This window comes from Vigna radiata, chromosome 7 (assembly GCF_000741045.1).
Source record: "Vigna radiata var. radiata cultivar VC1973A chromosome 7, Vradiata_ver6, whole genome shotgun sequence".
Taxonomy (NCBI): domain Eukaryota; kingdom Viridiplantae; phylum Streptophyta; class Magnoliopsida; order Fabales; family Fabaceae; genus Vigna; species Vigna radiata.
The window spans coordinates 16411706-16464517 of record NC_028357.1 but is presented as its reverse complement, the minus strand read 5'-3'; the positions used below and the strand labels follow the sequence as shown (position 1 = coordinate 16464517).

Sequence of the window (52812 nt, the reverse complement as noted above, 5' to 3'; positions counted from 1 at the left end):
ATATATATATATATATATATATATATTAATGATGATTATGATGCTATTCTTAGTACAAAACAAGTTTTTTAACACTTAAAATTTAAGTAGGTTAATCAACAACATACTTAAATTATAGACTTAGATTTAGTAGGCTTAATTAAATTATAGATATGTTGTTATCTAACAGATTTAAAATTAAAGTATGTTGTTAAACTATATAACAATATACTTAAAGTCCATAGATTTTTCCATAAAAGAAATGGCCAATAATAATCCACATTCCTATAAACTAAACTGTCTATTATCTAAGTTGACCGTTTTGAGAGCGTATGAAAATAAGTTTAAGTCAAGTTTTATCTTTTTATAATGCTAGTGTGGAAAATGTACATGTAGAAATTGGAACAAGCTTAAAATAACGTTTGGAAATGAAAGATGCAATGTAACTAAGTAATTCAAATGTAGAATCTAAATTTACATTTTGAAACCAAGCTTAAAGGATATAAGTGTGACAACAGTTATGGTATGGATTGTGAATGTAGAATTTTACGCACTGACATTATCTAACTATAATGTTGATTATGTAAGGACTGCAATATGCAATATGGAATGAATGCAGAGCTATCAAGTCTAAATGATGTATGTGAAAGTAATATGAATGCAAGAATCCAAGAGTCCAAATTAATTCTATATGCATAATTAAATTACTATTTAAAACTTCAATTAAAGAACTAACTAAACAGAGAAAGAATTATGACATGAAGTGAATTGTTGAAATCACCAATAAAAAACATAGCAAACCTAAAGTAAAGTAATTGATGTTTATCGTATGGCCCGACGGTCCTCACATAGAAGAGCGGTTAACCTAGTGCGATAAATACCCAATTCCAAACAAAATAAATACGAAGGCCATCCGTCCATGCATGAGTGGAGTCGGACGAGCGATCTCAAAAGCAAACACTTCTTAAGAGATATCAAGAATCAAGATTAATGGTAAGTACCAATTAGTGTAATGGGCTGAGATTGAACCGTGATTAAGATTTCATTAATCTTAGGCTCATCTCAAAAGTTATAAATAAATATCAAAGGTAAGAGATAGGTGATCACATTTATTGTGAACTTAAGATTTTACTCTAACCTTCTTACGCGGAATACTTTTGATAAATACCTCTTATCGGTTTAGAGCAAGGACAAAGAAGAAGTTGGACAGAAGACGAATATAATCACCTAAGCAGTTCAAGAGTGAGAGTGTAAAGGTGCGTTTGTAGAAGTTGTTTGAGCTTACACCCGAAACACAATGTAAATGGAGAAAAGTATCAACTAAAAAAGAAATTCAGATTGATGATCTTAGTTCAATTGATAAATCTAACTTTAGCTTTTCTGAAGAAGACATCTTATTATAAAGTTAATTTTAGAATCCTTGCAATCCAAATTAGATCTTAATTATGCAAAGCTTTATAAAGTCCATAGGAACTCTAACTCACCCAGGCTCAGTTTGCATTTGAGGCTTCGAGATTAAAATTAACTTTACTGGTTCAAATGAGACAGCTTCAACCCTCACCGTGTCTTGGCTCAGTCTATGGTTTGATTGATTAAGTGAATGTGGTTAAAATATAATTATTTAAGTCTATCAGTAGTCTTTAAACAGATTTCAAATTTAACTATTTAAATCTGTTACTCAACACTAATTTAAAAAGTGATTATTTAAGTATTTTATAATATTAATAGATTTAAACAAATGTTTTTTATTTACAAAATTATCACGACATATTTTCTAAGTCTTTTTTTTATTTACCGACTTAAATATTTAGACTTAAAAATCTATTTTTTACTATATCTATGTGTCTTTTTCTTTCTTTTGTTGTTGATATAACTGTCGTCATTCATTTTTTCCTATTGTTGTCTCTCCTTGTCTAAGTAAGTTCTCTGTATTTAATTTTATTTTGGTATCTGATTATTTCTATTAAATGTGATGAGCCAGACTAAGACAACTTTCTTGAAAGAGATAAGATGTTAAGAGTAGAGATTGACCAAGTAAACAAAACTTATAATATCTGTTGATATTAGTATGTGGTGTCCAACCTCAAACAACTTGTATTTATAACTTGTTAGATGATTGTATTTCTAGTTTTATACATTGTGTTGAATGAATCTTACTTTATTAATAGATTTAATTAAGTTTTAAATTATGATGTATTTAGAAATTTTTAATTAAATTTATATTAAATTTTTATTATCTATTAAATACTTAAAAATTTTATATTTTTTAATTGAGTATTTGTGATTTAATTTTTCTGTTAACTGCCATTTTTAATTAAGATTTTCATTTTGTTTTATTATTTTATTTAGTTTTTATTACATATAATTGTATAATTTTATAACGTTATAATTTTTTAATCTTATAACTTTATAATTTAATAATTTTACAATTATATTATTTTATAATCTTGTAAGTTTATAACTTTTTAAGTTTTTCTAATTTTATGATTTTATAATCATCTAACTTTACAATTTTATAAATTTATATTATAATTTTATTTTTATAGTTTCATGATTTATAATTCTTATATTTTATAATTTTATCATGTTATAATTTTATAGTTTTTAATTTTATAATCTTATAACTTTTGTGAGTTTTTTTTAAAAGAAAATACTTATTTATTAAATGGTTCGTCTACAATCAATATAAAAGGTTCCATTTATAATAATTATTATTTATTATTTATTTGACGTAAATAAGTCTGTAAAATTTACAACTATATATCTCCAGACAATTCTTTTAAGTTATTTACCAATCAAAATCAAGATATAATTATGACGGAAATTATTCTTTTACAGTAAAGATATAATTATTTGACTATATTATTGGTACAAATTAACAATTTTTTAGGTAAAAGTGTTTTTTATTTCTTAAAAATTTTGTTGGGTTAATTTTTGTTTATATGCAAGTTTTATTGGTTTAGTTTCTACTTTTATTAAAGGAACGTAGTTTAGTCTCTACTAATTGTAAGGAACTCAACATATATTTTTGTTAAAAAGTAACATTAATTATTCAATTTTGAGAGGAAAGACAACTAATATTGTAAAATATCTTGAGAGTCTAACATTTTTTATATTTTATTTTATCAATGTAAAAACAATATTGGTCAGTGGGTCTTTCATTCCTATAAATCCCTGACTTATTAGAAAAATTGATAAGTAAAAAATAATAATATTCTCGTATTTTCATATTAACCCCTTTACTATAAAACAGGTTCTCATTTGGTTTTAATGTTTACCTTTAATTGTTAAAAAAAAAAAAAAACATTGTTTTGTATACAATTAATTTAGTTTTTCATTATTTTCAATTATTCGTGTAGCAGACAGTGAAGATAATTGTTTTATATTTCAATGTTTCTTGCTCAAGACAAAACTTTAAAATCTGGAAATATTTTTATAATTAAAATAAAGATAAAACATATTTAATGTTTAGACCTATCAGTTCCTAAACTTTTAAACTGAATTTTGGGAAGAAGATTCACATTCTAAAAATAATGTATCTATTTTTTTTATTTAATCTATTATTATTTTTGGTCATTTTAAATATGTAACATGGCAACTTAGTTTAAAAGTCAAGTTTTATCATCTTTTACCAACCCTAGAATGCTTGGTGGTTAATCCAATGGCTGAAACAGAAGATTATACTTCACAAACAATGCACCTTTGTTTTACCCTTTAATCAAAGATATGACAAAGCTATCTTCACCCACCCATTAGATTGAAAAATATTTTTTATTTTTACCAACTATAAAATACCAACTTCATATAATTATTCTTATTCTTAAAGTTTTCATACAATTAACCACCTTTAAAATAAAATTCTAAAAACCATGTCCCTTAATTGTTTAAAAAAACTAGTTAAGTCGTATGAAAACGGAAACATGTCATCAATCTTATGAATTCCTAATTTAAGTTTCTTTTCTATATTTAATGGTTAAAAGTCTTATAACATTTATAATTTAAGTTGCTTTTTTCTACCCTTTTTAGTTTTTTTTATTATTATTTTTACAATAATAATATCGAGATAATATATACATCACTAGCTAGTATTAACTTAATAGTGATTTACAATATTTTTTGAATTGAGAAAATAAATCCAGACAATTAAAAACTAAGATTAATTAAATGTGTAAAATTCAAGGATTAAAAGGTTGAAAAGTTAGAACCAAAGGAATGAAATTGTGAAAAAATGTAGAGAACAAAATTACAATTTTGTGAAATATAAGAACTAAAACTAAAACTAATCCTATATTTTAACAAAAAAAAAAAAAAAACATATTGGGGTACTGAGATCTGAGTATAAATAAGAATGAACCATAGCAATGTTTGAAGAAAACCCTTTCAGTCTGGAGAAAGTGGTAGTAAGAGAAGTCTGAAAAAGAAGAAAGAAGCTATATAACAATGGGGCTCAAGAACACACTTTTCTTGGCACTGCTTGCAGCCATGGTTGTTGCAAAGGAGGTCTTTGCAGCACAGCATGTTGTTGGTGGAAGCCAAGGTTGGGATCAATCCACAGACTTTAACTCATGGACTTCAGGCCAAACATTCAATGTTGGAGATAAACTTGGTATGTTTCTTTTGCATTATACTAGGGTTAAGATAATTATAATAATAATAATAATAATAATAATAATAATAATAATAATAATAATAATAATTTATTTTTAGGTTTAATTGCTTCTTTTGTTCCTAATTTGGTTGGAGTGTGTCAAATTTGTCCCCTTTTAGAAAAATGTCAATTTCGTCCCCATATAGAAAAAAAAAATTGTGTCAATCAAGTCATCTCCCTTAAAAATCATTATCATTGCTTTCAAAACTCACTTTATCCACTGTAATATCAGGGATCGGACCCATGAAGTGGTTATTATTCAAAACTCACTTTAAGTTTTTAACACCATTAGTTTGTATTTAACGGAGATGACTTGATTGACACAAATTTTTTCTATATGAGGACGAAATTGATATTTTTCTAAAAGGGGGACATTTGACACACTTCAACTAAACTGGGGGACAAAAGAAGCAATTAAACCTTATTTTTAAAACCTAGTTTAAAAGTTATAATTGAAAAGTTATTCTTTAACACACATCTAAATTTTTTATTCATTTGATACTATTTTTATTTTTTTATTTTTTTCTTTCTTAAAAAACTACAAATATTTATACTTTTATCACCATTTTACTCTTATATTATGTGTCATATGAATGTAAAAGTGTGTTACAATATCGTTATGAATATAAAAGTGTGACACAGTATCGTTACTGAGGTCTTATTATTTAATTTGTTGTGCTGTTTTCAAGTATAGTTCTTTGCATAGTGTGATTGAACTAGGTAATGAGAGTGCCTACAAGAGTTGTGATATCAGCAATCCAATCCAATCATTAAGTACTGGGAATGATGTTGTGAAATTGGAGAAACCAGGTACGAGGTACTTCACTTGTGGTACCTTAGGCCACTGTAGTCAAGGGATGAAGCTCAAAATTACCATACTTAAAGGGAATGCTAATGCTCCTTCTCCAGCATCATCACCATCATCATCATCTTCCTCCTCATCATCATCTTTTTCTCCTGCTGTTACTACTGATGCGTCTTCAGCCTCACAATGCTTCACCTCTTTTATGTTCATTATTGCATTATCTCTCACAGTAATGGTTTCCTTGTTTTAATTGATTAAATAAGTATGAAACTTGTGGATATGATGTCATGGAAATTTTAATGATCACCTCCTTGTATTCACCTAATTTGAATCAAAATTAGTCCAACATGAATGGACATGCCTTATATGTAGTATTAAAAGTACACTATATATATAAATAAGATTTTTCCTTTTCTCTTATAATCACTTTTCTTAATTTTGTATAATGTAAATTATGATTTCTTTTCATAAGGGAGAATGCTACTATCCACAAGGTCTATGTTTATGTTTAAGGAGTTACAAGAAAATGAAGGAAGGTTTAAAAAACGAGATTCTATTACTTTATAGAATATTAGGGATTTCTTTTTTTTTTAATCTTGTAAAAGTTTAATAGGTGTGAATATTTCTTTGTAAATTTTAGGATTTTTGTAAAAGAGGGTTTGGTCTGCAAAAACTATAATAAAATCGTATAAATAAAGCGTGGTTTACGAAATCAAATTTTGAATCTTGAAATTAATTACGTGTAAAAAATGTATTAACATTCTATAACATTATAGTTTATTCTAAATATATATTTTGCCAAAAGTAAGAATATAAGACTCGACAAAATAAACAAAAATATCTTTTTAAATATTCTGGACTTAAAAAGGATTGAATTTTCTTTTAGGTATTATTATTCAATGAAAATTAGAGCTTACCAAATTCTAGAAAACTATTTAAACTGATTTTGTATTTTTTTTTATTTTTTTTAAACTCAACATGACATGAGTTGACTTTTCTCTTACATATTTTCATTCACAGTAAAAAAAATAAAAAATAACCTAAATCTTAAAAAATTATTTAAATGTGGTTTGATTGTTTTTAATTTTGATTTTTTTATATTTTTAAATTATTTTAAAAGGTGTTAACACACTAACAAAGAAACTATTGTTTATTTTTATATTTTGATTATTTGTAATAAAAATGTTGTATGTGAAAAAGAAAAGTATAAAAAGTAAGTGAGGTGGAATTATGAAAAGCTTAAAAAGGTGTTTCAGAAAATGAAAGAAAGGCCCAAAACGTAAAACAAATGTAGAAAATATTAAAAATAGAGGTGTAATTAGAAACAAGGGAAAAATGCAACACCAATAGGGTGCAATATGTATGTATATAGGTGCAAGAAATAAAATAGCGCAAACAGAAAATAAAACCTACAAGGATGCGATATAGGAAAACGAGTGGTTTAACCAGCAAATAATGTGAGGTGTGTATAGTGAATGTAGGGGTGCAAGTAAGATAAAAGCTAAAAGATAAAATAAAACAGGGCATGAAGTTGGTACACATTAGGGTGCATAAAGTAAATGTAATCAATCTACTTCATCGTCTTATTCTTTCTCAAAGATGAACAGGGATGACAACAAGTTTGATTCTGCACGAATAGTACATACAGTACATACGTGCAACCTGATCCAAAAAAGAAAATATATCTATTATCTCCTCGTTACTTATACAGATACATGTATTTTAAAATTCATATATGCAGATATATGTAAATATTTAAAAAAATATATTTTTATAAACTATTAAAACAAAATTAGAAAAAATATATAAAATATAATATAAATTAAATTAAAAATAAATTTAAATTTAAAGTTAATTAAATTTAATCTTATAAAATATAAATTAATTTTAATTTTAATTAAATTTAACTTAAGAAAATATAAATTAGATTTTTATTTTTATTTTTTGCAGGTAGCGGATATCCATATGAACGGATAGTATAATACTCGCACACAACTCGTTTATAAACAGGTATTAAAATACAGGCTACCCGCAACCCAAGGATAGTAAATATCCACGGGTACCAACTATTCGTCGCGGATTTTATCCACGGATATCCACGGGCCTGAATTGTTTTGTCATCCCTAAACGTGAGGGCTTCTTTCCCATCCTTTATCCATTCAATTGAGCATTGCCTAAAAGGTACTACGCACCTCTAGGTCCCTTCTCATTCATTCCTTGTCGATGTTGTTGTTGTGCTAGTATGGCGTCAACGATGTTGTTGGTGCCTCATTTTTCTTTCTCTCGAACGTTCAAGGATTTTCTAATCTAGATCTGATTGCACAAGCAATTGGTGAGACCCCAATCTCTTTCTTTGTTACTCTTTCCCCAACAACAGGGCTTTCTTCCGACCCACGTTTTTCTTCTTACACTTCCAAAATTTTCTAAATATCTTGAATTCCCCTTGACTTTGATTGGGTAAATTCCTAATTTTTCCCTCTCCTTATGTTTACCCTTAAGCAATCACCTCTCACACTTTCACCCTAACATTGCAGTCACTTCTTTCATTCACTCACTTCCCACACATCAATCATTCACCCCAAAATCTGTGTTCTTTTTTTCTCCACTCTCCACCCCACAAACTCATTCCCTTTCGTTTCTGCATCATAGTGTTCTTCATCTTTTCCGCTTACACATTCCTCGTCAAGTAAGTAAGTTTCCATTTTTTTAATAACTTATTTGGAGATTTTTGCGATAGAAATTTGTTTTGTCATGAAATTCATTTAGATGATTACCAGATTTCGAAATCTGATTTAAAATAGTAGCGAATTTCAAAATCCGGTTTAGGTCAATACTAAAATTTTGAAATATGATTTAGACACATATTGGATTTCCAAATTTGATTAAGGAATGTGTGTATTTTGAAAAACAATGTAGGGAATGTTAACCAAATTTTAACCAATGTACGGAATGTGTGGATTTGGAAAAGGTATCAAATTTTGAAACTCTATAGACTACTTAACCAAATTTTAAAATCTGGTTAAATAGTCTACCAAATTTTGAAATCCAATTAAGTAGTGGATTGGATTTCAAAATTCAATTAAGTAATCTACTAGATTTCAAAATCTAGTTAAGTATTCTACCATATTTCAAAATTCAGTTAAGTAGTCTACTAGATTTCGAATTTCGGTTCACTTTATTAGATATTATAATGATAACAACAAAAACAAGATTAAAATCAATCCCTCAAACCCACTGAAGTAACTCATTACATGTGGGAAAAATATGATCAATTGTAAAGTTATTTGTGTAATCTTCTTCGCACATTTCCTTTATAAAGAAGAGAAATCTGACAGAAAAATGGAATGTACTTGTGATTCTATATAACTTAAAGGACAATCTTTCATCTTAGATACGAATATTATAACCACTTACAACATGTCATCAACATAGAATATCTCACTTGTTCAATAATAACAAGTGGATATCAACAAATTCATAAAACAAAATAAGTACAATAAATTTTAAAAAATAAATATTAAACAAAAGAAGCTAAATGAATTTAAAGAAAATTAAAAAAAATAGCATCGAATTTCAAAATCTAAGAGAATGCTTAACTGGATTTCAAAATTCGATGGTATCCTTAACCAAATTTCAAACTTCAGTATTCGATGGTATCCTAAAATAATCTTAATCGGATTTCAAAATCTAGTGAGTTTTTTAACTGGATTTTGAAATTTGGTTACTTCCTAAACCTGAATTTTGAAATTAGTTGCTTCCCCAAAGATTTCAAAATTCAACTTTTACTAATATTATTCACCCTATGGCTTCCAAAATCCAGTGAATACTTTTATAAACCAGATTTTAAAATTTGGTAAATGCAATATATAATAAAAATAAATACCAAATTTATATTCATAAAAAAATTATAAGTTAAAAAGAATAAAATCAATGTGTACCTCTCTGTATCAAACGAAGATGAGAAAAAATAAGGAGAAAATGCAATGTTGTTCACATAAGAAGAAAACTTAACCTAAAGAAGAAAGAAAACGTCGTCAGAGTTGCTTTTGAAAGTGAAAGTAACTTGGGATGCGAGGATTAGTAAATATAGCATGTTTTCCAGTAAATATGTTTGGTAATTAATTATTCTCTTTGTGAGAGTTTTATGGAGTTCTACGTTATAAGAACCCCAATTTTGATCGTATAAAGATAACTTATGGTAATTAACCTCATGACTTATCGCTCAACTTCTCATCTTTCTTAAGTGTGACACCAATTTCTTTCCCAAACTGAATATCAAAATGATCCTCCGTGATTTCTCATCAATTGGTATTAGAGCTTCGGCCCTTCATATTCAATGAGTGTTTATATATATATATATATATATATATATATATATATATATATATATATATATATATATATATAGACACACACGTTTGTGTGTGTGTCTATATGTGTGTGTTTGTGTGTGTATGTTTTGTCTATGTGTGTTCGTGAGTATCTGTGTGTGTGTGTGCTTGTTTTTGTGTCTGTATGTGTTTATGTTTGTGTGTGTGTCTATGTCTGTTTGTGTGTATGTGTGTGTGTGTGTGTGTTTGTGTGTGTGTCTGTGTGTGTATAGGTGTGTCTGTGTCTATCTATGTATGTATATGATTATGTATGCATGTATTTTCAGAAAAGTGGCAACTACTAGTGCTAAAAGTGCCCCGTTTATCACAAATTGTTAGTTAATGAGTTTGTTTTAGAGATGGAGAGAAAATTGAAAGAGCATTTTGAGGAGAATAAAAGGAAAGGAAAAGAGAGAGTAAACAAATAAAGATAAAGAAAAAAACATTTGATGAATATTAGGAAAGGTATGGTGAAATTATGATGAAATAGAGAGGTGGAGAAAAAGAAAAGGAAAGAAATTAAAGAAAAAAATGTTGACATAGAAAGAAATTAAAGAAAAGAAGTTGAGAAAGATAGAAAAATGAAGATAAAGAGTTGAGAGAAAAATAACTTAAGGAAAAAGAGTTGAGAGAAAAAGAAATTCAAGAAAAAATATAAAAAGAAAAGAAAAGGAGATAAATAAACAATAAACAAGAAGGAATATTGTTAAGACAAGATCATCTAGAAACTAGATCGTCTTGCAACTAAGTTTTAAAGTTTAACAAAAAGCATTAAACGAAATATCGTTTTAAAAGAAATATTGTTTGAAAGAAAAACATCTAAGGAGAAAAGATTTTTGGAACATCCTTAATAGACAAAAATAAACTTATGATAACATTTTCTAGACCATATTACCAGATGAACAATGTTTTAGAAATATAAAGAAAGGAAATGCCCACAATTTGAAATCATATGATGAATTATAAAACAATGCTTTCAAGCTTATATTTTTTCAACAAACAAAGTCTTATAAAAAGTGTTTTTATCAAAGAATCATCTAAGAGATCATATGTGTTACAAATAGAGTCTTACAAGCAAGTGCTTTATAAACAAAAACGTCTATCTCTTGTTAATGCTAAAGCTTAAAGTATGTCTTAATAAAATAGTGTTATTTCAAGCAAGCATATTATGAAATGTATCCTTTAATGAAAACTATAGACAAGCTTTCAATATAAAACATTTAATGTTTTACACATCACATTGGTTGAATGCTTTAACCAAATTGCGGTGATACATTTATTAGTGAGATGACAAATGATAAAATGTTTTAAACATCCAATATAACTTAATGTTTATCAACATTCAAAATATTAAATGACTTTTAATGCAAGTATGATAAAGTCCTTCGAAAATTCTATACTTTGTTCTTGATATATATGCATGTCACAAAAAGTACAAGACTTGACCAAAATCAACTGCACACAAGATAAAGACATTGAGAGATATGAAGAACATTCTCAGAGTGTTTTCCTTGAAGATTTCTGCTCTGACACACCGTACAAGCCCTCTATTGAAAAAAGCTATGATAAAACATTGTACCTTTACAAAGTAGTCCTGAGTCTGACTTCTCACCTAAAAAGACTATCAACCCTATAAGAAGTCAACACTCTATTTCTAATAGACAATTTTTCAGAAAAACTATAAATAGACAAAAGCTTGAAGAGAAGAAAAGAAGGATAGAATATAGATCATTTGAATGCTAAAACAAGCCTTTTATTGCTCTGCTCATATATCGTCTAAAGCTTAAGCTTGAAAAGACATATTTGCAAGATTCTTAGATTTTTTTTTTTTGTATTGAAAAATTATCCTCTCACTAAGAGTTATCAATCTGTAATTGATCTTAACATTGATCACACTGTACATTATGAAGGGAATTAAAACACTTAGTGTTGAACTCAATTAAGTTAAATAGTCTAGATAGTTGTTTAAGGTTATATCAAGAGTGGTTAGAATACTTGGATACTAGAGTGGTTAAACTCGAACTAGTCATGTTGATTAGGTGAAATAGGAGTGGTGTTAATATTCAGTGTAAACCTGGAGAGATAAAACTTGTGTAATCTTCATAAAGATTAATGGAATCCCTTAAGAATTCTTAAGAGATAATTGAATGTAGTTCAGGTTGAGTGAATCAGTATAAAATTTGTGTTTTACTATCTTTCTCTTTGAGACATTTTCCATATACACTACTTATAAAAACCAACATCTAAACATTTCATCTAAATTATATATCTTTTGCAAATTCATTACACGCTGCTTTGAAAAACAATTTCAAAATCAATATCCCCTAATGTTTTCTTGTAATTTCAAATATAATGATAAAAGATTATATTTTTTTTATGCATATATTATTGTATTCAACAATTTTAGGAAGATCTTTTAGTGAGAAGTTACAACAACTTATTATTTGGTCTCAACCAATTAAAAGTGCGTACACAAATTATAGTCCTAAATTGGAAAACTAATAAAAAAATGATTTTTTTTTATCTTGGTATTATGTTTATCCAGGAAGAAGTGTATTAATGATATTCGAAGACAAATGTACTTGAAAATGAGTGAATGATATAATCTTCATGATCTCTTGAATTTTCTTTGTAATTGCTATCTTTAAATTAAATATAGGAAATAATGATTCATATATAGAAATTAAATGCAATAGTAGTGAATACTAAAAAGTACTTATTGAAAATGTTAGATTTGTAGACTCTTGCCTAACTCATAGTATAAAAGATACAATAATAGTTAAAAAAAATAAAAGTACTATGAAAGATAAATATATTTTTCCAAAATAAAATTATTTATATAATAAAGCTATAAAATAGAAAAAAAAAACTTAAAAAGGAAAAAAATGGTATTATCTTTACAAATAAAACCTATGGTACACATAAAACAACATAAAATGATATTATCTCATCCCAACATTTAAATAATTTTCTTAACACTTTTTAATTATATATATATTTCTAAATCTCAAGAGGGAAAAAATAAAGAAGAGGAAAAAAAAAGTTAATTATAACAAAGAGTTAAAGAAAAATAGAAAAAAAAGGAAAATCTTAGTACCTGTTTCTGAAGCGGAAAGAGAAAAATTACCATTGATATTATCATTAACGTTATTTAACAAGGGAAGATGATATGATCTCATTAGCAGATAAAAACCTGTGAGGAAAAAAATAGGAAAAATTGAATATGTTTTACATCAATGTTGAATCTTCTTCTCCATGCATGACCCAAATAATGCAAAACTGAGGAAAAGCTTCATGTTGAATAGAAAGAATGTCCCAATAAAGCTGCTTGTCCATTCATTCATATTTGACAACAAAAGCTTCACTTCCTCTTTGGTTTTGACAATTGAGGAAACACTGTCAGAATGTTGTGTGCCAGAAGATCCTGCCTCGTCAAGATCCCAATCACAGGAGACACCTATGAGGACAACAAATTTAAGGTTATAAACGTTTTATTCTATGTAAAAGGAAGTATAATCTTTTGTGAAAGACAAGGAACAAGTTTAACACAATTTCATTTCAGAGACAAAAAGAGGATTTGTTTTGATGAACATTGTCATATTTCATCTTGAAATGCTTTCAAAGTGAAGGACAAAATCAAATTTAATGCTAGAATGGAAGTAATGTTGTGCTTAATAAACTCACCCCAGATGCTTGATACTTTGGCACAACGAGCATATGACGAAGTCCTACTTGTCTGAAGAGAACCATAGCTTTTGCTACTGACATGCTCTCTAGCACTGTGAAGGGAGTTGTGTTGGTGAGAGGGTGTAGATCAACAAACATCTCCATTTCTTCTTTAGTCACAGCCACATCTTCAATGTTTCCTTCTCTCTCAGCCAGCTCTACCCATGTAAATTTCTCTCTCACTTCCCATTCCTCAGTTCTCCTTTTCTCCTTCAAGAACCACTTCTTCTTGAGCACCTGAATAAGGTGTGCTCTTAGAATGATTCCATGAAGTTCTGTAGCCTCACTTGCCACTCCTGTTGCTGGCACCACTCCACAGTCCATGACAGGAAAACCATTATGTGTGGTGTTTCTCAAGGCATCGACTATATTGGCTACCTTTTCTACTCCTCTGAAGCTCATCACTGCTGGCTTCACATCAACAAGTTCCCCCACCGTGAGGTTTCTCATCCATGGCTCAGGGTTTGCATCCATGAAAGGGAGGCCTTTCAAGTGCAGGATGATCTCATAGATGCTTGGGTTGAAGCTGTCTCCAACAGTTTTAGCTATGAGGAGAACAATCATGGTTATTGGTAGTAGGAGAAGGTTGTTGGTTAGTTCAAGGAAGATCACACAAAGGGACACAGTCATTCTCATGGATCCAGCCATAAGTGAGGCTGCACCAAGGACTGCAAACAGCCCTTGATCAATGTTTGTATGAGGTCTCATGAGGATTCCAAGAAGTCTGCCATAACCTGAACCCATGAGAATGATTGGTAGGAAGAGCCCTGATGGCACAGCAATCCCAAAGGTGATTAGTCCTAGTATGCAATAGAGTCCAAAGAAAATTAGGATGGAGAAAGGTTGGTACTCAAAAGGAGTGTTGGTTGAGAATATGTTTCTAACAGCATCATCATTGGTGGTCAGAAGCAGAGTTGCAAGATCATTGTAGTGGCCATTTGGGCAGTTGAATTGTTTGAAGTTTCCAGAACGTCCGTTTGTAGGACACATTTCTGAAAGGGAAGGATCACAAGGGGTGCATTTTGCTAAGAATGGGAGACAATATTGGCATATTGATGTGAAGAGTGCAACTGAAAGACTGAGAAGGAGCTTGTACATTTTTCCTTTCCTGCAAAAATCAAAAGTAGTTGACTCACTACTACTTAACAGTCATACAGACTGAAATAGCAAATTTGGATTCTGCTAGTTGGAAATTTCATCTTTAAACCAATTCAAATTTGCAGTAAACAAAGACATGCCTTGATCAGTTTGCCTTTTCTTTATTCCTTTTGATCTAAGCCTGATCAATTTACAACTCTTTGTTTTTGTTATAATGGAGGTGCTTTCAATTCAGACTAATGAATTATGAGATGCTAATATCACATTCCAAACTTTTCCTTAAACATGATATCTATTACTGATTAAACTTTCTTGGATATCATAAACAGAAGTTCATTCATGATTTTCTGATTTTCAATCAAATTTAACCACTGCTAAAAATATTGTCAAATATTGTGCTGTTAGCTTTTCTCATCAATATATAAATGGTAGATTACTTAACGTTCTAAGTTTTCTTTACACTTTATCTAACTAACAAGCCATGAACTCAAGATTTATAAGGAGACTAATCTCCCCTATAACTCAAACCATCAAACTACTGCTCAGTTACAGCATTGTTAATTTTATTTACTGCTAATTTAGATTGTTTTGGATTATATAGTGTACTATTTGACAGAAACAAGATGACAGATTGAGATTATAGATAAAATTGCTTACTGATTGATGAGATTGTAGAGACGGAGGACTTTATGCAGAAGGTAGTTGTAAAGGCTTCCCAATACCCCACCAAGGACTCCAATGATAACAACAGGGATGACATCGATGACATTGTAATTCACAGTGACATCACTCACATCAAACATGATGAGCCCCCCTTCACCGAAAAGGCCACATTTTCCTTTGTGGCAAAGTTCAATGGTGGCCCTAAGCACAACCACAACAACAGCTGTGCTGAAAAAGGTTCTCCAGAGGAGAGCACTTCTCCACCATGTTGCCACCTCCTCAAGAGCAAAGAGAACACCACCCACCGGTGCTCTGAAAGCTGCACAGACCCCTGAAGAAGCACCACAGGTGATGAGATCCCTACGGTCACGATCATTGTTGAAATACCTCAACCACCGCCACTTGATCCTGTAATTGTCAGGGCCACCCTGACCGAGTAATGAAGCAATGCAGCTACCAATGTGTACCAAGGGCCCTTCTTTTCCTAAATCTAGGCCTGCAGATACAGCTCCAATGCTTCCAATTATCTACACCAGCAAATATATTGGTTACACTTTCTCAGTGTATTGGTTTTGTAATGATAGTTTTTATGTCAAAAGTTCTAGACTATATGCAACTCTGCATTATATCTGTGCAATTGAGATCATATGGTGTCATGTTCTTCTATCAATAATGATACATTTTTTTGTCGGATGAGACATACTAACTGGATTTGTCATATATTGTAAAGACACTACTATATTATTCACCCAACATTATTATTACTCTGCCATTCATCTCAGACAATTCCAAGTGCTAATGTTTGAAATCCATAATGCTATGCTATTATAAGAAACAATTCAAGGATTCAGTGGTGCCATCAAGGAAAAAATTAAATTGTACTCATCTCTTTGTTTTTCAGATTTCATTAGATACTCCTCATTTTGGGACCTATAGACAATTCCTTGCTTGTTTTAACTTCTTGTAAATTACACAGACCTCCTTGATTGGTTGAAAAATATTACATCAAGAGTATCCCTATAAAGTTGTTGCAAATGTAGAAAAAAGGGAGGTATTATATCCAATCCAAAAAGAAAATCTCAAGTGACTCTAATCTTTTTTCTAATCCCTTATAACAATTGTACTACTTTTGAGATCACACTACAGTAAAAGAATGCTAATCATTGAAAAATTAACGATGACAGAAATCAAGTAGCGACAATTTATCATCATTGCCTTATCTTTTATTTTTGTTCCCTGATGAGCCTATTTCCTAACCCACCAAAAAAAACTGTCAAAACAAGGAAGCCTTGTATATAAATTTTGACATTCTTCTTTGATGTGATGAGTTAATCAGAAGAAAAATGGTTGAGGAAATGAAGCATTCAACATAACAAAGTTTACCTTAACAAACAATGTTGTGGCACCATACATGTTGGGAGTATCGACCCCATTAAGATAAGCTTTGATTTCTGGTATTCCAGGTCCAGCAGCTGTGGGTGCAAAACACACACACAGAATAGAAGCAACAAATGTCAAAATGAAATTAGCTCCAGTGAAATATAGGAACCCTGTCAAGTACCTGCACCATGTATCAGATATTCATATTCATTCACAGTTTGCAAACAGTTCATATAACAAAAATCTCACTCACAGTTCCTTGATGCAAACCTTTGTTAAGAAAATGATCAAAATAGGCTTCAGGGTAAAAGAACAATTTTATCAACACTTGAAGAACATCATCTAAGGTTTATCTTTCCTGTTATATTTGTTTGGATTGAAACTATAAAACCTGAAGCTGGATTTCTTGCAAACTTTTTTCCCTCACAGAAAAGGAAAGAATTTCTGGGATTACCAGACAGAATATAAGGTGGGGCAGATTGATCTTACCTTTCCTTTTGAATAAATTTGACAACAGCAAGAAGCTTGTACCCTGCAATGTTCTCTATAGCAAGATTGATCAAAGTGGCTATGACACCAGTGAGAAGTCCAACAAGGAATGCAAGAGCCCATTTCCAGAATATGTACTGCAAGACTTGAGTTCTTGATCTGCTCCTCCAATCTTGTTTGAACAGATCATTCTCATTGATCCTGCACAGAGGGAGCCTCTTCAAAATGAGTAAACTTTCTTGTGGGAAGACACAAAGTGACATTTACACATGAAAATTGAGCATGATGGTGTCTTGTTCTGGTTTCTTACTCATAGTCCAAGCTTTCTATGTAGGAAACTTTTGCTCCAACAAGAGCAAGTGGATTGGAAGACAATGTCCTGTTCCTCTTGAGCAGAGGCTCATTCAGTGGATTACTTTCTGGATCTCTTTCTTCAACCTCTTCCACCATGGTGTCATTCATTGATGTGCTTTCTTTGTTCAGACCAGATTCCTTACTCATTGGAACAACTCACCAAATAGTTGAGGTACAGATACTGATCAATATCTGGAACTGACACCCTTACCAAAAGAAGTTTTGGATTGGAACAAAGTGCATCAACAAACCTATATAAGGAAAAGCAACTCAAAGCACTGGTCATTTCCGTTTAAATTATGACATATGTTAAGCAAGATTGACAAAGTAAAACTAGTGGACCCATCATTAGACGAGGTTCTTGTTCTTATTGCTGTGGTTAGTATTTATGATTATCTTTCGGCTTTTAAATACAAAAAAAATGACAAACTTAGGCAGAAATTTCACATGATAAAACTTTCCATTTTTATGATCATTAAGCTAAAGATCTTACAAGGAAAACTTGCAAATTTAACTTTAATAAGTGTAGGAGTAATCGTTACTACATGGGTACAAAAAAAAAATTTCTTAAATCTTTGGAATGGAAATTTGTTATCTTTCTGTGCTTTTTCAAATATCATTCGACACATTTTGACATCCATTTTATATGTAGTATAACGTTAAAATAGTTATAAAAAATATAAATTTTTGTATTTTAAAAACAAAATAAAAACAAAATAAGATAGTATCAAATAAACGTAAAAAATTTAGATATGTAAAAAAATATTCTTCTTTTCTTCATGTTTATTTTTAGTCTTTGTCTAACCAATAATTCATAGTGCCATGAGAACACGACATATTTTTACAATATTATTTTCTATTTATTTCGGACCACTTGCCATAAGTTAAGGCCACATGCTAGGCAAGGCATGCATTTAAGGTATGATTGAGGCTAATATTTAGCTACCCAAACAAATTTCCACAAGTTACTTTACTTGGAACACAAACTTTAACAACTTTATGAAAAATATATATATAAATAAAATAAGTTAAATTTATTTTCTAACATGAATCAATACAGTTTGTTTAATCAAATTGATTATAATGAAGTTGCAACAAATAATATATATGACATTATTATTGTCAAAGTTGAAGAGAGAATTAAGTTATAAACATTTAATGTATATTTATTTTATAAGTCTAGAGGTATATTTATAGACTTAAAAATAATTATCATTTACTCCATTATTCTATTTTGTCAAACAAAATAAAATAAATAGGGAGTTTTTTTTAGGTGGAATAGGCCTAAATTATGTTTGTCCTAAGATCAAAACTCACCATCTCGATTAGACCAAACATAAATAACAAATGATAAATTCTGAATATTTGTTAATAGTACAGTCAATAAATGTTATATTCCAAAATAGTATTATTGTTATGTCATATTTGATAAAAGAACATTCACAAGAAATCAAAAGTTTATTTAACCTAAATTAAAATTAAAAATAATAATTTGAAGCAAGCAATTTAATAAACAAATTTTAATTTGATAAAGTTTTTTTTTTCAAAGATTTTAGTGTAAAAGTCGTTGGGAATACAAGTGTAAAGTCTAAATTCCATATTAGATAGAAATGAGAAAGTAGAACACTATATAAAGATAAAAGATTCGTTAACTTATTAATTGTTTTAAGATTTTGGATAGAGAATAATGTCGATCTCTTATATAATTTGACTCATTTCTGATTGATATTCTATCTTTCTGGTAAACTTCTTCCTTGATAGACCCTACATCTCATGACAGTGACACAAGGTTTGAATGTTCCAAAAAACTGTTGTGAAAACCTACTTCGTAATTGTTAATTAAGTTACTATGTTTTGTAAGTAAAGACTCAAGTTTATGGCTCATTATACATATATTCACTGTCAAAAATAATCATCAGGATTCGTCAAATATTTCTGATCATTACTATTAATACTTAAATAGTTACATGCTATATCATGTATAAATAAAATAAATGTATTTTCGGAGTAATCAAATTTCATAATCATGTGAAAGATTTTCACTCCATTGAAATTAAATATAAATAATTTGTTGTAAGAATTTTTCAGAAACTTCTACGACAGCCCATGTCTGAAAGAAACTTTTTATGTAGTGATATAATTTGGCCGGAATCATCTTTTTTGCGACAAGTCAGCGAAATTATCATCATGTGAGGCACGTGTTACATTCTTTTAGATAGTAGGTTTCGTTGATGTTATGTTTTTCAATTTTGATTAGCATATAAAGCTCTTTTCACATCTCACATGACTTTTCTGCGGTTTTCTTATTGTATCTCCATTTTTTTTTCTGCACTTCCAAAATTTATATTATGATGTCAAATATTTTCCTTTTTAATATATATAAAATGTTAAATTAATTAGGTAAGTAGTAATTATTATTTATTAAATGTATTTATTACACGAAATTGTATATTTATTGAGACCTTACAACTCCTAATTTGAAGTAATAGTGTTTTCTCTCTTCTTAAATTTTATTCTTCTTTGAACCACATTCAACTGCTTCTTCTATTTCTTTTATTTCCGTTTTGAATGACCTCGTTTCAAACTTAGTTCATTTTTCATTCATTTTCGTCTGAAACAAGTACATGTATTTTGTTGGTTTTTCTTGGTTATACTTTTGTTTTAAAATGGAAATTTAACTTTTATTTTTATTATATTTTTCATGTATAGCATTTTAAAATATGGTTTGTAAAAATATTTACCAAATTTTGAAAGTCAGGAAATAATTTTAGTAATAATCGAATTTCGAAATATGATTTAAAGAAACACTTGATTTTGAAATTTGTTTAGAGGAAGACCTAATTTCAAAATTAAATATGTGAGGGAAATTACACAAATAATTTTATAATTGATTGGATTTTTCTTGTATATTATGAGTTAATTCAGTGAATTCGAGAGATTGTTTTTTATCTTGGTTTTGTTATTATCATTATAAGATCTAATAAAATTATTGGTCAACTAAAGAAAAAGACGGGTATATTAATAAGATATGAAAGGGTTAGAAAGTATAATAAATATAAATATGATGTTCAACCTAGTATATTTGACATAAGAAAATATGATTGTACTTTTAAATTGAGAGACAAAACAATTTCTAATAAAAAAAGTATAAGGTTGACCTTTTCAGCTGTCTTTGTATTTTTATCAAGTGAATGATAAAATAATTTCACTTGAACTATGGAAAAGCTAAGAGAATTATTTATGACATCTGAGAGTGACCCACAAGTCATTGTTAGGGACAAAAACTTAACTTTGATAAATGTCATTGATATTGTATTCCTTGAATGTTATCATTTCCTATGTTGTTTCCGCCTTTAGAAAAATATACAATATGAGTAAAGAAGTTTCGGTTAGATATGTAAGATATCCAACCACTTCATCTTCTTGGGGAACAACGTGATCACATAATAACATTCTCCTACCGCTCGATAACTCCTTAACATCAAGACCAATTAATGTTGTAGCTTTTTCAACTTTGCAGAATTTTGATATTGGTTAAGGAATGTACCAGATTTTGAAATTCGATGTACTCCTTATAAAATCTAATATTCAACTCAAATCTGATAGGAGATTTTGAAATTCAATATTCAATTCTAAATATCTGAATCCGTAACCTTGCAAATTTGTTTCCTACGTTCAACTACGATTTCGACAAATTCACAAAAAAAAAATACAAATTTCTATTATCACTAATATATAGTAAATGCAATGCATGCTTTTTTTTTTGTGGTAGGTAGTACAACCTTCTTCAACGTGTATGATCAGTCAAGGGATTTAGAAATTTTGATGGAGTAAGACAAATTGGAAGTGCAGGAATAAAACCCCCCTTTTTGTTTAGAATTGTCAAATTGGCCACGTTACTTGTCATTTATTATAAAATAGTTTTCGTCTACCATCAAATATCTTCTTTTCAACTAATCAAATTAAAAATATTAAACATGTTCTTATGTTTTTTCTTTCTTTTACTTTTTACAATATTTCTTTTCTATATTTCTCTTTTATGCAATTATTTATTTTTTTATATTTTTTCTTTCCTCTGTCTCTCTATTTTTATACCAATAAAGTTTTAGATGGGATGGGTTATATCGAAATGAAAAAATGCTATTAGTAAATTCTACAATTTTACATTTCGAAACTTAACTATCATTTTTTTTCGTGTAATATTTCTATTTATTTGTTTTTCATATTTTTCTATCAATTCTTATTACTTTTTACACATTTCCACAACTCTCGGGTTTTAAATTTTTACATATTTTATTATCATATTATTAGAAAGAAATGTATTCTTTTGCCAAAGTTAGAGATAAAACGACGGTCACGTTATAAAGACACATCAACACTTGTTACCCATATACAAAAAGTGAAAATTAAAAAAATAATAATAACGTAATAAATAAGAAAAGAGTTATTAAGTGACAAAAATTGCAAAATAATTACACACAAAACATATATTTAAACATTTTATTACATATTACAATTTATTGATAATTATTATATTTGTAGCTTTCACATTCTATTCAATAAATCATTTTTTTTTCTTTTATTTTGATAATAAAATGTGCATTTGAAAGTACATATTAAAAGTAAGTGATGGTATGGTTTCTTTTATCATTTGTGAGAGTAATTAGTGTAGAGAGACGAATACATGACAAATAAAAAGAGACAAATTTACGACAACATGTTACATGAGCCAACTAATTTAATTTAATTTTATTTAATTTAATTTATTTTAGTGTGTGTGATGTGTATATATATATATATATATATATATATATATATATATATATATATATATATATATATTATCATTGGGTGGCAGAAAAGCTCGAGGAAGAAAAAGTCAAAAAAAGCTAAGGAAGTAGGAGAACGTAGTGGGTAAGGATAAAGAAAACTAGAGAGAGAGAGAGAGAAAACGTGAGGAGGTAGATAAGAGCAGAAAGAAAAAGGTTGCTAATGAAAATAGATGCTAATTCCTTTTGTGTGGACAAAATGGAAGAAAAACTATTATTTATTCAATTTCGGAAATGAATATATTCTTTTTGTAATATCCGTGTGATTTGTCCCATTCATTTTTAAGAATGTTGAAAACAACAAATTGTTTTTTTTTTTTTTTCTGTAATGGACGCCCAAGTTAAAATTCTTTCTTATTGTTAGACGTGATTATAAGATTTCCATCGTAGAAATTATACGTTCACTTATATGATTTTACCTGGATATAACGAGTTTGACGACTAGTTATGGATTATAGATTAATGAACTCTCATGATAATTATTGAATAATTGACGGAAGTTTCTTTGCTGAAAATTTTTAATACTTAAATTAGTATGATTATAAAATAAATAATAATAAATAATAATAATATTATTTTGGAAATTATATTTTAATTATTTAAGATAAACATATTCAATTAGGAAAAAATATAAAACTTTAAGTTTACTTTAGATTTTTTTTTAATTGAAGTCTATTCTTATTTTAAAAAAAAAAAATTATTGTGACACAATGCATATGGACAACGAAGAAGGGAGGAGAATAGTGGAGTGGTAGCGAAAGTGGCAACCTGGATTGCATTTAACGACAAGGAAGGGAGGTGAGTGACTCTTATAGTGTTTTCTATAACTTTTCACAAAAAGTGTATAATGAGTTTTCAAAGGATTATCAAATAAGGGTACTCTTTAGACAATGATGTAGAAAACTTACTAAAAGCTTTTAAGGAAGAAAAACAATAAAACACAATTTTTACACATGTTTACTCTGTCTGAACTACATCTTGTTTTCCCTTAAGAACTCTTATGGGGTTCCATTAATCTTATCAGATATTATAATGAGTCTAACCTACTCCTGATTACAAGTATTATTACCACTCCTGGTCCCCTAGTCAATCCTAACTAGTTTTAGTATTATAAACCAGTTTTGGTTTTCCTAGTCAATCTTGACTAGTCTAAGTATTATAAACCACTCCTGGTTCACCTAGTCAATCCTAACTAATCCAATTGGTTCTCCTAGTCAATCTTGACTAGTCCAAGTTTACTTATCCCTTGTGTTTGAGTATTATGGTCATTCCTGTGATCTAAGTATTGTCAACAACTCCTTTTTCTCTAGTCTAACCCGACAAGTACACGAGTAATATGAGTGTTTTTAATACAAACACACTTGGTTTTTTTTATTACAAATACAAATTGAATAAACTCTCATAGAGAGGATTAAGAAGATACAAATCAATTTGTGAACTCATGAGATTTCTTCTTAAATTAAAGAGCATTAGGCGATGTAATCTAATGAAGTTCTTTTTGTCTTTTCTTCTCTTCTCTTTTCTGCTTCTACTCTTCCTTTCATTCTGAAAGCTTACAAATTGTGTGATCTTGAAAGGGTAATGGGTTGGAAGGTTGGGCAAGGATTATGACATATATTCGAAGAATCTTAAAGTTAAGAGTCATGTAGAATTTGTTGAAGCTATCTCAAGATATGTTATGGTGTATAAGTTGAAAATTGGATTTTTTAGGTGGATTTGATCATGAAATGTTTGGGGGAGACAATACTAAGGTTTTATGGTGGTGATTTGGTAGGATTTACAGGTGAATGTTGGCTTTGGTTAAGATATGGCTATGTTGTTCTTCAAATAAAGAAAAAGGAAGAACAAAAATAAAAAAGCAAAGGAAACAAGAAAAGAATGAGTCACTTACAAAAGGGTACAACTTGTTCTTGAAGTTAAAGAAAGGATGGTTAATTTGATCTCTTCAAGTTCTCGCACTTTGGATAAGCTAAACAATACCACCAAGAGAATACAAGGGAAAGAGTATCCAACTTAATATCAAGAAAGGACTAGAAATTCTCTAGTTAAAGAGCAAAAATCCATATTTCACAAACTCAAAGACTTGTGTAATAAATGCATTGAAGTTGATTTGCAATGCTCAATTAAGCTCCTTTATATAAGCCTTTATCTATGAATTAACTAAGATCTTTTGTTCCTTTTTTCATGTTTTGATAATGTAGAATATTAATGACTATGAATGCCCTTAGTAAACTCTACCTAACAATTGAACTTTATTGAAAGTCTTTCAAATTTTTTGTCAATGTCTTTTTAGTGTCCTAATCATTAATTAACTCATGTACTTATATCAACTAACGCATGGGTTCCAAGTTGGCTAAGAGAACATGAGACTTCTTGGGATAAGATGAACATGCTTGCAGAATGTGCTTGGAGATATTATGTTTTAACACCATCTTACTATATAAAAAACATCTTGGACTTATAACATATGTCTAACACACCTTGAGATTCATTTGGTCTTGAAATTTTTAGTCTAACACACCTTAAGATATTGTCTATTTCTTTTATTATAATTTATCAAGTGCATTTTTTAATACCTTCATCAAACCATATAAATAGTTGGATTTTATATGTTGTTTCACACTAACAAGTTTGATATTATTTTTTATCATCAAAATCATGGTAACTTTGGATATGATAGTTAAATATAGAATTGTGTCTGATAATGAGTGAATTATCTATGCTTTATAAAACTCTTTATGAAACTTTAACCTAAAAATGACTAAAGTTAAGATGAAAAATTCAAATTTGAACAATTGGCCAATTTAATTATTCAGTTAAATCAGTGATACAAATCAAATCAAAGTATAATTTAATATAATGTATATCTAATTATCAAATCAAGATTTCTAAAACCAAATTTACAATTTATAATCAAAGAGGAAAACAAACTCAAAGTGTTCAATGATTAGAACAAAAACTAAATTCGAATTAATTGATCTTAATTTTGTGAATTGATCTTTAAAGATTAATTCTCTTTTGACGAAGAACAGAAAATGTCGATGAGAAAAGAAGAGGAGCAGTAAAAAAAAGTTGAGAGAAAATATTGAAAATGAGATATAGTTAATTTCTAAAACTAAAAACTCAAGCTATGTACAAGAGTTTAGAACACATTTATGTCATGTATTGGCTATGAAATTTGAAGTAAGCATGATTCTAAGAGCATTCTAATTAGGTTCTTAAGTCCAATTACAAATGTTTAAGTTAAACCAAACAAAAATGAATCTCCAAGGGTTATTTAAAAGAATTCAGCGTATCTCAACTTCTAAAAGTCATAAAAGAAAAAAAAAATAGTAAAGAACTTTAAAAATTATTAGAATGTAGACACGTGATATATAAATTATAATTATGACATTCGAATGTTTACTTCTAAAATATTATTTATATCGTTCTATCCATCACAAGCATAAAATGATAATAATATGAAAGTAAAAAAAATAATTACGCAATTTTTTTAATAAATAATATATTTATAGACCTTTAGGCCTCTACAAATAAGATATATTTTTTTTCATTTCTTAGTGTGCACTTTATTCAAATGATGAGGTGATTTAGCTATTTTTATTCTTAAATTGGGTTTCAATATTGATAGTTTACACTTTAATTCTATTATAAGAAAGTCAAAGTTGTCAAGCTGTTTATTTTAAAAGATAATGGAAGTTGCCAAATTTCACAATATTTTGTTAACAAAAACACTTTGCTTTTAAGTATTCTAAAACGACCTATATGTTGAATGCACTTCAATATTATCAAATTTATAACTTAACCTACGATCTCTGAAATTAAATTACTATTAATAATTCTATATAACTTGTAAACGAAGAGTTCTAATATCCAATGCTAATTGTTTATTAATATTATTTAATAAACTACTAACTAAAAATATTTTGACTCTTTGACCAATACTCAAATACCTTAACACTTTCACACATATATATATATATATATATATATATATATATATATATATATATATATATATATATATATATATATATAAATCATCTCAGGAAAGGAGGTAATATGTTGATTATGATTTACTTAAACTTTCATTTGACAATAATTATATTTAAAAACAAATTATATTTTATAAAACAAACTGAATTAAATACACTTTCAATTAGAACATCAAACAATCCGCATCATGGTTGTAGAATCATTTTCTAATATAAACAAAGAATTTATGATTGGTTCTTTGGTTCCATAAAAGGGATGAACCAACTCCATTTCCATTTTGATTCATTCACCTTATAATATTCATATATGCATTAATTATGCTATCTGTAAGACAGTGCTGGGCCATATAAAAATAACTCAGAGAAGACATGTGTAAGGTGAACAGTGTTGCTGAGATGGAAGAAATGTTAAGATCAAGGATGCAAAACTATGTTGGCTCTTCACTTCTTCAAAGGCTGTTTTGTTTGGATATATATTTGACATAAATTACAAATACTTTATTCAACCAAACATGATCCAAAACCATAGACTTGCCACCTCAAACAATAACCACAAATAGCGACAACTCAAGTTTTGTCTATTCTTCGCGTCCAAATGTTGTGGTGTTGGATCATGTGTTGCGTTTTGGAGTTATCATGAATTGTGCCATGAATTCAGGCTTTTGGTGCTTGGTTCAGATCTAAGGTACAAAATTCAGACAATTAAGTCCTATCTGGCTAAGACTTGTTCGCACCAAAACATTTGAACCACACTACAGTGTTACAGCCTATTATGAACAGTTCTGGGAATTTTCTAAGTGTATTGAAATATAGTGTTAGGAATCCAAATGTAAGTTTAGGTCTCATTTTAGATAAAAATAAGAAAATAGAACATTATATAAAGGTGAAAGATCTATTAATTCTTTGTTTTAAAGTTTTGTATAGAAAGTGATGTCAATTCCTCGTTAGTGTTTGTATCTTTCTAGTAAATCTCTGAATAAATCCAACGTATAATTCAGTTATGATATAAGTAAAATACTTCATTGTTAGCACTAAGCCGCCAATAAATTAACAACTAGATTATCTCTTTAAACTATGAATCATGCTGATATTGGCTCACAAATCATTGTTTATTTTATGGATGATCTAGTGGTAACATGCACCTTCTTCTAATACTGACCAGAATTTTCTGTTGTTTGATAGTCCATTTACTAGAAAATTAGTCTGAAGATTCATCCACTAAAATTTTAATAAGATTTCTGAATCATTAAGCATAGTGTCTTAGTTTCTATTGAGACTATTGGCACTAGTACTATTTGGAGAAGCAGTTTAAGTAATGGAAACTATCCAACACAAAACCCATGGCTGCTAAAATGATAGAAAAAGATGAATATTCACTCATCAAGACGCTTCTATGTTGAATAGAACACTAAGAAAAAATTTTAGTCTTGTAGAATTGTATAGTTTCTAATGTCTTTGTAATTTTTAAGATTTTTTAAAGTTATAACTGGGTTAGTGTTAAATCTTAATTGGGCCTCTAATCGGACCTCTAATTGAGTCTTGCATCTATAACATAAGAAGAGCATAGAAGAAGAACTTGAAGCATGGAAGGAATTCTCATAATAAGGAGAAGAAGCATTTTGCTACAAAATTATGAGTTATGATGGAAAATTTTGTAGGTACTTCGATCAAGTGATTCCAAACAAAATGATCAAGGAGAAGAACCTATGGAAAATTATGAGTTATGCTTAAATGCTTTATTCTTGTACATAAGGTATGTAGGAATAATCTTCATCTAGTTCTTTAAAGATCCTTGGAAAAGCAACATTTTTCATTTTAGAAGCTTGGAGAGTTTAATAATTTTCCAATTCCCCTTGAAGATTTTGTTGCAAAGAGGAGAACAGGGATCCATCATTGAGTGATGTTCCAACCTACACTAGTGCAATGAATTGATATGACAAAGGTTATTTTGAGGTTATGACAATGGTTTTTGACCTTGATTCAAAATAACTGAAGCAAAAAAGGTCATGATTTTTCCGTGGTTTAAAAAAATCGAAACAGTAAACCAAAAAAAGAAAAAAATTGGGTTTATGACCTATGTTATTTGAGAAACTGTTGCCATATACTCTTAAAATTAATTAATTTAAAAGGTCTATTGTCTCTGTTGGAACCAGAACCGAGACAATATACCATTTTCTGCCTCATTTTTATCACAACCTTTTTTTAAAGTCTGTCTTGTTTTTAAAAAATTGATTGTTCTATTTCTATAAGCATTCCATATCACAGAAACAAAAACAAACCTATATATAAAAACGAGTATCCACAACACAAAAATACATATATCCAGTATTAACTATTTACTTATAATTTTTTTGTTTTGATAGCTATAGTTATTATTTTTTATTGAAAATTTTTTTAACCACTCCTAGGAACTCCTATTTCAGGGAAAATAATCTGAGGATCCTTATTTTGGGTGAATAAGAAGTTTAAAAATTATTTGGATTGCAGATCTTTAAATAACTCTAACTTTTGATCCAATTGGCAGTTTTTGGCAATATCATACATCGATTTAGGATACAAAAAAAATTCTCGATATCATGGTAGCCGACATAGCTAATCCTACATTTTCCAAAAAAAAAGGTCATTTTCTATTTTTTGTTAATTTATTTTTTTTTTTTTTTCAAATTTTGCAAAAGTATTTAAAATAGTTAGACTTTGAATTTTGAGTTGAAATTTTTTTGAAGGGTTTTCATAATTTTTTTATCCTTCCAACAAATTTTCAGATCATTTGGAGTTCATTCGACTAAACTTATTTATATGATTTAAATTTTAATATTATTCAATCCAATGTGTACTTAACTATCAAATTAAGATTCAATTGATTCTAATTTGATTCTAAAATCAGAAATTCAATTTGATATCACAAAGAAAAACCAAAATTCAATTAGAGAAGAACAAAATGGGAGTAAAGAAGGATCGAATCAAAACTCAATTTAGTTTATTTGATATTAATTCTGTAAATTCATCTTCATATATTTAGTTATCCATTAGGGAAGAAAACAATGTAGTGAAAAGGAGAATAAAAATCAAGAAAAAAATGAGAGAAAAGAAGGAATTCTAAATTTCCAAAAACTAAGCCAATGAGTTTTATGAGTCTTGTTTTAAGCATAATTAGGCTTTATTTAGGCTTTGAAAACGGAAGCATTTGACCTAATTTCCTAATTTGAGCTCTAATTAGGTCTAAAAGTTAAAAACATGTAAAATAAAAGAAGCAAAGATCAAATCCATAGGGTTCTCTTTACAATTTTCAGAAAATCTGCCTTAACTTACAAAAATTGAAAAAAGTAACATAGGATCCAAATCCATTTGAAGCCTTAGAAGTGTAGAACTTAATGCTACTAGAATAAGCTAAAAGTGATATCTACAAATAAAGGTCAAATTAGCTAAAAATATAAAATTAAAGAAATCATATGCATGATAACCTAATTTATTACTAATGCAAGAAAATAAACTAAAAAAATTTAAATAAAGCAAATGACAAGTGTTGTATTAAAAAACTATAAATGTATGTATAAAATATGTTCTATTGAGACAAAAATAACTTAAAAAGAATATTTGAATGGGTCAGCTAGGAGTTTTTAAAAACTAAAAAAATACTCGTATTAATTAGGAGTGGCTTTGAAAGAATACTTTTTTGAACAAAAATGATTTGGGAAAGATTAATTATGGTCAATAATTGAACATAATTTATATGTTCAAATGAACCAATGTAAAAATATTCAGTATTGAAGAAAAATTTTAAAACTAAACTTAACAAAATCATTTTATACACTATTTAAGTACATCTTCGTGTCATCCAATATTGTTTCCATAAACGATACAAGCAAAAATTATGAAAATTTTAAAACATAATTCAATCATCCGTTCCTGTGTTATTTTCTTATTTTCACGAGTTATTTTTTTTGTAAAGAATATTAAATGTTTTACGATAAAATATAGAGTTTAAGTAAGAAATTGTAAAAGAAATTAAATGTTTGAGTAAGAAATTGTGAAAGAAATTAAAAATATAATTTGAGCAAATGAATTCTTAAATTTAGATAGGGATTTCAAATTCCATCTAAAAGGTAAAAATTTGAAAACCTTCGCTTTCTCAAATTTATGTTTTGCTTTATAAAGTTTCTTCTTATATCAATCAAATTTTTGTTTTGTTTTTTATAGTTTCTTCTTTTATCAATTTTAGCCAGAGTGTCATGAACATAATAAGATTGAGATCTTATATCAATTTTAGACAGAGTGTCATCAACTTAAATAAGACTGGGACATTGTCAATATGGCTATATTTTAATTGATATCGACTATAATATTTTTATTGATGTTAATAGGAGTTTTTTCTTTTTTCTTTTTTTTTTTTGTAATTTAAGTTGTTAGATTTTTATTTTATTGTACGTGTTATTCCTTGCTCAATATTAATTAAAGTTTTTCTCAACATCTCAGGAAGACTTTTCTTTTATAAATGTAAATTAGATTTTTTTTTTCAATAAACGTCACTTGAGATTTTTTTTATTGTTGTCGATGTCTCCAATATTTTTATTTATTTTTATCATCAATAGGAATGTTATTTTGTCAATAATTTTCTTAGATTTATTTTCTAGTGTTTACCAATGTTTATTAGGAAAATTTATAATCAGACGTCAATAAAAAAAATTGGCAAAAAACCCTCTCAAGTGTCAACATCATGAAATAACCTTGATTAATATCAACCTATATAACTGTACTCAAATAAAACAATTACTGTGGGCATTGAATGACAAAAAGATTATGAATATTTAATTTTTTGATTTTTTAACAATTATTTGACATTTAAATCAAATATTTTAATTTGATATTAATTAAAATATTTTATACATATAAAACTTAAATTTACTAAATTTGAATTGTCTTATCCAAATAAAATAATTTAAAATAAAATAAATTTAAATTAATGTATTTGAGTGTTTTAGAAATTATACATACACAAGGTTAAGTCATATAATAGAAATACATCCATGTGCGTAATGAACTTTAGAAAAGGTTTTTCTAATATTTTGAGTAAAATGTTATTCTTTAGAAAAGGCTTTTCTAATATTTTTCTTATAAAGTTATTACCAGCAACTTCGTAATTTTTAAAACTATTTTTTGTCTTCCCAAATTGCCAAACAGTGAACTGAATAAGGATGCACAAAGTTACATAATATTAAATTCAACGCCATAGAAAATCCACCCAAGAGCACATTCTACTCAACAAAACTTACATGCAGTGAAATCAAAGAAAGCTACAGAACTTCGGGGATGAAAGCATTAATACAGAGTATCTCCATCAGGTAGATCCCAGTTATCCTCATCTTCTCTCTTGGTTGCTGGGACATCCAGTTTTTTCTGTACAGCAGTTTTTGACATGGGGCGCCTGAAATGTTGTCAGCCAGAAAAAGTATCAAAATTAAACTAATATTTGCTAATGGATATATCTAACCACAAAAATAAAATTTGTGAGCCATTCCATTCTAGAGGCCAGCAAATAGCAAATAAGCAAAAGAAATTTACACCATTCAACCAACCGCAGACAACATTGGACAGTAAAAAGCTCCATAACATTGAAAGGGAACAAGCATCATTCTCTCAATGGTGTATGAATGGATATGACACTTCAGGAAAAGAAAGAGGGCTGTCTTGTGCATTAGACTATCATCTCAATTGGTACATAAGAAAGATAAATGAATAACCTGTGTGAAGAAGTACACTATTTTCTAGACTTAATTTCATAGGTCACACGGCTGATAATACTTATGTTGTACACACCTTTTATAACTTTATTGTATAGTGATATACTTTCGAAATGCTTTATTTCTGTTTTTAGCTCATTTCCACTTTTTAAAAGCTGGGACAAATTTGCTGAAAAATTGTAAACAAAACCTGGATTAGGTATTTCTTTGTATTGGGTGACCTTTTGTAGTTGGGGTTAAGAGCTTAATTAGAGCTCAGATTAGGCCCACTTTAGCTTCAGATTTCAGAGGCCATATAAGACCTCTAATGTGCTAAAAGCTACACAGAGAAATCAATTGCAAAGTTTAAGAGTTTTTAGTTTTTTTCTTTTCTCTCCTCTTTCTTTAGGTTTTTTACAATTCTCTGAAGATCAACTTACAGAATCAAGATCAAATCAACATCAAAAGATTTTCAGTCTGTTTTGTTTTGTTCTTGAATTTGAAGTTGATTTGTTTATATTTTTTGCAATTACTTTAATGTTCTTGCAATTTAATTTTCTTGTTCTTTAATGTTCTTGCCCTTTAATTCATTGCACTTTAGTTTTCTGCACTTTAATAATGTCAGTTTCTTAGGTTATGCTCTACATTGCAAAATTTAGATAAACTTAGTTTCGTTTGAAATCACTATAATGGCCCTCAGGCAGAAACCTCCCTATTGCACATGACATTCACGTAACCTTCATTGCCTGACTTAAAGTATCTAGTGGGGAAATTTCATAGAACTCTTCCTCTTCTCACAAAATCTACACTTCGATGTATATACACACTAATACTACAAGTTCTGTTCATTTTAGATACAATCATAAAAAAAAAAAAAAAAAAATAGACTAGTGAATAGATATGTACTTCCATATGTCACACTTCAATGTAGCTATAAGTCTCCACTATATTGATGGTGTCCAAATCCACAGAATGGCCTATATTAACATTTGGGGAGCCTTTTATGGGGTGAATTTTGTAGCAAATCCTTTCAAGGTTTATTCCCTCTCTTCCAAGACAAATGACATAACTCGAATAACTCATGCACAAACTAATTTGGAGAAATCAAATTTTATTTTTGTGTTTCTAATCTACCAAGCACTTCTTGCATAACATTGCAGCAATGACATGAAAAAAAGGAAGGGACTACCTTTTGCGGTTACGTTTGGCAGCCTCACGCGACTTGCGTTTTTTCTCTTCCTGTTTGTTCTCGAAGTACCTCCTCCGCCTACACTCCTGAATGACACCGGCCTTCAACACCTCTCTGCGGAACCTGTTGAGGAGGCGCTCCTCGGGCTCGTCCTCGGCCACCACCACCTGCACGTTGTACGCTGACTGGAAGAAGAGCGTGTTCGTGTACGCCATGGAGGGGCATATCACAGAGGACAATTCAGAGCAAGAAGAAGAAGAAGAAGAAGAAGAAGAAGAAGAAGTAGAAGAAGAAGAAGGGTCATATTGCGCAATTAGGAGTTGTGAGGGTTTGTGAGTGGAAGAAGAAGTGGTGGGGTTGAATTGGATCGGCGGCGGTGTAGAGGGTGGCGGAGGTTTTGTGGGTAAGAAGAAAGAGAGGAAGTTGTTGATGGTGGATGAGGCAGCCATGGTTGATGTGAAGTGATGTGGATAATGATCACTGAAACAAAGTTTATCTGTTATCAACATCACCGTTTGGAGGAAGGAGAGTGCTTTTTCCTACAACTGGATTTCTTTTTGCACCCCGTAGGAGTATGTAAAAAGACAAAATTATTCTTGCACATCTCTAACTGTATTTCTTCTCTCTACTCTTCCTATCTTCCACCAGATAAATGTAAAGGTGCGAAAATTTATGTACAACAAGAATAACATAGGAATTTTAACATTTGCCGAGATAAAAAAATAAACATGGAAAAAAATAATCTTCATATAATTGTTAACTCTTGGGCTAGATTGGTTAAAGAGGAGGACCGTATAGAAGGCCCAAAGTGTGTGTATATTTTATATATATATATATATATATATATATATATATATATATATATATATATATATATATATTATTTTTGGTAATTGTATCTAGGCAATTGCTTCCTGCACCATCTTGCTTTCTACATGAACTGTTGTAAGTTTGAAACTATCAAAATTACTAAATTAGCCTTATGGTAAAAGTTATAAGAAGTGGGAGTGTTAAAGTGTTGTTAATGTGATTTATTAGTAGTGATTATTGGTGGTTGGTAGAGTTTAGTGGTGGTGATTAAAGGTGGTCTTCTTGGGAAGTGGCAGCGTTCCATAGGTGAGTTTATGGTTTTCCTTTTGTTTAACTTTCGGATTGTGCATTATGGAGACTTATATATATTTTTTTTTCACACATTTCAAATTGTGCATTTTAAATATAAATTTTGTATTTCAGAAAATTTTCATTTTGGAATATTATGTAAAATATAAAATTTTATATTCTAAAATGTACATTGTATTCTAGAGATACAAAATTTAGTTTTTTAAAACTTTACAAACATTTTATTTCTTTTTTTATAAGGTGATGCATGGTTGAATTTAAAGATGAAATCTCAATATTAGATCATAATTTTTAATAAAGTAGATAAATTATTAGATATATAAGGATTTGAAATAATGAATGAAGTAGTTAGAGGAGATTATGTTACATCTTTTATAATAGATTGAGCATATATATGTTTTATTGAATTTTATAATAAATCTGACATTTGATGTAACTATGTTGTGATTTATTTGTAAAAGTATTTGGTATATATGATGACTTATTTCAGTAGCTGTATAGGGTGATATTTGAACTTGATTTTATGATTATGATATTGAGGTTTGATAAAATTAATGAATAATAGAAAATAAAGATATATATCTTGTTCAGTTGTTAAAGGTGATAAGCATAAAAAATACAAACATGATTTGGAGACAATTATAATTGGTAAAAAAAATGTGATTATACTTTTGGGTTATGAATTGACTAAGACATTTATTAGTCACTCATAAGTTGCTATGGGCATTCCATGGTTGTTGACATGACAAAAATTCTAGTGAAGTCGACAAATATATTACTTTAAAACAAATAATAAGGACAATGTCACAATAGTAAAGTAATTGTTCAATGAAAGATATGCATACAAGATATCACTAAGAGGGTCTAAAACTGAAATGCAACATGTTGCTAGAACATGACAAGTATAATTAATAAAGTAGGTGTAATGAGTTTGCACAAATTATAAGCGACACTTTTGGAAACATCACGATTCATTTAAATTGTTCGATTCATTTAAATTGTTCAATACATTTAGCTTTGTATTATTGATGGACAACAATTATAAAACCAACAAAGATAAGTTGCATTGCTTGAGAGAAGATATGTGATGTCAACAAATTAACTTTCTTTATTGGTTTCGTGATGTTATATAGGAAGTGAATGAGAAACCAAGTTTATATGGATTCTAGAAAGACTTAGAGGGTTGTTTTCTAAATTAGATGTGCTCCCTAAAATTATTGTTATAAAGACAAAGACTTTAATCAATATTGTCTTTTCTGGAGCTTTTGAACTATTTGTGTCAATTCCACGTTAATAAGAACGTTAAAGCAAAGTGTAAAATTTTAGTTGATTTTGTGAAGGCATGAAAACTTATTACGAATGCATGGAGAACTGTGATAGATTGTGAAAATTGTTATTCATTTGCTAGGTGTCTAAAACATTTTGAAGTTGTTTGCATACCATGATCACTATTTTTTGAATATGTGAGTAATGTATAGATCATTCTACACAAGGGAAATTTTGTTAAGTCATGGGCATACAAGGTTATGTATTTGGATAATACAATATAAAATATGCACTTTTTTACTCGTTAATTAATTCTAACATATATGTAAAAGTTCTTAGTTCTACTTAATTGTCTGTTTAGTTATAAGCAGGATTGAGCGTGCGTTCTATAATTTAAACATTGTCTTAAGACTGCAACATAATGTAGCATTTTCATTTAAATATCTTTTGACGAACATTGATGAAAAGTTTGATTGGGTTATACATGTAAGTTTTGATAGTGAACATTGTGATTGCATCCTGAGATATAGTCATGATTTCTCACTTAGTGAAATTCTTGTTGGGTAGACGAGATTGAGGGTTTCTAATATGTTGTTGTCTTATGATTTGTAATTGAGTTGTCTATTTCATAGAAATTTGATGTCATTTTAAATCATTTTAAAAAAATTGACATTATAGTTAAAATGACAATTAGGCATAGGTAATATGAAACCTAAATATGACATCAATATGTGTACTACTGGATATTGTAAAAAAAAATGGTTCCCAAGATACTCAATCAACTTTATTTGCAAAGTCTACAATGAGTTGTTGGAAGTCCCACATCGACTAGAGATAAGACCAATTTATAATATATAAGTGAGGTGTAAACCTTACCTTACAAGCTAGTTTTGTGGGGTTGAGTTAGGCTTAGACTCACTTTCTAATATGGTATCAGAGCCATGGTTTAAAGCCTATCCTAGCGATATTTCTTGTTTCTTGGGCATTTCTATTCCACCCGTTGTCGGGCCACTATTGGACCACCTAATTTGTACTATCACGCATGAGATGTCTATACCTCGGTGTGAATGAGGTGTGTTGAAAGTCCCACATCGACTAGAGATAAGACCAATTTATTATATACATATATATATATATATATATATATATATATATATATGTATATACACACACACACACACACACACACACATTTGGCGTTAGACTCCAAGTGTGGGGTGTTGAGCACCGCTTTATTTTAATCTTGGTAAAATTTTGATTTTCGTTTGGTTAACCATTTGATTAAGTTGAAGTTTTGAGAACTGGTACTAGATATATCAATCTTCACTTTGACTATTGAGAGCTTTGATTAGAGGTCTGTGGTTATAATTTTTTTTATATGATTATTAGTAATGTTGTATTTGAATATTATGCTAATGCAATAGAAAATAAATAATGAATTATTAACATTTCAATTAAAATAAATAATAAGTGATTTTATGCTATGTGAAGAGTTTAGGTTGGGTTAAAATTGCGTATGTATGACATGGTGTGATTATTTAAGATCGTATGAGAATGTGATGTATGAACTATGTGTGAATTGTGTTTGTACTTTGAAGTAGTTGTATTTTACTTTGGTTTTATATGAATAATGTGGAATGAGAGAGTAGTGATTCCTAGAGTGGGAATATTAGAATTTGGATTATATGTGGATTGCATTAATGTCAAAGTTTGAAGTGAGACTATCCTAACTCATAAGTATTGGACATGTAGAGGAAGATACTTAGGATGAAATTTGAAGGAGGTTGTCATGAGTAGATTTAACATTGAGGGTTAAATCTAAAAATGAGGTGATTTACCTTGTTATACTCCATGGTGTGAGATGTGGCCATGAAATGATGAAGCCCTTGAAAGGTGAGGGTGACTATAACATGTGCAGGTTCGAGATTCTAATCAATACATTAAGTCATTAAGAGGTTATGTATGGTGAGTATGGAAGTTCCACAAATGCCTTTATGATTGTAATATTTCTTTATTTGTATTATGAAGTTGATGTGTGAATATAATTATATATATATTTTATTAGGACTATAATATATAACTATTAGTATAATCTTAACTAATTGTAACTTATCCTTGTTTTTTTTTGTCTATTATGATTTTATTTATTTACCATGATTATATATTATATATGAACAAAAAATATTATAAGTGAGAGATATCAATAATGAAATAGGCAGGTATAGATAATAAAAAATACTTATGTTATTACTTTCGTTTAAATATAATGATTTTGAAAATTTTCATGAAACATGCTTATGTAGTTTTTATACTTAATATACCAATAATTAGTAAATAAATTCTATTAATACGGAGTGTTATAAAGGCAACTGCATCTTATCAGATTTTTGGAATTAGATTCCTTACAAATTAATACAACATCCTGAAATAGAATTAGAGCAAACTTAATTAAATTCCAAAAATTAAATTAAAATAAAGATACTTAAGAATATTTAACCAAAATAAACGTTATATAATAATTTTCGTCTCGTGATATTTGATTTTAAAACTTTATATCATTTTGTTTTAAAAGAGAATGGATATATGAGAAACATTAGATAGATTTGTTTAACTAAAAACAATTAATAATATAAATATTGCATTAAAAACTACTGATAGTGAGAGTTATATACCTCTCTCTCTTTCTCTCTCTATTTATATATATATATATATATTTTATTTTATTTTTCTCCAAGTTATAATAGCTTGATGCTGAGTTTTGATTGTGTAATTGTGGTGGAGGTTTTATTAAAAAAAAAAATTGAGGAGTTTGTTATCCATTTCCCCACACTATAATCAAACACATACTAACATATAGTATAGCATAGTATAGAATAGTATAGTATAGTATAGTATAGTATAGCATAGCATATATAATAGTATAGTATAGCATAGTAGTAAAGTATAATATGACTAACATCCAATATACGATCTATATAACTGTATATTATATATTTTGTTTTATAATTATTTCTTTACATATTATTTTATCATTTATATCCTTATTAATAGAGAATTTTATTTTTAAAAAGAACTACCGTATTAAAAATTTACAACTATTCTTATTATATATTATGAAATTAACAAAATATAATTTTTCATGAACATGTTTTTTTTTATAATTTCAGTATAAATTTAATAACCATTTCTTCATTATAATAAGTAATATAATAATTAATTTTAATTGCATATATTTTTTTATTGTTGTGAAGAAAAGGAGAAGAGAACATATAGAGTCGTCTATGCTCTTGAACTTTTAGTGGTAGTTACAAGCGGAAACTCACACAAATACGTAATTTTAAAAAATATAAAAAGTAAATCAAATTATTAAAAAGGGTGAGAATTAAACCGATATATGTAGTAAAATTACTCTAATTTAATAAAAAATAGAAATGTGGAATTGAAAAACTAAAGTTAAAAAAAAGGTAAGATCTTATACTTATTTTATCTCTATAATGTTTTGTTTTCTAATTAATGTTACCTTAAGGAAGACTGAAGAAGTTACAAAACAAGAGCAGTATTACCTTAGTTTCTCTCTAGATATTCACACAAAGTTGCACACTAAGAACAAGGTTTTCTTCTTCTTCTATGTTTGTCTTTTCACTTTCCTTTACAGTTAGATTGTATTTTGCTTTTGTTTTGTTTGTGTTCTTCATATCTACAACTTTCCATTGGGATTGATTTCTTTCTGTTTGCGTTTTCATGATTGTAACACTGACCTCAACCTAGTTCTAATCTCTCTGGGTGTGAAGTTGCACTGAGAAGAAGAAAAAAGAATGGCGAAAGTCAGAATCTTTCTGATGGGGCTACTTATGCTCTTGCATTGTTGTGTTGCCACAAATGAAGCAAAGTATTTGAAATATAAAGATCCAAAACAACCTCTGAATGTTCGAATCAAGGATCTCATGGACAGAATGACTTTAGAGGAGAAAATTGGTCAGATGACACAGATTGAACGTAAAGTTGCTTCTGCAGAAATCATGAACAACTATTATATTGGTAAGCTCAACTTTTTGAATGAAAAAATTATTATGTAAATCTTACCTTACACGTTAGTTTATGGAGATTGAATTAAAGTCAAGTTAAAGTTTATCTTAACCATATGTATTATTTGTTGGGTATTTTGATTTAATTATTTTGTTATATGGTTTGTGGTTTTGGTAGGGAGTGTGCTAAGTGGGGGAAGCAGTGTTCCAAAGCCACAAGCTTCTGCAGAGGATTGGATAAAAATGGTGAATGATTTTCAAAAAGGTTCTTTATCAACTAGATTGGGAATTCCTATGATATATGGGATAGATGCTGTTCATGGCAATAATAATGTATATAATGCAACAATTTTTCCTCACAATGTTGGGTTAGGTGCTACCAGGTAAACTATCTCTATCTTATGCATTCATACTTTTTGTCAAATTCAAAGTTCTTTCTTTGCATCTAGGTAAGTGTAAAAAAATATCTATAGGTTAGTAAAAGCAGCTCTTAATTAAAACGAAGACTTTTTTAGAAAAATATCTATTTGCAAATTAAATAGAGTTAATCTATTTGATTTGTAAATTTTATAATTTTTGTAAATATTTTCTATTTGATTTGTAAATATTTTTTGTAAATTATAATTATATCACATGTTAACACTTAAAATATTTTTTCTATTTCTTTTATCCACCGCATATTCTTTTTATCCAAATTTTTTCTAAGTATTGAGACACATTTCTTTCAAAACAAAACTTTCAACCGTACAATAGTTGTCTACTATTTATACTTTTTTGGTTATAAATTTTTCAAAAATATATTTTGATACCATTTTGACACTACATACGCGTTAAAATATAGTTGGATGATTTCAAATTAAAAAAAAAAAAAATTAGTTTTTCTCTTCCAAATATGTTCTTTCCTCAACTTTTTTTAATTTGAAATCGTCCAACCACATTTTGACATGTGTACAGTGTCAAAATGGTGTCAAAATGGTGTTAAAAAATATCATTTTCCTAAATTTTTGGAAGCAAATAAATTATCTTACTATAAAAGTGTGAGAGAGAATAGTTACTAGTGTTATTCAAAAATTAATACTATACTTATGTATCTTGATGAAGTTTATTTATAAATAAACAGAGATCCTAAACTAGTGAGGAGAATTGGAGCAGCAACTGCTCTGGAAGTTAGAGCTACTGGAATTCAATATGTTTTTGCACCTTGCATAGCGGTAACTAAGAACATTCTACTAAATAATTTTATCATCAACATCTAATGATAATATTCATTTGGCCTCAATTATAACCTTATCTTAATATGATATGAGGTATAGGTTTGTAGAGATCCCAGGTGGGGAAGATGTTATGAAAGTTATAGTGAAGACCATAAAGTAGTTCAAGCTATGACTGAGATCATTCCAGGTCTACAAGGTGATATCCCAGCAAACTCCCAAAAGGGTGTTCCATATGTTGCTGGAAAGTAAGAACTTCATTATCCCCTTTGTTTCTCTCTGTGATAAGCTTTTCTAGGTGTTGGTATTAACATATACTGTCATTTGTTTGCATAGGCGAAAAGTTATAGCCTCTGCAAAGCATTATGTTGGGGATGGAGGAACTATAAAGGGAATCAATGAGAACAACACAGTGATAAGCAGACATGGATTGCTTAGCATTCACATGCCAGCCTATTATAATGCAATCATCAAGGGTGTTTCCACTGTCATGGTCTCTTATTCAAGCTGGAATGGAGAAAAGATGCATGCCAATCGTAATCTAATCACAGACTTTCTCAAAAACTCATTACGCTTTAGGGTAACACTCAACTTCTCAAGGCTTCATTTAATTCAAAATAGCAAATTGACATAGTAAACGAGCCCTAAATTTTGTTGGTTTTTTCTAGGGTTTTGTCATATCAGATTGGAAGGGGATTGATAAGATCACTACACCTCCTCATGCTAACTACACATATTCCATTTATGCTGCAATCACTGCTGGAATTGACATGGTAAAGTATGAGTTTAAAGTACAAACTTGAATGGTTTTTCATTTACCTTGTATCATCTTCTAAGACTTGCTTTGGTAATGTTATAGGTAATGGTTCCCTTTAATTACACAGAATTCATAGATGGCTTAACCTTATTGGTGAAAAGTAATGCCATACCAATGAGCCGAATTAATGATGCAGTAAGGAGAATTTTAAGGGTAAAGTTTGTTGCAGGCCTTTTTGAGAATCCGTTGGCTGATTATAACCTAGTTCACCATCTTGGGAGGAAGGTTTGTTAGTAGTGAAACATCTGTATATTGTTTACCCACCAACTATGTTTTTGCATATATGTTGATAAAATCGATTTGACAATGTACCTTGATAGAAACATAGAGAATTGGCTCGGGAAGCTGTGAGGAAATCCTTGGTTTTATTGAAGAATGGTGAAAACCCTAAACAACCAGTTCTCCCTCTTCCTAAAAGGGCTTCAAAGGTACTAGTTGCTGGAAGCCATGCTGATAATCTAGGATATCAATGTGGTGGTTGGACCATCGAATGGCAAGGAGTTACTGGAAATAATGTCACCAAAGGTATATTATAGATTCCTGAAAACATCTTTCCCTTTTGTATAGTTTGATAAAAGTACAATATTAACAAGGCCTATGTGATTTACAGGTACAACAATCCTCAGTGCTATCAAAAACACGGTTGATAAAGATACTGAGGTAGTGTACAAGGAGAATCCTGATTTGGACTATGTGAAGTCTAATAATTTTTCATATGGCATTGTGGTAGTTGGAGAGAAACCATATGCTGAAACAAAAGGTGATAGCTTGAATTTGACAATCTCTGCAGCTGGGCCAGAAACCATAAAAAATGTGTGTGGAGGAGTGAAGTGTGTTACTGTGATAATCTCTGGTCGTCCTTTGGTTATAGAACCATATGTTGAGAAAATTGATGCTCTGGTTGCTGCTTGGCTTCCTGGTACTGAGGGAAATGGTGTGACTGATGTTTTGTTTGGTGACTATGGTTTTAGAGGAAAGCTTCCAAGGACATGGTTCAAAAGTGTTGATCAGTTACCAATGAATGTTGGAGATACTCATTATGACCCTCTTTTCCCCTTTGGGTTTGGCCTTAAAACCAAACCCCACAAATACAGTTAGGAATTCAAAATTACGCACCTTTTAATTTTATTACATTTAAGATTATATGCTTAGTGAAAAAAAAAAAACTTAAATATGCTAAAATTATTATTATCATTGTGTTTTTAATTCGAAAAAGTATATTCTTTTATCATTCAACTTGTTTTAGTGCAATTTTTTATTATACTTTAGGTTGTTGCAGTTCACATATTATTACCCTCACAATTATAATTATAATTATTATTATTATTATTATTGAGTCAAAATATTGAGTCAAAAAAATTATAGGAGTTGTCTTACTGGAAAAAAAAAAGAAGCATGGATCCTTTAAGATGACGTAGAAATGTTGATCATGGAACGAACAATCCAACTGCAAAATATTCTTTGACTCTTAAGTCAGTAAATGCATAAAATATATGAATATATAAAGTGAGTATGAGAGAAATTGAGTGAGTACTCGAAAGGGTAGGAAAACACTGAAAAGGGGGGGAGGAGGTGTTGTTTGAATACAACTTTCAAAAATCTTTTGTAAAGAAAACATTTCAAATAAAGAAAATGATAACACACATGTTTTTATATTGGTTCACTCATCCTAAGCTACATTTAGTCTCCCTCAAGAACTCTTGAAAGGTTCCACTAATCTTATTCAAGATTACAACTGAGTTTAACCCACTCCTAGTTTCAAGTATTACCACTACTCCTGGTTGCAAGTATTATCACCACTCCTAGTCCCCTAATCAATCCTGATTAATATGAGTATTCTAAACCATTCCCGGTTCCCTTAGTCAATCCTAACTAGTCCAAGTTTAACCACTTTTAGTATCCAGGTATTCTAACCACTTTTAGTATCCAGGTATTCTAACCACTCTTGGTATCCCTAGTTAATCTTGACTAGTTTGAGTTTACCCATTCTTGGTTGTCAAGGGTTATAATCACTCCTGGTTTACAACCGAGTATTGTCAACCACCCTTGGTTCCCTAGTCAATCTTGACTAGAACGTTTAGCTCAATACAATGATTTGATGCAAACACCTTCAGTGTTTGATTACAAATACAAATTTGAATAACTCTCAAGGAGAGGATAAGTACAACACAATACAATATGTAAACATATGAGATTCTTCCTCTTAGGTTGAAGAACATCAGACGATATATGCTTGAGGTAGAGTGAAGACATTGTTTAATGATCTTTCTTGAGCATGTTCTTTTCTCTCTTCTATTTTCACCTTCCTCAACTTCAATAACTTATTCTCTTTAGTAGATCTTCTTTATATAGCCTTATTGAGAAATGACCGTTAGACACAGATTTGACTCCTAGATAGACTTCATAGGCTTTGTTGGTAACTGGTTAGATTCAGGTCTATGTTACAACGTTACAACGCTTTATCATTGCTTTCATTCAAATGTAGCTTGTATTGGAAACACAGGAAAACACTAGAGGGAGGGTAAATAGTGTTTTTAAAACCTTTTACAAGTAATAGTTTTTAAAAGGATTGATAGACAAAGGATAAGTTCAAACGATAGTGTTTAACAAGGAGTTTTAAGAAAGCTTTTGAAGAAGAAAAGCAATAAAACACAAATTTTATATTGGTTTACTGAACTTGAGTTATGTCTAGTTCTTTCTTAAGAACTCTTAAGGAGTTCCACTAATCTTTAAAAAGATTTCATGAGTTTTACCTCTTCAGATATATAAAGAGTATTCTCATCACTCTTGGTTCACCTAGTCAATATGACTAGTTCGAGTTTAACCACTCCTGGTTTACAAGTATTCTTACCACTTCTGGTCCAACCCTAGACAATCTAGACTTTTTAACTCAATTGAGTTAAACACCAAGTGTTTTAATTTTCTTCAGAATTTATAACACAAACAATGTTTATGTTTTGAGCAAAGAAACAAATTGATAACTCTCAAAAAGAGGATATAAACAATACAAAGAATTATGAGATTTTCTAAGGATTTTCTCGCTTGGTTTCCTATGATCCTGAAAACTACTCACCACTCACATTTATTCAAACCTAACATCCCATCATTCAAACCTCTTCGTCACTATGCTCCTCTAGGGGACTATTATACCTATAGGACAAGACCAAATAAATCCAAAATTTCTCACATAATGTCACCAGGTACCAACACCATGGCAACAACATCAAGACTCAAGTATATCCATATTAAGCCTAGGGGCAAGTGTACCACATGTGTCCGAGTACATCAACTACTTGTGCTTAGATGTACTTGACCCTTATGGTATAAGGACATACCATGACAACTTAGCCGACTACATATCGGTTAAAGCAACCTTCGTGACAAGCATTAATTACGTTGATCATATTAACATTAAGATTAAAGAATCATTAGCAAAATTGGTTAATTAAAGACTACTCATGAGGACTATTATACCTATAGGACAAGACCAAATAAATCCAAAATTTCTCACATAATGTCAACAGGTACCAACACCATGGCAACAACATCAAGACTCAAGTATATCCATATTAAGCCTGGGGGCAAGTGTACCACATGTGTGCGAGTACATCAACTACTTGTGCTTAGATGTACTTGACCCTTATGGTATAAGGACATACCATGACAACTTAGCCGACTACATATCGGCTAAAGCAACCTTCGTGACAAGCATTAATTATGTTGATCATATTAACATCAAGATTAAAGAATCATTAGCAAAATTGGTTAATTAAAGACTACTCATGGTAATTAACCACGTAGACCAGATCCATTTAGGTAAAAGAAAAAACATAAAATATAGTATAAATAACACAATACACGAGGTAAATAGGGGACATATCTATTAGGTTTAATCACTTTCGATGTCCCTATTTATGCAGAAACGTCTCAAATAGATCCTTCTATTATTTTTTATCTTAATTAGGTCTTTATTCGTGTAAAATTGACTCAATTGCACCTTTGTTGTTAATTTGAGTGAACGACGTTAACATATGAGTCACGTGGCATGCTAAGTTTGCAAATGTTAACCACGTGGCAAAGTTAGTCGCATAACATTGAATTTAGTTATTTTAAGTTTTTAAAAAACTAAAATTTAATTAAAATAAAACATTTTATCCTAAATTAGGGATTATTTAGGGATTTTTTACACAGAATCAAGTAACGAAAGTAGTTGGAGGAAAGCCACCACCCAAATCACAAAGTTGCCGCAAGCCGTCGTAGAGCACCGTTGCGATTCACCCAACCTTCACCAAATCACGAGAATCGTGCAAGCAACCACACCTTCAACCACAAATCGTCACCTTTGCGTCTTTACCTATAAACCCAGAAAAATCCCCAACCAGAAACATCAAACACAAACCGCCACCGCCGTGAATCCTAATCGCGTCTCACGAACTAGATTTGTGTCCTCCATCATCTTCAAGCACCCAAATCACGGTTCAAAACCTGCAATCAGAAAACATAACCCAGTTCGCGAGTTCATCTTCTCTGCGAATGGAACCTACAAGAATGAACCTACAATTTCTTCGAGCCACGAACCTGCAATTTCGCACAATAGGGAAAGTCATCATTATAACATGAACACCATTGCGTTGCTATGTGTCGTCGCAGATGAAAGGGTGAAACCCTATTTGCGTTAACAATCACAAAGAGAGAAAAATACATGAGGAAGATTTCCCTAATTCGAAAACCCTAATTTTTGGATGAGAAAGAGATTTTCGCAACCCAGGCACCTACGTCGCAAAAGAACAATTTTGATCTACAACGAAACCTTAATGTTGTAGATCAACAACTACTTTGATTGAATGATCCCCAATTTTGAACAAAAATAAAAAACCCCTCAAACCCTAACTTTGTATAATCCCCAATTTAGTACAAGACCTCTTTTTTAATCTTTACTTTTTTAAAACATAAAATAATGCCACTAGGTAAAACATATTATACCACGTAATGCGACTTCAATATGCCACGTAGTTAACATTTGCAAACTAAGCATACCATGTGGCTAAAATGTTAATATCGTTCACTCAAATTAACGACAAAAGTGCAATTAAGTCAATTTTATACAAATAGATACCTAACTAAGATAAAAAACAAATAATAAAATGACCTATTTGAGACATTTATGCATAAATAGGAACCTCAAAAATGATTAACCTATCTATTATTACAATATCTATTGTTATGTAATGCACTTGACTAATTTAAACATTAAAGTTCTTCCGTAAACACATTCTTTTTCAATCTTGAAAAACTATAACCTAAAATATTTCAGTTTAAAATACAACTACCATCCAAATACTAAAATATACTAAAATATTTTGGATTGAAGAATAAGAAGTCTTCTCTAAAAAGAGTTTGAAGAATCTTCTCAAAATTTTCAATTATGTAAGAACAAACAAAAACAGATCTCTACCTACGCACAAATATATTTATCATTCTTATTAACTAAAATCAACTATTAAATAAAATTAAATATTATTTGTTATGATAAAAATATATGAAGTGAACATACAATATCAGAATTTATTTGATAATTAAAATTAAATTATCCAAAGTAAATTATTAAAAGGAGAATGTTCCTTTCTATCAAATTTTCAAGTCGGTGAGACTCTCCCAGTCTAATGGTCCTAGTTCTAGAAATGCAGTTCTAAATAAAGTTTGAACTGGATAACTTAAAAAGAAAGCTTTTCTTAAAAAAAATGAACTATAAAAATCTTTAATTAATCCCTTTATAAATTTAGTTCATTGAACTTTTTGTTTCTCTATTTTTATCATTACATATTTTACTTTAATTTCAGTTTTAATTAATGTATTGATTTTTATTTAAAGTTAAAGGTATTTGATTACTTTTAGTTTTGATTTAATTTTCGCAAATACAGAATATTTCTTTTTGTTTTAGTATATTAAAAACCCTTTTAATTTATTAAAATGGGTTAATATGGAACTTTTAGTGCTTTTAATAATTAAAAAGGTTAATTTACTTTATTAATAACAGCATATACTATTGTTTTCAAAACTCTACCAATACATTTAACACATTAAATTTCATTTTAATAGGTTAAAATGATTTTATTCTAATCTATTTCTTTTGAATTTTAATTTGTTTTAATCACCAAAAGAAGCCCTTTTATTTCAAAATAAACCAATTACCTATTGTGTTTTACTAAATTAAAATCCCAAATTCAATGATTTTCTGTTCAAATGGGTCGAATGCACCAAAGTTTGACTGATTCCTGACCACTTACCAATTTTGGAAAAATTCTATTTTAATGTGACCAGTCTAGTTAGTAAGTTAATTCCATTGCAGTTAAAACGGTTGGACTAGTTAAGCTTTTCAAATCATAACTGGAATATCAAAGTTTATTTTCTTCCTAATAATAAAATTTATTATATTTTTAAAGTCTTACTAAATATATTTCTCCATTCATGATTACATTTTTCCTTATCTAATATTGCAAAGTCACTTAACATTTTAAAAGATATATTTAATTATTTAATGTAAAACAAACAGAAATACATAAAGTTATTTGAGCTGTGCTTTAAATAATATTTTAAAACTTTCTCAAAAACATGAATAGAGATGTCCCTAATTTAGTATGTTATATGATAATAAATAGCAATCATACATGAGATCAAAATGAATAAAATAAATTCATAATGAAAAAACAAAACATTATTAAAATATTTTTAGAAAATATCACTTTGTAGGAAGAACGAGGCAACAGGAACGACGGCGTTTTGCTGGAAAGGTAGAAGGGAAGGCATACTCTCATTCAGTGACTAAACTTTGAGGTTTGACCTCTAAAATTTGGGCCATTTTCCTAACCCTAGCCAGGCTTCAGCGCAATCATCGTCCACCTTCCAGAAAAGAACCACTCCCAAATTTTCTCACTCTTTCCCATTTCTCTAATTTAGCCCACTCTCTCCTCAAATTCCAGATCCTTCCAATCCATCCCTCTCTCCCACCGAAGCCCCATGTGCCGAAGCTAATCTCGTGTTCTTCTAATCACCTGGAGTTACGCGGATCCTTCCAAAGCCAGATCGAGGTAAACCCTAGTCGATTCAGTGGTTTTTCATTTGCGGTTTTTTGTAATTTTCCGGGGCAATGCAAATTCGTAGTTGGTGGCGACTCACGCGAGTTTTGAATTTGGACGCTTGATTTTGTTGGTTATTTTCCCACTTGGTTCACTGGTTAAGATCGAGAGCTAAAAGATAGGATATTTTCATTTTGGTATTGAGGTTTTGTTTTTGTTTTTTGTTTTGCCCATTTCTGGTTGACTAGTGGATTAGGTTTGGACAGTGATGTCTGTGAACAATAATAACCCTTCTAAGGGCATTGGGGCGTCTTCCTCATCCTTTGGCAATGCTGGAATACCCTCCAATTCTATACCTGCAAACCATGGTTTTTCACAGTCCCAAGGACAAGGGCAGATTCCCGTTGGTTTTCAAGGGCAGTTTCCACTTTCCCAGGCTCATGCTATTGTCCAAGCTCAGTCCAAGGCCCAGGCCCAGGCTCAGGCTCATGCCCAAGCAGCAGCTGCAGCCCATGCTCAAATCCAGGCTCATTTGCAAGCACAGGGGTTGACTCTTAATCAGAACCAAGTTGGTGGTTTGGGGAGTTTGGGGCTGTCGTCGGCTATTTCCACACCGGGTAATGCAAGTGGGAAACGGATCCCTCTAAAACCCCCAATTCGGCCAGTGGGATTTTCCCCTCCTAACAACTTCTCCCCTTTGAGACCGATGGAGCTCACACCTGCTTCGCGGAGGAAGAAGCAGAAGCTTCCCGAGAAACAGCTGCAAGATAAAGTGGCAGCTATACTACCCGAGTCCGCACTGTACACACAGCTTCTAGAGTTTGAGTCTCGTGTTGATGCCGCACTTGCTAGAAAGAAGGCTGACATCCAGGAAGCGCTCAAAAACCCACCCTGTATTCAGAAAACTCTTCGCATCTATGTATTTAACACTTTTGCTAATCAAATTCGCACAATTCCAAAGAAGCCGAGTGCAGAGCCTCCAACCTGGACGCTGAAGATAGTTGGAAGGATATTGGAAGATGGTGTAGACCCTGATCAGCCAGGAGTGGTTCAGAAGTCCACTCCTTTGTATCCGAAGTTTTCAGCTTTCTTCAAAAGAGTAACCATTTCTTTAGATCAGAGACTATATCCAGATAGTCACATTATTATGTGGGAGAATGCTCGATCTCCTGCTCCACATGAAGGTTTTGAAGTAAAGAGGAAAGGGGATAAAGAGTTTACAGTGAATATACGTCTGGAAATGAATTATGTGCCAGAGAAGTTTAAGCTTTCACCTGCTTTGACAGAGGTTCTTGGTATTGAGGTTGATACCCGCCCAAGGATTGTTGCAGCGATCTGGCACTATGTAAAGGCCAGGAAGTTGCAAAACCCTAATGACCCTTCTTTCTTTCACTGTGATCAGCCTCTTCAGAAAGTATTTGGAGAAGAAAAGATGAAGTTTACAATGGTTTCGCAGAAAATATCTTCACATTTATTCCCTCCACAGCCTATACTTTTGGAACACAAGATCAAGCTATCGGGAAACAGTCCAGTTGGGACTGCTTGTTATGATGTGATGGTTGATGTTCCTTTCCCAATTCAGAGGGAGTTGTCTGCTTTATTGGCCAATGTGGAAAAGAACAAAGAGATTGAGACATGTGATGAAGCAATATGTGGAATCATTAGAAAAATTCATGAGCACAGAAGGAGACGGTCATTCTTTCTTGGTTTCAGTCAATCGCCAGTAGAATTTATTAATGCATTGATTGAATCTCAAAGCAGGGATCTGAAACTTGTTTCCGGAGAACCTAGTCGCAATGCAGAAAAAGAGCGTCGATCAGATTTCTTCAACCAACCATGGTAAGCTTTAACTTATTTTTTGTTCACTATACTGTCAACATTGCTACCATTGATGTATTGAGAATAATTTAAAATCTAGCTTTATAGTTTAGAGATTAATAGTTTACTTGGATATGTGTTGCCTTTGTTTAGGGTGATGTATGATATTCTTTGGATTCTATTCATATCCACGGGAGGATTTCATTTCAGAATTCAGATGTGACTAAAAGTGCATAACATGTTTTTCCTTTGAGCAAATCATATTGACACCCCTGAGGCTTCTAAAGATTGCACTTAACGCTGTTCCTTCTTTTTATATTCATAGCACTTTTAAGTCTCAATAGTTGCTTAGTGTTTGTGCCAATTTATATTCATAGACTTGATCGGTGTCTATGTGCTTTTTCTTCGATGTTATATAAATGCACGTCAGTTACAATCATTGTAAAATTTGATCTTGTTTGACAACTTGAACAGGGTTGAAGATGCTGTTATTCGATATCTGAATCGCAAACCAGCTGTGGGAAGTGATGCTCCAGGAAGCACATGACACTGGGAGTTCGAGGGTCTCACACTCAGTTATTCATCCCTTTTGGCGATGTATTTGAAGATACATACTACGAGAATTTCTGAAGTAGCTAGTTTTCCGACTTCCATGCTGTATTAGTGGCGGGAAGGAATGCTGCTCCATGGTAATTAATATATACAATATGTTGTTGTATGGGTAGTATGAGCACAACTAGTTGCAGTGCTGATGATTGTTTGTTAGGATAAGTGGTACCACAGTTTCACGTCTAGTTGTAGTCAACTGTGGTGAATTCTTTGGTAACCTCAGTTCATTTCTCCGCGCAAGATGCTTGTCGTTATGGAAAATTGTATTAGGAAGGATTTGATTGGTGTACAGTATCTTCAGTTGTCATGCGACAACACGAGAAAGAACAAATGTTGCACCCCATGGCTCCTATTTCATCCATCTATAGGTTCTGTTCACATCGATTTTTGGACTGTATTACTTGCTCAGTATGAATGTTAGTGTTAGTGGTACATAAATAATTCTCTAACAGTAAAATTTGGTTTCTGTTCTTCTTTTACTTTAACTCAACTTCACACAATGCAACACTATGTAACAGGCATAACCATGGCTTACGCTTTACAAATAATGGTTATTGGATTAGTTGATAATTTATAATGATTATACATGAAAATTATACTCAATAATCTCATTTATTCTAGTACAATTTGCTGAACATAGTTTCATTTTAGTTATCAAAGCAACATAAGGTTCTAACTGTGAAATTGTTCAGGTGATCTCCAGTACATTTGTTCGTTGCGTAACTGTAGCCTAACATAATTTGTTTGAAGCTTAACATAACTGTTGTCTAACATAAGTTATCACTGGAGCAAATAATATGACGTGGCTTATACAAACACCGTTGTTTATGTGGGCAAATATTGTTGAAGAAAAATTATGATGCTTTGAATAAGCAAAACACTTTTATGTACTATATGAACCGATCGGGAAGAACCCGCAGTAATAACCGAACCGGTTAATGTACAGTATATCGTCATTTTAGTTAGCGGAATAAAAACATTTTAGACAATATTGAGACGTGATTAGATTATGATTGGATCATTAGTAATCAAAGGTTTATATAGAATCATGTAAATATAGAGGTAAGGTAAAAAGATAAATAATTGTATTTATTGTATATTTTTAAACTTAATTATAATAATTGGTTGGTAATCTAAAATTAATTTAAGTGTCTGAAGTATCTTTAACATGTACTTTTGTTTGAATTCTGATCACGGAGAAAAGACAACAAATGATAGAAAGCTATCGATAGAACTCAACCGGAATAAAAGAAGACTAAATTGTGAAAGTGTATATCTCAATTCCACATAGTGAAACAAGTAATAAAGTGGAGTTAATTATACAAGTATAGTTAGAACTCAATAGGAATAAAAGAAGACTAAATTGTGAAAGTGTATATCTCAATCCCACATAATGAAACAAGTAATAAAGTAGAGTTAATTATACGACTTGCAAAATTATATTAAACACTAATTTTGAAAACTTTTATATATATATATATATATATATATATATATATATATATATGTATATATATATATATATATGTGTGTATATATATATATATATATATATGTGTGTATATATATATATATATATATATATATATATATGTGTATATATATATATATGTGTGTATATATATATAT

The 52812-nt window shown here is 29.9% G+C and overlaps 5 protein-coding genes across 6 annotated transcripts; 3 read left to right on the top strand and 2 right to left on the bottom strand.

Annotated features, from left to right (window-relative positions):
- Window positions 1-4362: 4362 nt before the first annotated feature.
- LOC106767748 (mavicyanin) lies at window positions 4363-5797 on the top strand. Its single transcript, XM_014652695.2, has 2 exons — window positions 4363-4585; window positions 5309-5797. The coding sequence occupies exons 1-2, from the start codon at window positions 4420-4422 to the stop codon at window positions 5680-5682; spliced, it is 540 nt and encodes a 179-aa protein (XP_014508181.1). The 5' UTR covers window positions 4363-4419; the 3' UTR covers window positions 5683-5797.
- Window positions 5798-12885: 7088 nt separating this feature from the next.
- On the bottom strand, window positions 12886-17864 carry LOC106769047 (chloride channel protein CLC-b). The gene is made up of 6 exons (XM_014654503.2): window positions 17469-17864; window positions 17159-17359; window positions 16673-16850; window positions 15284-15816; window positions 13487-14636; window positions 12886-13259 (listed from the first exon to the last, which is right to left on the bottom strand). The coding sequence occupies exons 1-6, from the start codon at window positions 17657-17659 to the stop codon at window positions 13164-13166; spliced, it is 2349 nt and encodes a 782-aa protein (XP_014509989.1). The 5' UTR covers window positions 17660-17864; the 3' UTR covers window positions 12886-13163.
- A 13650-nt stretch (window positions 17865-31514) lies between these two features.
- LOC106765493 (30S ribosomal protein S21, chloroplastic) lies at window positions 31515-33754 on the bottom strand. The gene is made up of 2 exons (XM_014650139.2): window positions 33243-33754; window positions 31515-31758 (listed from the first exon to the last, which is right to left on the bottom strand). Exons 1-2 carry the CDS (start codon window positions 33749-33751, stop codon window positions 31653-31655), a joined length of 615 nt encoding a protein of 204 aa, XP_014505625.1. The 5' UTR covers window positions 33752-33754; the 3' UTR covers window positions 31515-31652.
- Window positions 33755-39442: 5688 nt separating this feature from the next.
- On the top strand, window positions 39443-42778 carry LOC106766126 (beta-glucosidase BoGH3B-like). The gene is made up of 9 exons (XM_014650882.1): window positions 39443-39665; window positions 39831-40035; window positions 40773-40863; window positions 40966-41111; window positions 41200-41443; window positions 41532-41636; window positions 41723-41905; window positions 42001-42205; window positions 42291-42778. The coding sequence occupies exons 1-9, from the start codon at window positions 39443-39445 to the stop codon at window positions 42776-42778; spliced, it is 1890 nt and encodes a 629-aa protein (XP_014506368.1).
- A 5669-nt stretch (window positions 42779-48447) lies between these two features.
- On the top strand, window positions 48448-51621 carry LOC106768954 (SWI/SNF complex component SNF12 homolog). Of its 2 annotated transcripts, XM_014654364.2 has the most exons (3): window positions 48448-48768; window positions 49005-50595; window positions 51049-51621. In XM_014654364.2, the coding sequence occupies exons 2-3, from the start codon at window positions 49025-49027 to the stop codon at window positions 51119-51121; spliced, it is 1644 nt and encodes a 547-aa protein (XP_014509850.1). In that variant the 5' UTR covers window positions 48448-48768; window positions 49005-49024; the 3' UTR covers window positions 51122-51621. The 2 variants fall into 2 exon arrangements, with proteins under 2 accessions (XP_014509850.1, XP_014509848.1); XM_014654362.2 differs by having other exon boundaries at window positions 48448-50595.
- The last annotated feature ends 1191 nt before the right edge of the window (window positions 51622-52812 follow it).

What these genes read in the sequence shown, in the direction of transcription:
- LOC106765493 (XM_014650139.2), bottom strand. Translation starts at nt 33,751, where the DNA reads ATGTTGATAACAGATAAACTTTGTTTCAGTGATCATTATCCACATCAC. An exon ending in GCCAAACGTAACCGCAAAAG is followed by an intron (nt 31,759 to 33,242) that starts GTAGTCCCTTCC and finishes ACAACATTTCAG; the next exon opens with GCGCCCCATGTCAAAAACTG.
- LOC106767748 (XM_014652695.2), top strand. Translation starts at nt 4,420, where the DNA reads ATGGGGCTCAAGAACACACTTTTCTTGGCACTGCTTGCAGCCATGGTT. An exon ending in CAATGTTGGAGATAAACTTG is followed by an intron (nt 4,586 to 5,308) that starts GTATGTTTCTTT and finishes TTTGTTGTGCTG; the next exon opens with TTTTCAAGTATAGTTCTTTG.
- LOC106766126 (XM_014650882.1), top strand. Translation starts at nt 39,443, where the DNA reads ATGGCGAAAGTCAGAATCTTTCTGATGGGGCTACTTATGCTCTTGCAT. An exon ending in GTTCCATATGTTGCTGGAAA is followed by an intron (nt 41,112 to 41,199) that starts GTAAGAACTTCA and finishes TTGTTTGCATAG; the next exon opens with GCGAAAAGTTATAGCCTCTG. An exon ending in TCACTGCTGGAATTGACATG is followed by an intron (nt 41,637 to 41,722) that starts GTAAAGTATGAG and finishes GTAATGTTATAG; the next exon opens with GTAATGGTTCCCTTTAATTA.
- LOC106769047 (XM_014654503.2), bottom strand. Translation starts at nt 17,659, where the DNA reads ATGAGTAAGGAATCTGGTCTGAACAAAGAAAGCACATCAATGAATGAC. An exon ending in CTCTACAATCTCATCAATCA is followed by an intron (nt 14,637 to 15,283) that starts GTAAGCAATTTT and finishes TGATTTTTGCAG; the next exon opens with GAAAGGAAAAATGTACAAGC. An exon ending in CAAAGTATCAAGCATCTGGG is followed by an intron (nt 13,260 to 13,486) that starts GTGAGTTTATTA and finishes TTGTCCTCATAG; the next exon opens with GTGTCTCCTGTGATTGGGAT.
- LOC106768954 (XM_014654364.2), top strand. Translation starts at nt 49,025, where the DNA reads ATGTCTGTGAACAATAATAACCCTTCTAAGGGCATTGGGGCGTCTTCC. An exon ending in GATTTCTTCAACCAACCATG is followed by an intron (nt 50,596 to 51,048) that starts GTAAGCTTTAAC and finishes CAACTTGAACAG; the next exon opens with GGTTGAAGATGCTGTTATTC.